Raw genomic sequence first — 53,882 nt, forward strand, 5'->3', positions numbered from 1 at the left:
TGAAATGGATGTAGTGCATTCATTGAAAGTTATATTTTAACATTTTTGCATGTATTTTTCATAAGAAACTGTAAACACTATAATGGTGGATCTTTTTTTTTGTGCCGGTCACTGTATTGGTATTGAAGGAAAAAAATATAATGGTTTATGACCCTGTGTGAGTGACTTACGCACGTTCAAGTGTAGAATTAGCATAAGTTAAAATACACATAAATACAAACAAAAAAAAAAGCGACTTACGCAAGTGGAAAGTTCCGGTATACCAACCCGTGCGGTCAATTATGATTTTCAACTAACTCAACGTACATAAAAGTACATGCAAAATAAATACAAGTTTATGAAGACACCAACTCAAAAAAATTCACTCATAAAACGCTAGAGGTTTTTACTTGCTAGATCCCGCTCGTGGCCCAGTGTGCATTGGTTGAATCTCAACCGTTACGTATTTATTGAACTTTCCATGTTTTTGACTATGTTTGCCTTAAGCTGGCCATAACTTGAAAATAATCAAACTTACCGCAGTTTTTTAACACTCATTCGTAAGATATAAATTATGTATCAAATAAGATCTCTGAAACCGTTTGTTTCTGTGAAAAACGGTTTTCAGAGCGAAGAAGCTCAAAAGTAGTGTCGTTTAGCTGGTTTTTATGAATTGTCTTTGAAAAATTCGTGATAAATTTAAATTCCTTGTTCAGCAAAGAGTTTTGCTCTACAATTTGTTCTTTGACACCAAAGTTCTAGCTCTTGTCATTTTCTTGCCATTTTGATTTAATAAACATCACATTTTGAATATAAATAATAAATAAATTAATTAATAATAAATTTTCAACCGCTAATGTCGCAAGTGAAGGCTCGTTTTTGCGCACTGTAATATTCGAATTGTCATATCGCGCACGGCCGCCTGCCGGACAACAACAGCCAGCAACAAGGTTTTTATATAATGGAAGGTTAAGCAGGTCGTTTAGTTTGTGGGGAAAAGCATAGGAAGCCAAATTTCAAAGGAATTTGCTGAGGGGGGTGTTTGTTTTCAGAATTTCTCACGGTGAAAATATAATGGCCGCTCAGCCAGTTTTGACATCTAAGACTACCTTAGAATACAGGGGATGGCCAAAATGTTTAGGATAGGCAACTTTTTTTCTCTCACAAAAAAGTTCAACATGCTATAACTTTTCATAGAGTGCATCAAAAAATCTCAAATTTTGACTGTTTGTCAACCTATTATATGTGCATCATTGGTACAAATTTGGGCTCGATTGATTAATCTTTCGAAAAGTTAGAACCTTTCGAGTAAAACACTATTTTTTAGACATCTCATTTTTGAGCTGTCATATCTCGGAAACCAGTAAACCGAATTGAATGAAATTTTGAACGTACACTAACAATATACAAATGCTTCCCAAAATATTAAAACATAAATACTTTTTGAACTTTGAAAAAAATTATCATGGATTGACACTTTTTGGATTTTTCTCGAAAAAATGTATTTTTTTTAAGTCAATGTCAATAAATTATAGTGTTGATGTCCAAATATTTTCCACTTCTGTTTTCAAGTTATCTTTAATCAGATATAGTGGAGCCTATTTAGAATAAAGGAAGAACACATTTGGTATTTTTTGTGTGGTTTTGTAAATTTGACTTATTTTCCTCTATATGAGTAAAAATTTCAACCCGGTATAACTTAATTCGCCATGAGAAAATGTTACATCTTATATCGTTGTATTAAGTATCAATATATTGTTGATAAACGTTAAAAAAATCATTCAATTCGGTTCACTGTTTTCCGAGATATGACAGCTCAAATATGAGTTCTCTAAAAAATAGTGTTTTACCCGAACGGTTCTAACTTCGCGAAAAATTATTCAATCGAGCCCAAATTTGTACCAATGATGTACATATAACAGATTGATAAACAGTTAAAATTTGAGATTTGTTGATGCACTCTATGAAAAGTTACAGCATGTTGAACTTTTTTGTGGGAGAAAAAAAGTTGTCTATCCCAAACATTTTGGCCACCCCCTGTATGTAAATAACTTGGCCAGCAAGGCGCGTATGAATGAAAGCGACGACGCGCGCTGCTGTTAATTTATTTAGCATGGTTTTGGGAGTCTCGTAATGATTTCTGTAGTGAACTGGAGATTCCTAGTTTGTGTTGAGTACCTGCGGCGGATGGTTGGATTTTTTTTGTGCTAGGATTAGGGATACCCATAGTAGTTTTAAGTAAACCGATGATTTAGAATGGGAGTAGGTAATTTCGGTACAAGGTGTCGGTTTTTTTTAAGTATAGGTAAATTACTGATTCTAAGAATTGGTTTGACCAGGTTTTACCACATCGTACCATCCATACATCGTACGGATTATTGTTAGCGTATCTTAAGAGAAGAAGATCCTCTCCTCAATTTTGTCAAAATTCCCACCATCCGTCGGCGATACTCAACACTCAACATAAACTATTAGGCATCACCAGATCACAACCGAATCATGCGCCGTTCACAAATTACGTAACGCTCTAGAGAGAGGGGGGGGGGGTATGGCTAAGCGTTACGGTCCGTACAAAAAAAATAGGATATTCATATAAAAAAGCGTTACGGTGGGGGGGGGGGGGAGAGGGGGGGGATTTAAAATGTAGATTTTAGCGTTACGTAATAAACGGATGCTGCCTCATGTAATTCCCAAGATTACGGGAATACAAAACTCATACCAAATAAACCAACAGCAGCGTGGCGTCGCTTTCATTCACACGCGCCTTGATGCTGTTGGGGTTCGTTCGAATATTACGTAATGCTGAGGGGGAAGGGAGGGGGTCTAGCACTGTGTTACGCTTCATACAACATTTTAAAATTTCCCATACAAAAGTTGTTACGTGGGGTGGGGGAGGTCTAAAATTGTCAAATTTTGCGTTACGTAATATTTGAATGAACCCTTGTTCGGCGATGATGACTCCAGTTGGCACAGTTTTGCGGGTTTTATAGGTGTACTTCGGCTTAGGAAAACTAGTGTACTCCCAGGATTTTGTATACACTCGTTGCATACGGCGTTTGGAAAAGTTAGGCTTGAATTGTTAATTGAACCTTAAAATATAAACTAACGAATTGTTGTAACAAATATTAATGTGTTATTATCAATTCCACGCTTTGTCCCTATTTTCATGCTCCACAACTTTCCCTTTCATATCGAGACCTTTCATCTTCGATTTTAATCGTTCGAAGTGAAATCCGCCTATCGTGGGTCTGAAGCACATGACAACATTTGTAGGTGTTGACCTCATACTTCACGGAGGCCTAAAATAAAGTTTTCCAGCTAGAAGAAACGCCCCTCGATTGTGTGGCATTTAAAGTTAGAGGGTATAGGAAGGAATTATGCTATACACATGCCGGTCGTTCGTCATTGCCGTGAGTTTGACAAAATAACGTCTGCTCTCGGTACCTACATACCCTCTCGTGGCAATGGCAGAAACACCACCAAACAACGACAGCAACTGCTTCACGGGCGTATGGTTTTCAATCTAAAATGTCTCCACGTTTGCGAAGGCGGATTATGCTAATTTTATTGTTTGAATGTTTTGTTACATGCAGTCAAGTCTATCGCGTGTGAAATCGATCGTTTGAAGAATTGTGTCACCACTTTTGAATATGTACAAACAGAGAATGATATGCCCAAGGCTTTGGAATTATAGACCATCGGTGAGGAGCTATTCATAACCCACGTGCTTTTTTGAAGTAGGAAGGGCTCGTCTCTGGCAATAGATTACGATTCATAGATTTAGTACCCATGTAACCACAAGCATTATATCATAACATTAATTCAATCGTATTATAGTTAAGCTAATGCAAGACAACTTTTATTTTACATCTATCAAGTAATAAAGCAATCAAGTAATCTACATTATGAAAGCATTGAAGCATTACGAGATTTTGACAGTTCTGTATAATTCTATAGGGCCGATGTTTAATGCTTCATTGCATTACCATGTTAAAAGCTTTGTAACAATCAATAATGCAAGCATTTATTACTTTATATATGCCTTTACTAAAGCTTCCATCGTTGTAAACAGAAAATTACCCCTCAGTCCGAAAAAAAAAACTGTTGAACATTTTCTGAAACAGAACCTTTCAAAACAAAAGAAAATCAAACCAAAATTTTCATGAATTGCTGCGTAGCACTTAGATTATCATGCTCAGATGTTGCTGTTTGAAACTATAAAATACATACATACATTTACATAAAATATGGTTTTTCGGGTATCTGGTTGGGACATAAAACAATCAGATGCTGAGGGAACAAAAATTATGTGGGGTATTGGTTTCCTTATTTAACTTAACGCCCCGATTTCATAAAAGGAAGGGTTAAAGTGCTGTTTGTATTTTTTCTTATTTATTGTATTTTCTGGTAGAAGTGAACACTATGAAAACAAAAAAAAACAGAATCAACATAGACGAATGTATATTCGATAGTAAGATTACTGATGCCATTCAGACCCCAGCACATTTTTTAGAGTTGCTGTAAACACAACTCAATAAGGTACGAGCTAAGTATACGTTACCTTATGTTACACATTTTTCCTGGTGCAAAATACATGATATTGTAGCACACAGCGTTAGCGCGTCCGAGTTTCATCGTGGTCCAGTTTCAGCAGTCTAGGTTCAATTCCCGATATACAAAAAAACATCAAAGTGAGAGTATCGGAACAGGCATGAGAAGATAAAAATAGATAGAAAAATGAAAAACATTTTTTTTTCTTTTTTGACATGATGCATTAAGTATGCGTTCCATACGATTTGATTGCATTAGCTATATAGTACAAGCATTTTATATGCTTTAGCATTCACCACAGTAAAGCTTGCTTTAAATCAACAATAGTAGCGCCACTTTCGACTTTAAACCTACTTTAATGGTGGCTATATGACAAAACAACTTTATATCGCATGTCATATAAAACACTATAAAGCGAAATTAATTCTCTATATAGCGTCATGGTTACTTGGGTAGGTATCACACCAACGGCTACAATGAATACAAAAATAGTTATTTTTCCACCATAAAGTGGCCATATATGTTATTGCTGTTCATATGTAATTTTCAACTCACTACGCAAGATTAACACACTCTACTACATTCGTCGTTTGAAAATGGAATAACAAAGAAAATCAAACTTTTTCGGTTTCAGTATTTGGAGTTCTTGCAAATTATTTTAGGCGAAAAAAATGTAATTTATTTTCATTTATTACCTCTAGTTAACTGGTTTCATTTGCCCCAATGCATTTCAGCATCTGGGGCAAGTGAGACCAATGAGAGTAAACAAACACAATTTTATAGTTTGATTTCACTTTCTTCAGCCTAAGTTGAAATTTACACAAACGTGAAGTAAAAATCGGCATTTTAATTAATCAATCGTTGATTATTGATTATTATTATTATTATTGATTATTACTTCATCATATATATAAAATCCCAGCGTTGTCTGTCTGTCTGTCCGTAACGCTTTGAAATGTTTCATTGAAATGTTTCACCATAGCTATATCAAACTTTTGAGATTTCGAGTACTTTCTGGAAGTTATTGGACTCTTCAGATATAATAATAAGATGAACATTCTGGAATGTTCTGGAACATCAAAATGCTTAACACTTCCGAGAACTATCTGGAAGTTACTGCAAGTTTCAGATAAAAAAAAACGTTCTGTAATGTTCTGGAGTATAAAACTTCGTAAATTTTCGAGGTGTGTACTTGGAAGTATACTTTCAGGCGTTTTCGATTTCTAGAACATTCACGCATTCAATGAACAAAAACCCTTCAACAGTTGGCTATGGTTAAAAAATATGTACATGATAGAATAAATTCTGGCGCTTCTGATAAGGCCAATGCTGAGTGAAATGTTTCACATGTTTATTGATACACTGGCTTCTGAGGAGAAGCTTTCTCAATTGTTATTCTAGAAGTTTCAAGAATCTCCTTGATGGATAAATTTTTTCTTAATTTATGTTAGAAGATCAAAAACAAGAGCATCAAAATAGGGCTGCGTGAAATAAAACCCGGCGTTGTCTATCTGTCCTCCCGTCACACTCAGCAAAGTTTCTCTGATATATTTCATGTATAGTGGTACGGTGGAAATAGCATTGTATGAACTAGAGAAAACAGAATAAGGAGACGAAAAAGCAAAAAAAAAATAGGAAGGAAGATGACGTTTTAAAAACTGTTCCAGAACTTTCCACGAGTGCTCGAGATTTTTCTTTTTTTTACAAATGTTTGAGAGGTTTCCAAGCATAATGGAATATTCGATTAGATAAAGGGTGATACGGTCAAAATTTGGTCACACAATTTGTTTCATAACTTGAGACTGCGTACACCAAAACAGCTGATTTTTTGACCATTATTGGTACATTATATGTAGCTTATACCATAAAATTTTCATCAAAATCGGTTTGGTATTTGCGGAGATATTGTGAATCCTGAAAACTGCAATTTTAAAATTTTGTACAAAGTGGATTAAAAAATAAGAACACATTTTTACTCTTTTTTTTATAGAGCCAGAAATCCTGAACCAATTCCAATGAAAATTTTTCTGTGTGTAAAGTATACATATCAAAATGTTATGTAAAACTTTCATTCAATTTGATTCAGCCGTTACAAAGTTATATTTGTTTAGGTGGTCAAATTTTGTCAAATTTTGTCGAGTCAAGTCAAATTTTGGTCACACAATTTTTTTCATAACTTTAGATTGCGTACACCAAAACAGCTGATTTTTGGATCAGTAATGGTACATTATATGTAGCTTGTACCATAAAATTTTCATCGAAATCGGTCTAGTATTTGCGGAGATATTGTTGAACCCTGAGATCCGCAATTTTAAAATTTTGTGCAAAGAGGATTCATACATTTTTACTGTTTTATTTATAGAGCCAGAGATACTTAACCGATTTCAATGAAAATTTTTTTGTATGTGTAGTATGCATATTAAAATGTTGTGTAAAAATTTCATTCAATTTGATCCAGCCGTTACAAAGTTTTATTTGCTTAAGCGGCACCCGGTCAGTTTTTTTCATATTCAAACTGCTACAACTTTGAAAGTTTTCATACAAAATGGCTCAAAATTTTACTAAGAACGTATTTTCATAATAGTAATATACTGTAAAATTTTGATAAAAATCGGAGCAGTATTGGTAGTTCTATAATCAAAATTGTGCTTTATTGACCTTAAATTTCCGAAAATTTACTATGGAGCGCCTTTGTACAAAATTTTAAAAAGGTAGGTCGATGGTTTTGTCTATATATCAACCAATACTCAATCGATTTTGATGAAAATTTTATGGTATAAGCTACATATAATGTAGCATTACTGGTCCAAAATTCAGCTGTTTTGGTGTACGCAGTCTAAAGTTATGAAAAAAAATGTGTGACTAAATTTTGACCGTATCACCCTTTAACAAAAAACTTCTGGAGTTTGCCAAGAAGATGAAAAACAAGTTTCTAGAATATTCTAGAACATTCTTCGGAGGAATTAATTAAATATGCTTTCTTTTCATAATTTCCGAACATTCCAAAGCAAGGAAAAGAAGATATTCTAGGATATATTTCGAAGGAATGAAAAGACATATAAAATGAATGTTCTTGAACTTCTTTTTCAGACTTTTAAGAAATTTTTGGAGCTCTCCTGGGAGAAGAAGATGAAATATTTCTAAACATTCTTAGAAGAATAAAAATACAATCACCAAATAGTTTTAAAAAAGAATGGAATATTTAGAAGCTATTTGTTCCGAATACGAATAAATTTGAGGAATATTCCTGTGAGAATCAGAAGATAAAATCAAAGATTCATGAACATTCCCAAACATTCTTCGTAGGAATCAAACCAATAACATGCTCGAATATTTACCACGAAAAATAGCGCATTGAATTCGGACGAACCTGCCAGACAAAGACGAAGGAGGTAGTAGGATATTCTAGAACACTTAAGAGGAATAAATACAGTTTCTGAATTAAGTTGAAGATAAACTTAAAACGCAAATCAAACTTTTTAACATTAAGCCATTAAGACAATTTTCGGAATTGCGAAAACGTGGCTAGCCACGTAGGGTCAGCTAGTTACTTATATTTTGATGATGAAGCTATTGTTTAAATTGTTAAAATCTGGAGTAAAACATATTTTTTTGAAACCATCTATTATTCATATTTTTTTCTAAGCCAATTCTTTTTTTTCGTTTTTCGTTGCATAATGACAATGAGTATTTCTGAGTACTAAGGAACCGGCCATAAAGTATGAAAAAAATACGTATTTAAAATTCACGATTTAAAAAATATTTATTTAATGGTCGTAAAATAATGTAAGGAAAACCATAACATCTGTAAGATCTATTGGAGAGATTCACCTACTACACAGACAAACAGACGTGTCACTTGGAAGAAAATGCGATAAAAATCATCGTCACGAAAACATAATTGCCCAATGCTAATTATGCTGTGGTACGCAAATCTACTGAGTAGATGGCGGTAGTGAGCAAACGTCAAACAGGAGCAAAAACGATGCGAGCACCATGAGCGAGCGATTTACGAACTACGGAATATTTGAATAATCCGTTAAAAAGTGAAACGATGGGAAGTGAGTAGAGTGAGATGTCTGTTTGTCTGTGCCTACTATGTAATATTAATAGCAATGTTTTGAATTTTTTCGTCATTTAACTTAATGGCGCTTTTTATACAAAAAAAATCAATTTGTCTTGCACGAGCTGCTAGAGTTAAATCAACGTTTTGTCAGTAATTCGTTATTATACAGGGGATGGCCAAAATGTTTGGGATAGGCAACTTTTTTTTCTCTCACTAAAAAGTTCAACATGCTATAACTTTTTATAGAGCGCATAAAAAAATCTCAAATTTTGACTGTTTGTCAACCTATTATATGTGCATCATTGGTACATATTTGGGCCCGATTGATTAATAATTCGCAAAGTTAGAACCGTTCGGGTAGAACACCTTTTTTTAAACAACTCATTTTTGAGCTGTCATATCTCAGAAACCAGTGAACCGAACTGAATGAAATTTTGAACGTACACTAACAATGTGTAAATGCTTCACAAACTATTAAAACATTGGTACTTTTAAAACGCTGAAAAAAGTTATCATGGATTGACTCTTTTTGGATTTTTCTCGAAAAAATGTAATATTTTTACATCAATGTCAATAAATTTTAGTGTTGACATCCAAAGATTTGCCACTTCTGTTCTGAAATAATCGCTAATCAGATATATTAGAGCCTATTTAGATTGAAGGAATAACACAGTTAGTAATTTTTATGTGGTATTACAAATTTTACTTATTTTCCTCTATGTGGGTAAAAATTTCAACCCGGTATAACTTAATTCGCCGTGAGAAAATATTACAATTTATAACGTCTTATTAAGTATCAATATATTGTTGATAAACGTTAAAAAATTCATTCAATTCGGTTCACTGGTTTAAGAGATATGACAGTTCAAAAAATAGTTGTCTAAAAACTAGTGTTTTACCCGAACGGTTCTAACTTTGCGAAAAATTAATCAATCGAGCCCAAATTTGTACCAATGATGCACATATAATAGGTTGACAAACAGTCAAAATTTGAGATTTTTTGTTGCACTCTATGAAAAGTTACAGCATGTTGAATATTTTTGTGGGAGAAAAAAAGTTGCCTATCCCAAACATTTTGGCCATCCCCTGTATGTGTTACTAACTTAATGAATTTATGGCTATATCGGTCTTTTCTACTCATAGTATAAGGGAGTAAAGATCAAAGTGGATAATGAAATGATAAATATGAAAGTATTCGCTAGGTAGCGAACAAGTGTGAACATTTTATAGAAGGTGAAATTAGGCAAGTAGGCCATGTATTGAACGAATACTTCGAATGCGTGAAACTTCTGCCGTACGACGACCTGTGCTTTTATACTTATGACACACATGTGATACAAGAATCACTGTACAATTGCGCTTGAAATGAGTGCCATACTGAAAATTCTCTCAGTTCAAGTCAGTCTTGTTAAAATTTTCTTGACACTGCGTACCGTTGTACAGGAATCACAGTCGTATCACATGTCTGTCCGGGGTATTGAACAGATCTGCTTGGTTGGTAGTTCATACCACCTTACCAAGACTGGCAAAAGTTTCAGGCACCCGACTGCCTATGTATTGTTCTGTTTTCATCACAAGTTCTATCGATCAGTAGCTTTTTCGGAATTCGCACTCCGTTTCGATCTTATTGGATAGAACACTTTTCTTTTTAAGCCAAACTTTTTATATCATATTTTGATTTATCGACCGTATTCTATTAATAACTTGATGAATTTATGGCTATATCGGTCTTTTTCTACTCATAGTATAAGGGAGTAGAGATCAAAGTGGATAATGAAATGATAGATATGAAAGTATTCGCTAGGTAGCGAACAAGTGGGAAAATTTTATAAAAGGTGAAATTAGGCAAGTATACTATAGGCCATGTATTGAACGAATACAATATATGTGTTACGTAATTTATGCACGATATCACAATATTCTTTCAACATAATTCTTTAAACATAGTTATTCGTATAAGATATTTTTAATTTATTCTACCAGCAATTATATTAAGTCATTTTTACAAACATTTCGAATAGGTCCCACTTTGCCCGTGTAACGGAGTTAATGAAGATCTGTTACACTTTTCATTATATGCATTATAGAATGTAAAAAAAATGAAATAGTTTTAATGCCCATTAATACGAAGAAATATACCAACAATTTCGTTTAGAATCATTGGAATTGCTAAATTTTGTGTGTTTCAAATTTATTGGCATGACAAAACCAAATTAGCACTTTTTTTAGGTCCCATTTGCTCCGGGGTACCTTAATTTCCTTAAACTAACTTGAAATAATAAGAATGAATAATTGTCCCCCGAAGTCTGTTTCCGTCTAGTCTACGTCTATTTCGGGCACAAACAGAATTCAATTTCACACTTTCTAGGTGACACTAATTGTATGGTCAAACATTTTTATTTAATCGTAGGTGACCGAACAGTTGTTCAAATTCTTCTCAATCCGCATTTAGTTCTCCACTGGACTATCGCACAAGCTTTCAAGAGTGCCAAAACGTAAATAAAAGTACACGATTGCAACAAATCAACTAGGTATCTTCAGAGTACTTATTTAGCATAAATAAAAAAAATAGTGCGCCGTAGACATCAACTAAATTTGATGCAACCGCGCACTTTTATTAACGTTTTCGCACTTAAAGGGTGAGTCGTTAATTATTGTGCCACCCTACCTTCAACTGATTCGCAAATTGTCTACAGTTAACGAAATGAAACCAAATTTTCACAGTAGTTCAGTATATGTATGTATTTCAACTTTTTGGTATAGGTTCAAATTTAGGATGCGTTTTAGTGAAATTCACGACATTTTCAATTAACGCCCTCCATGTGGACATGTTCAGGCTCCACTTGAAACAAATAATTGAAGCTCTCTGGTTAGTTTATGTGCTTCGTGCCTGGTTTTCACCCAGCTTTAAGCTTATGTTTCACTGACAACCGTTCCTGAAGCCTATTGATGAACATTAACATGATCCGATAATGTATAATCATTAATTGTTCCAAGGCGCGATACCATGATTTTTGATTTTAGTATGTGATTGTACAACATCTTTTTTAGAACTGTTAACTAAATTTATTCTTTTTCGACCGGAATGTCACTGATAACTTCTCAATTCATTATATGTAAAACATAGACTATAAGGAGGAACTGTGCAAAATTTGGTTGATTTTGGTGAAGTAAGAAAAAAGTTACGTTAGTCTGAAAATGGCACGCTGAAAGTCTCTCTAATAAAGACAAATCAATCAATGAAAATGGCACAATAATTATCGACTCACCCTTTATGAAGACTGAGTGCGCAATCCAGTGGTGAACTAAATGCGCAATACAAAACATACGCTAGCTAGAACTAGCTGAATAACAGTTTCTTAAGCTATAGTTTGCTTAAGACTGGTTTGTTCCACTCTTGTACAGCAAAAATGTTTGTTTGGTAGCGCATATGACGAAGTAGATTTGTACCCACCCTGTTATCCGCAGCTCAAGTCCACTCAGTTTTGCAACCACTTAACACGACTTGCTTTTTCCGCTTTACGGCCGAAGTAGGTCAAAAAGTAAAAACACCTCTATATTATAACAAGGAATTTTTTAAAATTTCAATATAAGGAGATCCTGATTATTTACTTCGTATTTTAGATACATTTCATGTAAAGGCACAGATTTGAGGTCTACTTAAAATATGCAATATGTTTAGATTATTAAAGCAAAAATTTTCATTTGCTTGTCCTAACGATACTGTTGTAATAGTGGTATATCATACCAACAGTATACAAAACAATCTCCAGTAAATACGCACCATCCTATATACATATGTATAGAAGCAAGCCACGTGCTTCTCCACGTATGTGTGCACTTGTTTACATCCAGTTCATACTATCGGCACGCCGCCGCCACACCAGCTGATGGGGAAAGACGGTGTACGTTTACTAGCACACAGCGTGTCAGCTGTGGAAGATTTCCCTCATCTACGCTCCACTTTCCACCAGATTTCCTCATGCTGGAGTATGCATAGCGAAATGTTCAACACTGCGAATTATTGATTTTTCATCTCATCAGCCATCTTGAATGACTGGAGGACGTCGTCGCGTAGGAAAAATAGTCTTTAAATAGTGTAAAACGGGATTTATGCAAGAAAGTTTGCAACGAAAGTCAAGAACAGCTTTCATTAGCTTATTTGTGGGTAAAGAAACTTAGCAGTTGTCGTCTGTGCTTAGTGTATTAGGCGTCTAATAAAATGGGTGTGTTGTGAAGGGTTACATAAGGTTCTTGGTTCGGAGAAAATTAAGACGAATGGTATCAAGTAGTCCAACAAAAAGGATATAACAAATGACGGGAAGTTTTAGAGTACAGCTCGTCAATATGGGCACCAGAGGAGCTGCATGTAGGGCCCCGTTAATATGGATACTAGTGAAAAAAGAAACTTAATACGTAATCTGTTCTTTTTCTTTCAGTTCAAGCCAAATTGCGATGTCTACATGAATATCATGTACGGCTGCTTAGCAATCAGATTCCAACTCCATCTGGTTCGGATATAGCAAATACTATCAAATATTTCTCGCAAACACTTTTAAGTAAGTATTAAATTTCTAAGAGCAAATAAGCAAATATTTGAAAAATGCAAGCTGTCTCATTGACGGTCAATTTTATTGGGCAGCCATATTGTATTTCCGGTAGTTCATTTCAATTAATTTGGCTCATTTTATTGCTGACTGCACCCCACATTGGACTGACATAATAGTGTGAACACACCTTCAATGTGTGATTGCAGCGCAGGACTACGTCTGATCGTGTTTTGGTCTTCGGTGCATTTATTTCTTGTAAATCAAAAAATAAGTGCACCCAAAACGGCGAGACGATACGAAGCAATTCTTCACTTTTATCACACTTTTTAGGCATACTAAAAATAGTGTATTTTACTATCAACTATCAATTTGAGGTGTAATATGCAATATGTAATAAATTTCCTTTAAAAACAATAATCAGTCTGAAAAATGATCATTTTTTTTACACAAATGGAAGCTGACCAAAACAGTATGTAACTATCCAGTAGTGTAACTGTCCAGTTTTTGTTCCGAGTACTCGGTAAAAACTTATTAAGTGAAACTGGCTTCAGAAACCTGAATCTTCAGGACGTTCTGATATTCTTGATCCGCTGTGGTACAGAGCTATAGGGAGGCTCTCTTTACGCATTATGCGTAATTAGGGTATGCCTGCCATCAGTAATCTCAAGCTCCCATATTCATCCTATTCGAAAAAAAATCGATTACGGCACCGATTGATTCCGTTCTTTTTGTTTACATGCGTGCTCACTTGTAACAAAAATAAAAAAAAATAAACAAAACAAACAACGCTTCAATCCTTTGTTTTTCGTAGGATGAAAATGGGAGCCACATGCTTAAGAAGGGAACTAATACCCTATTATAGTCTCTTTTCAGGGCGCTGTTTGAACCCATTGCGGTGCGCTTAGGGTTCATTCAAATATTACGTAACGCTACAAAAGTTGTTACGTGGGGGAGGGAGGGGGTCTAAAATGGTCAAATTTTGCGCTACGTAATATTTGAATGAACCCTTATGCGTTATTACAGTGCACTTTTCAGGACGCTCTGTGAACCTATTGTGGTACGCTTATGCGTGTATAATGATCCTATTCCCTTAATTGTCCTTTCTCCTGTCCCATCTTTTTTTACTTCCCTTCTCCCTCAGGTAAATGATGAATAGGCTCGTGTTCATGGCGATGGCATAAATTTCCCAAATGGATGAGAACGTGCCTCTGGAGCCGACCTACTGATACCTGATACCTAATGGTATATTCGATCTTGCCGCGATGGACTTTGAGTGCCAGTTTCTTCACCTCTGCTTGGACCATAAGCTAGCAGTAAATCTCTAGTTGAGCGTAGGTGAAGAAATCGACCGTAAGTGAGCTATGAGCATATCATTATTTTCTAAGCCATGCCATAGTTCAGCTCACGGTTGTGCTACTTTTCCCCCGAATTTCGTTTCCGTGAATGGCACTTTTCCTAGAATGACCAATTTCCCCGAATCAAATTATTCTTTATTTCATGTGTTATTGCTCCTCAGAACTGCTGAAACAATGGTAATATGACTACTTCTTTCCATTGCTGCTCTTTCTTTCTAGAGCCAAATTGACCCTAATTATGATCGGTTAACTTTTTGGACAACCTAGTCCCCAGGATCACGAACATTTTGTGGCAAGTGATCATTTCGAATAAGAATGTAATGTATATTTTTCTCGAGAAAACGGATTCGGAGAACTGACTTTCGGGGAAAAGTAGTACAATCCAGCTCACATAAACCCAATACTTCTGGAGCAACAATTGAAAAGGGCATACAAGCATTGGTTAAACAATGATTTCACACGTCGCTCCTGTGCCCCCATCAGCTTATTCACAAAAACTTAGACCGTTATAAGATAGAGCAAACATCGATCTTTCGGATAATGGTGTTCATTTGCGTGGGCAGGCTGCTGTTAGGCCCTACGGAACGTTTTCGAAAAAAGATACAAGACCTCTTGGGCCCTTTTCAAATGTTGCTCCAGAATTTAGAATTTTCACGATTTATTAATGTGAAATGTAACGCAAGAGTGGCGAGTAGGTATGTGATAACACTAGTATGCAGTATTTTTAAACTCGGTGATGCATTTTTAGTGTAGAATCATGCCCTGAGTTCGGAAACGCGAAGCAAAAAAAAAATATAGTAGATTTTTTTTCGATGATATGAAATCGATTTTGTTCTATTTTTAACCTTCTGTTATTCGCGTGGTTGGCAACCACCGCGTTAATGCTGAGTACAAAAAGCGAGATTTTTTCAACGTGTTGTACAAAATACAACAACGCAATCACTCGCAGAGATGGAAACACTCTCATCGTGAATCAACTCGCGAGTGTAAAAGCAACAAACGGTTTACTCACGGTGTCGAGAGTAAGCCGCATGTGAGTTTATTCACACCCGCTTGCTTCACGAGTATGAAGCAAAACAAAAACAAAAACACTCATGAATTTTTATTCGCGAAGAACAAGTGGAGATGCGGGAATTGCATTTTAGTGCGATTTTAATAGCAAAACAAGTAATTATCCATCAGATAGCAGTGTTTTGTGCTTTATTGTTCCTGAAAAGTTAATCTGTCGGCCGTGTAAATTCGTTTTTTCGCAAAATTGAAAAATGTTCAGAGCTGCTTCGCGAATCAATCACGAGTGCGACCAGCTTCGTTAGCTCGCGAGTGAAGGCAGTGCGAATATATTCTGGCTTCTGTTGTTCACGAGTAGGATAGCTTTGCGTTTGTGTTTACTCAGCTGCATTCCTCACTGTTTTCCATCACTGAATCACTCGGGGCTTAAGCATTGTTGCTTATTCTCCGTTACCAATGCACCGATTGAGCTGATTTTTTACTGCAATTCACTTACATCTTATATTTTATAGTGCAGATAGTACGTTGAGAAAACATTTTATGCAATTCAGTATCATAACACTAGTTTACAGCATTTTTGAACTCGGTAAGCTGATGATTGTTTTTGGTGTAGAATCATGCCCTGAGTTCGAAAACGCAAAGGAAAAAAAATACAGTAGAGCGGAAATTTTTCGACTTTCCATACAAGGTTGATGATTTGTAATCGATTTTTGTTTAACTTTTAAGCAAAATCGCTCACTTCAAACATCTCATTCTTCGTAATCAATGCTCCGATTGAGCTGAATTTTTTACTGTATTTCGCCTACATATGATATGTCAAATAATCGTTGAGAAAGATTTTTTTAATTGTTTTTTTTTCTTATTGAAAAAATACATTTCTTCATATATTTTTGGAAATTTTGCTAAAATTTAAGGAGATTGTCCCCAAAACTCGTCAATATCTTGAATTTCATCAATCTGACACAATACCTGCGTTCAGATGATCGAATGGCTGCCGGGGCCCGTGGCGTAGTTGGTCTCACGTTCGCTTCATATGCGGATGGTCATGGGTTTGATTCCCAGCCCCGACACTTGCAACTTTTCGTCAGTTGCTTTTCCCCCTAGAGCAACTGACACTTAACCCTCTTCTGAGCCCCATGGCTCAAACGGACCCGGATACCTGGACATCGGCGAACTGCTACTCATAATGGACCCCCAATCGGACTGGAAAAGAACAATGGCCATCCATCATCATCCTTGTGCTCATCATTCTACTAGGTATAAAGTAGAAAAAAAGTGAAAGCAGCAGAAAGGCAACCAGTTCGATAAAGTAGAATAGAATCTAGGCGCTGTACAAAATGTAAGTGCAGCTGTCAATTGAAATTGCTCACGTAGTGCCCCACTGGGCAATAGAGCTGTAAATTAAATTAAGTGATTAAGAATAAAAATGATCGAATGGTATTATATTCAGCTTTTAATGAATGGAAAAAGATTTAAAATTTGTTGAACAAAACGCAAGATATTTGAATTTTATTAAATACCATATTTTAAAAAGTTGTAAGACTCGATATTGAGCTAAAACTTAAAAACTGTTCTGCTTCAAATTTTTTGAAGCACGGTTTCGAAATCAGCGCTAAATTATGCTTCAAAAATTTTGGTCGTTGACTGAAGTTCATGACTTTCGTTTTATTTTGTAAACTAGTGTAATTTATATTTTTTATATTGCGCATTGCGCGGTTATAAGTGCGACGATGAAGTGCGGAATCTCAAATAAAAGTGCGACTTTGCGTCAGATCGTTCCGGTGTCTTCACCGCACTTATTCATTAGCTCGTGATGAATAAGTGCGGTGAAGACACCGGAACGATTTGATGCAATATCGCACTTTTATTTGGCATTCCGCACTTTGTCGCAGTCCAGTTAGCAATGCAATAAACTATAACTCATTTTAGTATAATAATAGCCATTTTTCCGAACTGGTTCATTATGCAACTGAAATGAGTTGCATAACGAAAAATGGTTGTATAATGTTCATAATGCAACTCATTTGAGTTGCATTATTAATATTATGCAACTCAAATGGGTTGCATTATGAAAAAATCATTGCATAAAATTTTGTATGAAGCTCGTTGCAAAACTCGATTTTTTCAACACTCTTCGTATTTATCCAATTCGGCAAGCCTCGTGCTGAAAAAATCAACTATTTACAACTCATTACATAAATAACACTATGAGGTTGTTTTTTTTTGGTTATTGAAAAAAAAAATACAAATGTTTATAATTTTTTGAAAATTTTGCTAAAAATTTCCATGTAGTAAATGTACTAATAGTGGAGCTATTTGTAGCTCCTTGTAGTAAAATAATTGAATAAAATTGATAATACCACAAAATAAAAAGTCTGAAAAAGTGTGAAACACAGAACTGAATAAATGTTATTAATTATATATTGACATCTATTAAAAATGTAATTTGCAAGCTTTTTGGTCGAAATAGTGCTAAATTGCCACTACCACCACTATTGGTAATACCTCCACTAAGGGAGCTTTTACCCTACTTACCAATATCTCGACGTCCACCAATCTGACGCAAAAACTGTTTTCAGAAGTTCGAAACATATTAGAAATAGCTATCTATTCATAAAAAAGGTTGAAAATTGGTTGACTGCAATGCGAAATATTTGAATTTTAGTAAAATTCATATTTTGAAAAACTGTAAAACTCGATTTTTAACTTAACCTCAAAAACTTTTCGACTTTTTTTTTTGAAGCATCGTCTCGAAATCAGCACTTAAAAATATAAGTTTACTACTTTTGTTTTCTTTTGTAAACTAGTGCAATAAATAATCATGAACATTAGAAATAGAGTAAAAACGTTTAAATCAAGTCTAAGTTAAAATTCACGAATAAAAATAAAGTTTAAATCAAGTAAGTGAGTAGATACTTATCTTTATATTTCCTTTCTAGCTGTTCTAAAAGATGTGCCATGCTCTCCTCTGGAAATGATCAAGGATCCTTCACTCGATCAATCGAGGATGTCCAGCTATCCAAACCTGGAATATCAAAATCTATACAATGCACTCACCATGCTGCTTGACGTAGCTTCCAGTATCCAAAACGGATTGAATTTATTTGGAAAAGCACTGCTGCAATGTCTGGGATGCATTCTACCTTTTTTGGATAAGGACTTGATTGATAACCTTCCCTATCTAGCTGCATCCAGTATTTCCGTTCTTCCACCATCGTTGCACCAAGATATAATAAACTATCTATGTTATTACATATTACCATTTACGATCAGTAAGTACAAACATGTTTTTGTATTAGAATAATAATCAATATTTATAACTTTTGTAGCTCGCCAAAGTGATGATGACCAAGAATGTCATGCGTGCCAGTCGGTGTCTGCTGTTATAATGTTAGTATTTCAGTATTCGAATAATCCTGCACATCATTGTCAGCTTCTGGAATCCTTGATGAGACTCAAGCATAACGTTGTAAAAGATCTACTATGCGTAATCGCATACGGTACTTCAGCAAGTCGAGCCTCTGCTGCTAAGTTGCTATTCTACTATTGGCCTGCGTTTGATCCGAATCTTTTTGATCGCAAAGGATTATTATGCAAGTTTACCAACAATTTGATACCATTTGTTTGTCAAAGAGAATCATGTCCTAATGCCGGCAATGCTGAAGCCGTTAAGGTTTGCTACAATCATTGCATTAGTATATTATACGCCGTTGATTCGCCCCCACCGCTGTATCTGTGCATCGAATGTGCTAATGAAATACATCGTGACCATCCAGATCTTTCGTTTGGAGATATACTGCATCCGATGCAGCAAGTGTCAATGATATGTGAAAACAAGGTAACATACTAGGAATGTAATCATCTTGACATTATAATGATTATCTTCCATCCAATCTATTTCACAGAATTGCAGGTCGAGCGATAAATCAGCGGTGTCGATTTGTTTTTCAAGCGAGTGTGCTAGTTACAACGGTAACCACCCTATCCGATACTGCTCTCAGTGCCATGGCAACCGACACAACAGTAGGCGTGGAATTGATCACATCGTGCATCGCAGTCTACCGCCGATGATGATGATGGATGCTGAGATGCAAACGTACATGGTGGAAGCGGTTATAAGTCTTCTTCGAGAAGCAAAACCCTTGAATTTGGACTTTGGAAGAGATTCTTCTAGTGATTCGAAGGGTAGTGCAGGAAATGGAACACAAGACACGCTAACCTTAGAGGATCGTCAACTGCTGGGCCGATACGGAATATGGCTTTTGGTTGGCAGATGCAAACCTACTGCCGATACCCCGATTGAAATTCTAGGGCGTTTATTATCCATGCTTTTCCATTGGTTCCATATAACCGCGTACTCATACGACGGACAAGCTGAGAGCACTTTGGAAAAACTCAAACTGGAGCACGTTTGCGGCTGGTTGAAGGATGTTTGTGATAGCCATTATAAAGATTTCATCGACTGTCTTCTCCCTCATCCACCCGAATATTCCAGAGTGGGAGGGCATTGGGATACACTCGCTTCTAGAACTTCACATCTCAAAGAAGGCCTACAGCGTCTGATTTGTCTCATACCATACGAGATTATAAACCAACAAATTTGGGATACCGTGATGCCGCATTGGATGGAAGCCGTCACAAACGACGTACCGGAAAAGGAGCTACCAGAACTGAAGATTGTGCTGAGCAAAATCCTAGATCCTGACATGTCACCATTAGGATTTGATGCCAAGGCAATGTACAATTTCGTAACAATTCGTTTTGAGAAAACAACCGCCAAGGTCCAACAGCAGGCCCTTCACTGGTTGCAGAATTTGACGAAACTTGAAATTTTGATACCTCTGACGCAGCTGTTTGCAATGTTTGGAGATGGTGTTCGCATAATGAAGCACGGAATGCAGGCCGAGTTCCACACTGATAAGATTGGGAAAGGCAGTGGCTCGAAAATAGCGCGTGATAAAGAACTTCAGCCTCCCAGAAGAAGCTCTATCTGTACGGGATGTGACTGCAAGTTTTTTTGTCACATATTTCATAAAGTTTACTCTTTTAGCTCCTGTTGTTGAAGATGACTCGGGAAATACGTCTGCGATTTCCGATGATGAGGCACCGATATCGAGACATACTGAATTTTCAACTGATGCCGAGCATAATCTAACCTGCTGCATTTTGATGCTTGACATATTACTAAAACAGGTAAAAAATAATTCATATTTTTTTTTAATTTTTTATTTTTAGAGGCTACCGCTTTGCGGCATTCGTTTCTTCGTTTTAATATTAATTTTGGAAAATACTCGCAAACACTTTAGAAAACATGCATTCACTCCATAGTTATCATCGATGTTTTGTGGTGTTCTCACGAGGCACCCTGACTTCCGATCCTACTCGAAAGCTTGAACCAACCGCAATAACAAAACACACTAAAGGATATTATACGTTTTGCTCATCACTCATAAATCATGAGCACTCTGGAGGTACAGTGACCGGCACAAAAAAAGATCCACCATATAATGGTTACAGTTTCTAATGAAAACTACATGCAATAATCATAAAATATACCTTTCAATGAATGCACTAGATTGGGGAAATTGCTTAAAAATTGGGTATGACAGAAAAAAAGATCCACTTAGCAATTATTTATGGAACATCAAAATTTCGCCAAATTTTCACACTTTTTGTTGTTTTGGTGTATGCTATTGTGATGTTTTTGACATTTGAATTTAATTTTGACATGAGTTTTATCAATTTTAGGGCGATATGGAACTATTTTATTTGTTATTGTTAGTATATTGGGTAATTTTTTTCCTGAACTACAAAAACTATCTGTAAGCAATAAATGCTATTAATCTACAATATATCAATAATTCAGCTTGCAGACATACAGGGATGTATTTTTTTGGACTATTTTTATGAGTTTTGTTCAACTAATGCGAAGAAATGTACATGTTGTGAAGATTATTAAAGATTATTTGATAACTCAAAACACTCTCACGTCACGTCGTGTATGTATCCAATGATCACCTCCATCTGCTTGTACTAGAGCTTGCTGGAGGTATATCCTATCATATACACATTATTAATTACAAATTTTCAATGTATTAATTACAGGTGGTACATATGGTGCTCATTTGTAATGATAACTTTCAAAGTAAAATCACATTGGTGTTAAATTATGCGCACACAGTAAATGATTGATTGCAAAAGAAACTAACGTCAAATCATGTTGGTGTCTTGAGCACATACAGGGGATGGCCAAAATGTTTGGGATAGGCTACTTTTTTTCTCTCACAAAAAAGTTAAACATGCTATAACTTTTCATAGAGTATAGAGTGCATCAAAAAATCACAAATTTTGACTGTTTATCAACCTGTTATATGTGCATCATTGCTACAAATTTGGGCTCGATTGAATAATTTTTCGCGAAGTTAGAACCGTTCGGGTAAAACACTATTTTTTAGACAACTCATTTTCGAGCTGTCATATCTCGGAAACCAGTGAACCGAATTGAATGAAATTTTGAACGTACACTAACTATATACAAATGCTTCACAAACTATTAAAACATAGATACTTTTTGAACGTTGAAAAAAGTTATCATGGATTGACACTTTTTGGATCTTTCTCGAAAAAAAAATATTTTTTTAAGTCAATGTCAATAAATTTTAGTGTTGATGTCCAAAGATTTTCCACTGCTGTTCTCAAGTTATCTTTAATCAGATATATTAGAGCCTATTAAGATTAAAGAAAGAACACATTTAGTAATTTTTGTGTGGTATTGCAAATTTGACTTATTTTCCTCTATATGAGTAAAAATGTCAACCCGATATAACTTAATTCGCCGTGGGAAAATATTACATTTTATAACGTTGTATTGAGTATCGATATACAGTTGATAAACGTTGAAAAATTCATTCAATTCGGTTCACTTGTTTCCGATATATGACAGCTCAAAAATGAGTTGTCTAAAAAATAGTGTTTTACCCGAACGGTTCTAACTTCGCGAAAAATTATTCAATCGAGCCCAAATTTGTACCAATGATGCACATATAACATGTTGATAAACAGTCAAAATTTGAGATTTTTTGATGCACTCTATGAAAAGTTACAACATGTTGAATTTTTTTGTGGGAGAAAAAAAGTTGCCTATCCCAAACATTTTGGCCACCCCCTGTATGTTCCTTGCATTCCAACGAAAAATATTGCAGAAGACGGATCGACGATCAAACGCAAAGCAAAATTGCGCAGGTGGCGCTTTTCTAAAACAGTGAATTGCGAATTCTAGACTGAATTACTAGTGATACAAATGGAAGAAAAGTGAAATTATTGCAGATTCTCATAACTGTCATGCAATGTATTGACCAGAAATATGTTATTTTTGCTTCCAAAGTTGAAAATTTTGCGTTATCTAACCTCACATTTGATCGCCAATAGATAATCTGATGCTTTATTTTTTTGTAAACTTTTGATTCTGAGGATGTGTTTTTTGGGACACCAGTGAAATTTGATGTTATGATTGAACTCCTATGTGTATCACTTACAATACATTGAAATTTTGTAATTATCAAAGTGTATATGATAGGATATACCTCCAGTATACTCTAGCAGCACAAGCAGATGGAGGTGGTCATTGCGATACATAAACGTGAGAGTGTTTTGAGTTATCAAATAAGGGGCAATGCACAAATTACGTCACGCTTTCTTTTTGCATAACGTGACGAACCATACAACAATTTTAAGGTCTCATATAAAAAGTGTGACATAGGGGAGAGGGGGGGGGGGGGGGGGTTGAAAATGATCGATTTTTGCGTGACATAATTTGTGTATCACCCCTAATCCTTAATTATCTTCACAACATGTATGTACATTTCTTTGCATTAGATGTCCAAAACTCATAAAAAATGTCCAAAAAAGTACATCCCTGTATGTCTGCAAGCTGAATTATTGTTATATTGTAGATTAATAGCATTCATTCTTGCTTGCAGACAGTTTCTGTATTTTAGGGAAAATTATACTTATTATACTTACCATAAAAAACAAGCTTTCCCTACATCACCCAAAAACTGATAAAACTCATGTCAAAATAAAATTCATATGTCAAAAACATCACAATAGCATTACACTAAGAAACAAAACGTGTAAAAATTTGGCGAAATTTTGATGTTCCAGAATTAATTGCGAATGGTCATAATAATCGAATTGAAAATATGGGTCACAGGTTTAATAATTAGCGGCAACAACACCGAGGTAACCAATAAGCATTTGAATAAGCCGTATTTCTGTTTTATATCTGCATTCGGCCTGCTAACTGCCGTATCATAGCAGTTCGACTGCTAAACTGCCCTTTATTACCAATTCAAATGCTACTTAAAATCTGTCAGTAGTTTTGTAGCATTCCAAATGCACGGTATATTTTGGTCAACAGGCATCATAACTGCTACTTTATTGCCATGAAACTGCTAAGAGAGATGAGTGATGCTAAAACCACAACACATTTCTACTTTCTAATTTACGTGCCACGGCTGTAGAAGTCATCATCATTCGCATGTCCAGTCAATAATAGGTAACCACGAATAAAATCAATGGGAAAACATGCATTGGCAAATTAATCCCATGGTTGATTTTCTATGATCGATTTTATTATCAGCACCTGCTGAGCTCATAGCATAACGAAGCAACTGCCGGTGTAATACTCATGCCTTACATGGATCACAAATCCAACGCGCTTTATCTGATCATCTAAAGTTTACCCACAAATTTCCCGAATGGAGGAGAACGTGCCTCTAGAGCCGACCTACTGATTACCCTGTAGCGCGGTTCAGAACCATCGTCATCCCGAGGATTGAGGGATCGAATCCCGATTTGGCCGAAAGCAGCAAAAAAAAAAGTAACAGCAGTTTAGGACGTGCCCCAAGCCTCAAAAGTTCCACAGCAGGAGAGTGAGAAAAAAGAAGAGATAGAGAAGCCGTGAAATGGGCAAGGGAAATATTTTGTTTTTATTTTTAACAATTTGGGGGGTAGGCAGGATAAGCATTTAATCAGCCGTATATCGGGCCAAAATCTGCATTTAATTAGCACTAATGGCGCATATACGGCAGACTAGCATTCAATGACCTGCTGTAAAGGCGCATATAGTGCCGAATTCATGCCATTTTAACCCTAAAAGGGATTCCTGGGGTCCATTGGACCCCAGGCGCCTTTCAGAGCTCGTCTTTGATAGAACACACTCAGCGAGGTGACGAAACTGAGGCCATGAAGGTATCCCTTTTAGGGTTAACTGCTTATTGGTTACCTGGGCAGCTTTAAAAACTTTAGGGAAACACCGTCCTGTCCCACAGCATTGAATTTTATATCAATCGCTTTATCGACAGCGTGAAAACTGAACGCATTCCAATGTTCAAGCTGACATGGAGTATAAGCAAAGCTTGACTCTGTAAAATTCATAGAAAAAGATTGATTAATCGCATTAGGACTGAAATCTAAGTTCGGCTGCTCTATCGATCCACCATTTTGAAGGTCTTTTGCATTAATTTTGTTGTAATCGCGGTATTGATAAGAATTGATTTCATTTTGTCTTGAAAAAAACAGGTGCCTCAATCTGATTAAAACGAAGAACTGTTGATTGATCATTTGTTAAAATAAGGTCTAGCTGAGAATTCCCGTTTTCGTGGAAATAAGTGGGTTTTTTTACCGATGCAGTGTAAACCATGGGTCTCTAAAGTACTGATGAGTTTTTTTTGGTCATAGGCGCACTAGTATTCAGCATATTAGTATTAAAACCCCCAAGAAAATAAATTTGATTTTAATCCATACCATATTAACACAACAAAGCATCAAGTAGCATGGAACAGTCCAACTCAGGAAGGTTGTAGAAAGCTCCTAGAAGTAATGTTTCCTCATTGATAAAAAGTTCTATCAATATGAACTCAGTGTTGCCTATTTCATACACAGATTTACGCAAAATTTTCAGCTTGATATCCTTTTTTACGTAAACAACAATATGTACAACAATATGTACCACCTCCCGTTCGTCTATCATTTCTTACAATCTGGTATCCACTGACATTTACAACAATAGAAGTGTAGAATAGGCAAATTGTTAAAATACACATGAATAAAAACAAAACAAAAATTTACAACACTATCATCAATCCTTTCGTTCACCCACGTTTCACTTATGCAAAATACATCGACATTTGATAAAGATAGAATGTCACGCAACTCACTTAGTTTTTCAAGCTTCCTTGCACAAATGCTTTGACCATTTATACAAGAGATGGACAGTTTTCCGGGCAACAGAGCCGACTTCAAAACAACTCCGGGCATACACAAGTGCAGGGTTGTTGTCCGGCATTCTTGCAACATGCCCTGCCCACCGTATCCTTCCGGCTTTGGCCACCTTCTGGATGCTGCGAGCTCGTGGTTCATCCTTCTCCGCCACACATCGTTCTCCTGCACACCGCCGAAGATCGTCCTTAGCACGCGGTGCTCGAAAACTCCGAGTGCTTGCAGGTCCTCTTCCAGCATGGTCCATGTCTCGTCTCCGTAGAGGACCACCGGTCTTATTAGCGTTTTGTACATGGTGCATTTGGTGCGTGGGTGAATCTTTTTCGACCGCAGTTTCTTTAGGAGCCGTCAGTAAGGATCCGAGGTAAATGAATTCCTCCACCACCTCAAAAGTATCCCCGTCTATCGTAACATTACTACCCAGGCGGATCCGGTCGTGTTCGGTTCCGCCTACCCGCATATACTTTGTTTTTGAGTCATTTACCACCAGTCCGACCTTTGCTGCTTCGCGTTTCAGGCGGGTGTACAGCTCTGCCACCGTTCCAAATGTTCTGGCAATAATGCCAATGTCGTCTGCAAAGCACACAAATTGACCGGATTTAGTGAAAATCGTTCACCGGCTGTTGAGCTCGGCTCGTCGCATCACACCTTCCAGAGCGATGTTGAAAAGTAGACATGAGAGTCCGTCACCTTGTCGCAGTCCCCGGCGAGATACGAATGAACTGGATAGTTCACCCGAAACCCTTACGCAGTTTTGCACACCGTCCATCGTTGCTTTAATCAGTCCAGTCAGCTTCCCAGGAAAGCCGATTTCATCCATGATTTTCCATAGCTCTGCACGGTTGATACTGTCGTATGCCGCCTTGAAGTCGATGAACAGATGATGCGTTGGGACCTGGTATTCACGGCATTTCTGGAGGGGTCCGTTGTGAATCGGCCGTTGATGAAGCCGGCTTGATAACTTCCCACGAACTCATTCGTTTTAGGTGACAAACGACGGAAGATGATCTGGGATAGCACTTTGTAGGCGGCATGCAAAATAGTGATCGGCCTGAAGTTCTCACATTCCAAATGGTCGCCTTTCTTATGTATGGGGCTGATTATCACTTCTTACCACTCCTCCGTTAGCTGTTCGGTTTCCCAGATACTGACTATTAGCCGATGCAGACAGGTGGCCAACTTTTCTGGACCCGTCTTGATGAGTTCAGCTGCGATACCATCCTTACCAGCTGCTTTGTTAGTTTTAAGCTGGTAAATGGCATCCTTAACTTCCCTCAGCGTGGGAGTTGGTTCATTTCCGTCCTCCGCTGCACTGGCGTCGTCGTTTCCTCCGTTGTCTCCGTGCCTACGTTCTCCACGCCATTCAGGTGCTGATCGAAGTGAGGCTTCCACCTTTCGATCACCTCACGTCCGTCCGTCAAGAGGCCTCCGTCTTTATCCCTGCATATTTCGGCTCTCGACACGAAGCCGTTGCGGGATGTGTTGAGCTTCTGATAGAACTTCCGTGTTTCTAGGGAACGGCACAGCAGTTTCAATTCTTCGCACTCCGCATCTTCCAGGAGGGGCTTTTTCTCCCGAAAGAGGCGGGTCTGCTGTTTCCGCTTCTGTTTGTAACGTTCCACGTTCTGTCGGGTCCCTTGCTGCAGCATTACCGCCCTCACTGCGTTCTTCTCCTTCAAAACCGTTCTACACTTTCTTTTTCGTCGAACCATTCGTTCCGTCGATTCCGTTCCACGTACCCGATGGTGCTCTCGGCTGCGTCGTTGATGGCTGCTTTCACTGTACTCCAGCAGTCCTCTAGAGAGGCCTCATCGAGCTCACCCTCGTCTTGCAACGCGGCCTCGAGATTCTGTGCGTATGCTGAGGCGACATCCGGCTGCTTCAGTCGCTCTAGATTTTACCGTGGCGGTCGCCGGTACCGTACATTGTTGATGACGGAGAGTTTTGGACGCAGTTTCACCATCACCAGATAGTGGTCGAAGTCGATGTTGGCGCCACGATAGGTCCTGACGTCGATAATGTCGGAGAAGTGCCGTCTGTCAATCAGAACATGGTTGACTTGAGATTCCGTCTGCTGTGGTGTTCTCCAGGTGTAACAATGTGTTGGAATCTGAAAACCTTGTTGAAAAAATATTCTGCTTGCTGAGGCACACACATTAGAAAGATGATAAGGGTTTTATTTTGTTTTTATTGAATTTCCTCACCAATTCCGTGGCAGTGAAATTACATTTGCGATGCTTGAAGACCAAATGAACGGCTCGGTTGTTAATTCAGGCAGTTTAGCAAACAAACAACTACAATAGAGCGGTGCGCAGGTGAAATGCTGATATAATACTGAAAAACAGCTTTCATTTAAATGCTTCTTGGTTACTTCGGTATTCATAGAGAGATTGCTTAGCTAAAACGTATGGATTGTTATAAAATACTGACCCGGTAAATTCACGTTATTATTATTACCAGTTATCCCATAATGTTCCACAAAGATAGACGTTTTCATATGGTTATATTTTGTGAAATCGATTTAAACCTTTTCAGATGGAACTTCAGGATATTGAACAACACAGCGGTATTTACACAACTGTCTGCGACGGAGTGTGTAGACTACTGAAATGCATGGTTACGGCGGCAAAAGTGGGACTAGGAAATCACATTTGCTCATCAAAGGTAGGATTAAAAATTACACCGCGTTCTTCAGAATTGTTGAACTATCTTTGTTTCAGGAATGTGGCTACTGTGAAGCATCAGTGATGTGGCATCAGCTTTCGACAAAACTTGTTCAATATTTGGCCCCACTGGATGCGGTTAGACCACCGGACGTAATTTTCTTCATCTTATTTTCCACGACCTGATTTATCAAAGATTTTTTTTCAGGCTCCACTACCGGAAATTATAGACGACGAAAAACCGTCACGAAAGAGTCCTCCAGAATCAGAAAAGGAAAGTAAAACTCGGGATCGCGATGTTTCCCTTTCTATGGCACCTTTGCCCATACCCCTTGGACCGCTAGGTAAGACATAGTGAATCAGACAAACTCGTACATTATTTATTTTATTACGAGAATTGTAATGATCTATCTCTTCCTCAAATCACAAGACGTCAATCACCCTTACCACTAATGCATTTGCAATTTTCAACCATTTCTTCTTTATTTCTAAAACTATATACCTAAACCAACTCACTAAACTCTAAAACAACACTAAATTTGTTTATTATTGCAAGAATAGTTGTACCATCTATCCTAGATGACGTTGGGAAAATTATAATAATGGCAGGTGAATGAAATTACACAGTTCTAGCAGACAAACATGCCTAAAGTTATGCCAAAGTTTGTGAGTTTGCATTGCTAACGGCCGTAGATCGCTTCAAGTTGTCTATTGTGCACAATCCAAATTGTCGACCATTTCTAAAGAAAATGTTTGAGCTTCAACCCAATTCAATTTCAAATTGAGCCTGATTCAACTATACCGTTTACACAAGAAATTTTGTACAGTAATCAATGCGCGAGTTAATGAGCACAATCAGTGTGTAAAAAAATCGAAGGTTGAAAGTGAACATTGACATTCTCATTTTTTCATTCGTGTTTGGCCACATCCATTGTCAGCTGAATAATACCTCTCTTTTTTTTATTCAATTCTCTGTCACGAATATTTTTTCGCACGTCGTAAAATGTCCAATTTCTGCAAACAGACGCACAATCCGACTTAATAAACAAATAGAGCAGTAAATTAGTATTCTAATTAACTGCTATGCACAAGTTTAAAGGTGATTGGAAGAGTAATCGGGAGCTACGGTCTAGTTACATTTCTCAGTGAACTGACAATTTTCAACTGACAGAAAAATGAATGAATAAGTGAGAAATTCATTCACCAAAATTAATTTTATTTTGATCTCCCGGTTGCGAATTTTTAAAATTAACGTTGAATTTCACTCATTGGAAATGACAATTTTAAACTCTGAGCACAATACTCTTTGATAGCCAATCACAGTGGTCGAGGACCCAGATTTAGGAGGAAAAATGCATTAACCCTTCAGGACGCGCGCTGTTGTAAAAAGTACAACACGACCAAAAAACCTCGCTCGTCGTATGCATTGCGAGCGCGGTGCAATTTCGGTTGCTTGATGGCGCGCGTTCTGAGAGGTTAAGCACCTTTCAATATTTTCTGACGAATATGGAATTCCACAAAAACACAAATTTTGAATAAATCATATACACTCATAATCAAAAGTTTGGGGTCACTTTCCCAAAAACATGTTATTTAATTTTAGCTCATATCTCCGTTAATTTACGTCCGATTTCAAAAGTCTAGTTCAATTCCAAAACACTTGAAGTTGCAACATATTCAAAAAAAAAGATTATAACTTACGGCAGTGTCGCTGAAAATTGAGTCGACAAAATTTCAAGATTGGAGTGGTAATAAAACCTATTTTCTATAGGCTTTCAACTGATTATTATTCAACTTTTAGCGCAATCTAGAAAATATTGATATCATCGACTAAAAGTTCCCTCTTAACATGATGTACCAGCCAAAAGTTTGGGTTTGAGATTTTTGTAAAACATGGAAAAGTAATATGTCGATGCCTTCGTTATCTTTCATTCAATTTTAATTCTTATCGGTTTATTTAAACATAATAAACTCAATTAACGTAGCATGTCGTTAATGTCATGTACCTATACAATCTTTTTTATTTATAAAAATATTATGCAAAATTACCAAATGAGGCAATTTTGTACCGTTAAACAGAAAATCATTGATCAGCGAGGTAACATTGATCCACATTCTATCCCACATTCTATTTCGTAATCAGTTATTGTTTAGCTACTGAATGATATGAAATTAATGAAAATTGAGTTTTATAAACTTATAAGTAACGATTTTTTTCTTAAGGGGCTGTTCATAAACCACGTAGACCAAATTTTGACTATCTCAGACACCACCCCCTCCCCCATCGTAGGCTTTTATCCATACAAAAAACTTAAAATTTATTTGGAGCGTAGACTTTTGCCAGTTCCCTCCCCCCCCTCCCAAAAGTCTACGTGGTTTATGAATGGCCCCTAACTCTGTTCCGTACCGCAACCGGGTTAAAAAGATCAGTGGGGTAATATTTTCTAATCTAATCTAATCTAATCTCACACTAACGCAGCCATTACTTGAATGCATCCTGGAAAATGAAGACTTTTCAAGTCAATCATTTTTCTTGTCTAATGGCCAGGCCAACTGCGCAGCATGTAACGCAGAGAAGATTTCAAGGGATAGAACGATTTCAACATAGTCAATATTTGAAAACATTCTACACCTTGAAATCGAGGGAAAAGATGGAAGCGTGGACCTCCCGTACCAAACGCATCCAGATAACGATATAGATATTTAAACATGTTCGCATATATCAATATGATGATGTGTACGGTGATTTGCTAAAAGATTTATTAGTGTGCCAGCTATGATGGTAAGATTCACTGAAAAGAGAATAAAGGATTAATAAATAAATACTGGATAAGATATAAGTGATAGGCTCGTTACAGTTACTATTTTTCAAAATTATACAGTAAAATTACCTGAATCTCCCTGAAACAAAAGGATTATTAGCAGTTAAAAACAAAACATAAACATAACAAAAAATACATCAAATTTCAATCTGCAATGCTACCACTTTAAGCAGGAAAATAGCAAGATTAAAATTTGATGCAATGTGGTAGATCTTACACCGTAACGCACCGTTCTAAGGTGATCTACCCACGTTACGGGACAAAAAAAAGATCAGTGGGGTAATATTTTTGGCAAAAATAACGTTCTAAACTTAAAATTACTATTATTACTTTATTATAGAGATTTTCAGCCCTAGACTGGTTCATCTCTTCGTAAACTTAAAATAATATGTGGGAAATGGCCATAATCTGGCTCAAGGGTTATTGAATGATTCTGTATTAAATTCAGTATTTTCCTGAATTGCGTATTACACAAACGTCAATGTCACTTTCACACTTTTGTTACTGTAGTAGTTTGTTACTGTAATGCAGCTATCGTACATGTAATGAACATTCAAGTAAATGTTTCTAGCTGCCAAGTATTCGATCAACCGGATTTCTTCATTGGAAATACTGTTTATTGAGCTTTGCAAGGATTTTGCGACGATCGTGCAAATGTTCAATCTTTGACAGCACAATGTTCACACATCCAACAACAAAGGAAACAGTGCATAAACAAACCGATTAGTCGAAGCACCACCCCAAAATAACGCTCCGTTACTGGAAAACTGTAGCGGCGACATCAACCAATGTATGCTGAAACCGGTGTGCATATTTTGTGGTGGGACAATTTTGTTTGCCTGTGCGTCGTATTTGGCGCAAGATCGTCAATATTTATTTATTTATATAGTATGTGAGGGCAAGATGGGTCAGGGAGCAAGATGGGTCAGTACCGTTTTCAACCGTATTACATGTTTTTTGTGAATACACAAAAAAGGGATATGAATGAAGGTCTGAAACTCTCAACAACTTCTACCCAACTGAATATTTGTTTGATTTATTGCAACTAGTTTTCGCGATGAAGTGGCAAAAATATGGGCTAGTGCATTAATTATATACATATGCATCACTTTAAATGAAAATACATGTAAGAAATCAAACAAAAAAATATCAGCGCATTTTGGTGAAGCATCTCTGAGTAGAAGTTGTTGAGAGTTGACTCAGCTGTTGTCAAAAATTTTCAGGATCAGTGAACTCAATGTTCATCGGTGCACTCGTCTATTGTAACATGTACAAAATTTCACATTTCTATGAAAACAAGGAACACACCTTTAATTTAAAGTCGATTTTTGGCAGCTTTTTTGGATTTAGCTGGCATTTTGAATTTAATGATTAAATCGTGATTTTTGCTGTGTTCGCAACCATTGACCCAACAATGAGATCTCGAATGAGATATCGATGAAAACGTGAGCAACCTCCCATTCTCTTATACATTTTGTTACGCCACTCGCATGAACGCGATTCCATTATCGCACGATCAGATTCACGCGTGAGAATGTATGGGAAACTGCGAGGTTCTCTCACATTTTCATCGATATTTCATTGTTGCGGTCAATGGACACCTAAATATTTTAATGTTTTGAAAAACTTAGACTCTCAGCTTCCTAATGATAAGTCAGATTTGAAATCAGTGTTTGCGAACACAGCGAAAATTGCGATTAATGATAAAATTCAAAAGGGCGGCAAATCCAAAATGGCTACAAAAACATTTTCAACTTCAAATGAAAGGTGTATAGTTTCTCTTCATATAAATGTGAAGTTTTGAACATGTTACAACATGAATTTTCAAGATATGACGCGATAAATTAGGTGCAATTTGGTGAAAAATCGTCATTTTTGTCACCTTCTCAGCCCCTTTTGGCAAGCAAGAAGTGCATAAATTTCAGGGCTGGTAGCAAGAACTGATGGTCGATATAGTTATTTTAGTGACTAAATTCTCAAAAATAGTGACCAAATAGTGACTTAAAGATAGTAAAAAAGTTGCTAAATAGTGACTTTTGGAACAAAAATATGACTAGTGAGTAAACATTGTAGGACGAATTTGATTCAAAAAACTCCTGGGGTACTGCATAATGAAAACTTTCATACTCCAAGTTGTACAAAGCTTGATGTATCTACAATTTTCTAGCATTTATTGTGCAGAACTAGATGAACATGGCATGAATGTAAATGAATGTGGCAACATTGATTCTGTAGTCGGTTCCGGTAGAAACACTTTAGGCAACATTGATTGAATTTCTGGGAAAATTCTTGATAAAGTTTTTAGAAAAAGTTTTGACGAATGTTAAGGTTGATAAAGAAATATTGCTTCGTTATTTAATAAAAAAAACAAAAAAATAGGAAATACTTCCAGTTTCGCCTTAAAGAGAACATTTTTGAGTGATATTTGATAAAATTTCTGCAGAAAGTTCTGTGATGAAAACAAAAACAATAAAAATATTACAAACTTTAAACTTTGTGGCAGTGCATCGAATGCGGAATTTCTTATTAAACACTTGGAAAACTTGTTAGAAAACATAGACAGACAAAACGACAAAGGCTTAAACAATGTGTGAATGTATTTGAGTAACAATTTCTTACACATGATTTCAAGAATCCACTCAAAATTGAAAAAAAATGAATGTGTGGAAACAAATAACAGAAAATTATCAAACAATTTTGATGGAATTCCTGATATATTTCTCTACGTCCTCCATTTGAAGATCTGAAGAATTACAGGAAAAAAACTACGGTTTTTTTGAACACCCAATGAAATTGTAATAGGACTCCTAATTTATTTATTGTGCATTTCCCACCCCACTGGACCCCTTTCGCAGTTAGTATAAGTGCGGGATCGTGAATGAAACTGCGATTTTGCATCAAATCGTTACCGTATCTTCTGCGCAGAAGACACCGACACGATTCGATGCAAAATCACAGTTTTATTTACGATCCCGCACTTGTACTAACTGCGAAAGGGGTCCAGTGGGGTGGGAAATGCGCAATAAAATGTCTCATATTTAAAGAGTTTTTAGTCAAATTTTCATAACAGTTACAGACATTCCAGGAGAAGTTGTTAATTTAATTTTGGGACTTGCGCTTTCTCGCTTTGTTTTAAAAATTAGAATGAATATAAACAACGGCATCACAGGCATATGCTAAACACTAAAATTTAAATTTGGGTATTTTTCAAGCCGTATTTTTTTTTCGATTTCCAAAAAAAACTTGAAAAAAGTGACTTTAGTAACCTGACCTTGAAAAAAGAGACTTTTTAGTGTCCAACCCAAAAAAAAGTGACTAAGTCAATAAAGAGTGACTTGCTACCAGCCCTGCAATTTAACCCAACCAAAGTGGTTTTCATCCTTTTTTATCATTTTCTAGCGAATAAGCAAGCAAAGATTAAAATCCCAGACTTTATGTAAATGGCGGTCTGGTTTCAGCGAGAATTACCCAATACCGTCTTACCCCGCTCGTTCGACACGTTTTAATTCGACACTTTTTAATTCGTACCCCGCTTATTCGACACATGTCGAATTAAAAAGTGTTGGAATGTCACAGCGATGTACACTGTAAATGCAAAACAGTTTAATATTGCGCTTATACTCGCACCCGCAGCAGCTTCTCTTGCAGACGCTAATTCCGGAAGTTCAGTTTTGGTGCTATTTGACGCCCAAACCGCCTGAAGATCAACCGGAATCGACTGAGAATGGCAACAATCGTAAAAAGAACGAGCTTTTCATTCGCACCACCGCAATATCTGTTGAAATCATGTTTCATAACAAATCCGGAAATCAAAACAAAAACAAAAATAGAGTTGCCAAATTTCAATGAGCAACGTGGTGTAGGGTGACCAGTTTGTCGAATTAAAAGTTTACCCCGGTTATTCGACAACAGTCGGTGTCGTATTAGCGGGGTAATACGGTACAAATTTAAGCATAAAAATGTACTTTTCGAAAGTAATCACATATTTAGTATGGGATTGAACTGATTGTTGGTATTGCGCATCATTCAGCTAACTAAGAGTTAAATTATGTTACGTTCGTGTATATTTCCGCTAATAGTCGCGTTTCCGGTTGGAGTCCATGATGGTTGGCGGAAATTTACACGATGTAATTTTACATTATATCTCATGTAAAAGTGAACTAACTCTAGCATTCCCTTTATGTGCATGATTTTTCGCTGAATTTTAATTACATATTTTTTTCTGTGTAGCCTAACTGGAGGCCCTGACTGATCAGTGTTACATGGCCTTTCAATAAATACATTCACTTTGATAATAATCGTTATTACAGATGTAAAATTAATTCATTTTGATTTTTTTTTTAATTCTTCAACCACTTAACCTAATCTATAACTCTTTTGTCCACTAGGGCACTGCGTAAGCGATTCAAATTGGCGGCTGCAGTTACCCTTTGTACAGCGCCTAAATGTATTCTATTCTAATTCTACTATATCGTACTGGTTGCCGTTGCGCTACTGTCACTTTTCTACCCTGTCCATGGGTAGAATGATGAGCATGAGAATGTTGATATGTGGCTCTTGTTCCTTCTCCAGTCCGATTGGGGGTCCAGTCCAGTATGAGTTGCCGTTAGCCGATATCCAAAAGTTTTCAAGTCCGTTATGCATATGTATAGTATATGCTCAAAAGAGGGTCAGGTGTCAGCTACTCTCGGGGGAAGAGCAACTGACGAAAAATTGAAAGTGCCGGGGCTGGGCTGAACCCATGACCATCCACTTATAAAGTGAACGTGTAGCCACTACGCTACGGGCTCCGGTACAATTTGATTTTGTATGATATTATTAGCACGGTGTAAATCGTGTTACGCTTGTTTGTACAAGGAAACTGTCGAATGATCGAATAATCACCATATAAAAAGTGTTATAAAGGGGTGGGTGGGTGTCGAAAAAGGCCAATTAAGGCGTTATGAAATTTGTGAATGAACCCTATTTTTTACAAATATTGGCGGTTCAAAGTCTAAGCAGTAAGTATTATTCATGATGTTCAAAATGGGAGATAACGAAGATATCATCGAATCACTTTTCCATGTGCTACGACAGTGACCCCAAACTTTTGGCTGATTAGGGCTTGCATCGCATAATATTGATAGTTGAGCTTTTTTTTTTTGAAAATGTCGCAACTTTAGATTAAGTTTACGTTGAGATATTTATGGAAAAGTTTCGCCTGAATCATGTTCAAAGTGAATGAGATCTAGACCATTGAAATCGGACGTAAATTAACGGATATCCTCTTGTTGGCGTAACGTCCTCACTGGGACAAAGCCTGCTTCTCAGCTTAGTGTTCAATGAGCACTTCCACAGTTTTTAACTGAGAGCTTCCTCTGCCAATGACCATTTTGCATGCGTATATCGTGTGGCAGGCACGCCCTGATAAAAAAGATCATAGAGATACAACAGAATGTATTGTTACAATACGCTGAAATGAATGGTAGTTTCCATTAATTCAATTGTTTAAAACGATAGAGTAACAACAGATTCTATTGTTTTCCACCATAGCATGTATTGTAAATGTCACTTTTACAATAGAAAATGGGGGTTGTTATGTATCTTTACCATAAAAAAATCCAAATTTTCTGGAGCAAATTGAGTCAACTATCATACAATTTATAGTGTTTTTATTATTGAAATCTCTAGTGCCATTGATTTTATTGTTCACGTATTGTAGTTTCATTAGAGCATTTTCAGCAGGAAAATAAGTACACAATATAATTTGTTGTTGAACAGTCAAATTTATCATTATTTAATGCTAGTTTATGGTGATTCTATTGGAAATTTTTATCCGAAGATACTCTATGCCCAAGGAAGTCAAGGAAATTTCCTTTACGAAAAGATCCTGGCCCGACCGGGAATCGAACCCGTCACCCTCAGCATGGTCATGCTGAATACCCGTGCGTTTACCGCCTCGGCTATATGGGCTCTTAAAATTGACGGATATAATGGGCTTAAAAATAACAAGGTTTTAAGAGGGTAACTAAACTTTTGATCAAGATGAATGTGTTTGTTTTTTTTTGTTGCCAAATATTATTAAGATTATGGTGGAGATATGGGCTTAGAACATTACATGTTTGGAGGGGGTGACCTTACACCATATTCCAAATAATACCTAAAAAATGAAACGGACGTGAATTTTCCAGTGATTTTGCGTGTGCCCAAGCTTTCACACATTTTGTTTTATGTTTATGTAAACATGCATTCATTACAGGGCAACCCATTGGTAAAATTATGTAAACTATTTGTGCTCATTATTTTCTTTAGAAATGTTCAAAAAATTCCAGGTAAAAATGGCTTTGATATGGCTTTATTGAGTTTGTGATGCAAACGTAGTTTTGAATTTTAGCATGTGTTTAGTATTAAAAATATTTTAAGGCAATTAGAGACAATCATTCACATTGGTTTGTATGTATACACACATCTTAGGAGCCTTATTGCGTTAAATTCTTAATATTCGCTAGTTAGCTTTACTATTATTAGAAAAGCATAGATCTAGATAGAAATTTAAATGATCTAAAAACATACTTACTAATTCAACGTATTACCACAGACACTGTGGTATTACGATTATGTTAAACAACAGGTAAATATTCAAATTTGGTCACTTTTCCAAAACATTTTTGTAAATTTTCTCGATTATTGCTTAGGTTAACCAAGCCAAGTAGAGCTTTGACATTCATACACACAACAGAAACACGTGTTCAATGAACAAATTTGAATTTGAAGAAAATACATCCACGTGTCCGGTGGGAAACGAACCCACGACTTTGCTAGACGGACGCTACACAATTATGCACGCTCGATGTGAGGGAAAAACTCCTTAACTATCCAATGTCCCAATCAACATAATCAGAAATGCTTTTCCTTTGAAATCGCAATACTGTCAGTGTTGGTTTGAGAACCAAAATAAACCCACCGGAGAAACCAACTAAAATCACTTCAATTTGCACTACTGTGTAAAGCAGTACGATCCAACGTGAAAAAACTGTTGATTTGGTTATGACTGTTTTGAGCATGAGTGTGAATATAGATGACAGGTGGTAGAAAGTGTTTCGCTTCGATTCGACCCTCCCTAACTGATATGTGTAAACTAATGTCGAATTCGTTTATTCCCGACGGTGCACTGCACCGGTGTAGCAATTGACACCGGAAAAACGAACGGTTTCGGTGCAATTTGCTGACAGTTTATGATGGTATTAGTAAGAGCGCGTGAGCGCGTTAATGAAAACAATAAAGGATATCAAAAATAAACATAATCAATGTTTTCATGATTTCCGTGATGAACAAAATTATTTTTATATATTTTTATTTTTTACTTTCTTTATACAATTGAACAATTTTGAAAGTTTTCAGTAATCCTCTTGTACATGATAAACTTGTAATGATAAATATTACTTGAAAATTGTTATCCAATGTTTTAACACTCCTACATTATTTATCTTCTTCAAATTCTTGTAATATCATAATTTTTCAATTAAATGCTACTTTTTAGAATTTAACAATTTCCGTTGCTCAATAAAAAATATGCTAGCATACAATTGTAAACGATCTACGTGCACAAATTGACCACAAAAAATGTTAATGGCAGTTCAATAGAAACGTTTAGCTACAACGTAAAAAGGAAAATAAATAAATGTTTTTTAAAACATAACGTTATTGAAACGCAACTCATATTATTTCAAAACGCTTTAACCATCCTTTAGTGATATTTCTTTTTTCACTGAAAATTTTCCTTGCTTCGCTGAACAACATGACGTTTTCTTCCAGCGAAGGCTTACGCGATACAGAAAATCGCTGAATTTCACACTAACACTGCAGAAAATCTGTCAACAATAACTCAATACACATGCATTTTCAGCGAAAAGATCTATTTGCGTGACAACAATCCACTCCCATGACTACCGGGCGGCCGCCGTCAAATATCAGGATTGCCAACTGTCCGGCGACTGCTGTCAGTTTTCTTTGTCGCCGAATCTGGCGCTGGGTCTTCGGCGCGGAAACCCAAAGGTGGGAATAAAATTTTGGGGTTTGCGCGCAATATTTGTTTGACTTGTAATGTAATTCAAAAATACAATATTTGTTGTAAGAAAAAAAAATATAATTTACGGTTTATGAAACTGTTTGTACCTACAAAATTTTAGCTCAATAATATTTCAGTTCAATTTGAATAAATAGATTTTTATTTTATTCTGGGCTTATCAAATCTTTATTACCTATTTTTTTTTCATACATTATAGATCACAATGCAACAGAAAATTCTAATGATTAAAATCATTATCACATATTTGCGATAATAAAAAAAAGTGATGGAAAAAATATACGTTGAATCAACTCTTTGAAAATTCATGTTACCGATAAATTTTTAAGATTCCTCAGAAGTTGAAAGACGTGATAATTATCGATCAAGTTTAAATAATTTTTAAACGCACAGATTTGCTGTTTGGAAATTAAAACATCTCAAAATAAACGAATATCAAAGAAAACTGTTTACCTAATGCCGAAAAGAAAATCATCATTCCTACCAAAACAAAATCACGATACAAGTTCAGCGATATGCATGTATTGGTAAAACTAGCTTTGTACCTGCTACACCGCGCTCAAACTGGGTGTAGCATTTTCTTGCACCGGTGCCAATCGGGTGTCAAAACAGAACAGTACCTGCGAATAAACGAACGGTTTCGGTGCAAGTTTGCTACACCCGGTGGCAAAGCGGTGCAGGCGGTGCAAATAAACGAATTCGACATAACTGAGAGTAGTGTAGAGGTAAAACAGATGATCGTGACTCTTCTTTTTCTTTTATGGCTCTACGTCCCCACTGGGACTTGGCCTGCCTCGCTTCAACTTAGTATTCTTTTTGAGCATTTCCACAGTTATTAATTGAAGGGCTTCCTTTGCCTGCCATTGCATGAATTTGTATATTGTCAGGCAAGCACAATGATACACTATGCCCATGCCCAGGAAGTCGAGAAAATTTTCCCGATCGGAACGGGAATCGAATCCGCCGTCTCCGGATTGGCGATCCATAGCCTTAACCACTAGGCTAACTGGAGATCGTGACTCTGAAGGTCCTGGTATCAAATCTGGGTGCGGTGTACAACTTTTTTTTTATTTTTGTTTTAAAACCAAAACATTGTCTATAACGAATTGAAGCTCCATTTAAATTGATGAGGCATTGGATGTTCTTTTCCAAATGATATTTAATTGATAACTAACTGATTGAACAGTAGTGCGAATTCAAGTGCCAATCAGTTTATATCAGCATGCAGATTTGTTACCGTGTACTTTCCCCCAAGTTACGGAGCTACTTGATCATCTCAGTCCCTTGAAGGCACAGAACTGGCCTCGATTCCACTAATGCACATGATTCGTTCTTTTTCACAATCCAAATCTCCTTGGGATGGAATTAGATGAACATCTACACGTCTCTGTTGAGTGCGATGTGCATTAATGTCAGAGCTCGAGGAATTATTTTTGAAAATAGTCCATTTTACGAGCCGATTTTATGAATGAATTTTGACAAAAAGTAGCGTCCAATAACCCGTGAAAACCAATATCATCATCAACATTGTTGTCACTTCGTAAAATGGCTCATTGTCGTGAGCTTCGGGTACTGTCTATCCGGTGAATAGAGTTAATAAACTATAGAGGACGAATGTCGCTGCTGTTCCCTTTGTTCTCGCTCGCAAACATGTCGGGTATCTATCTGTCAAACTGCATACTTTTTCGCTTTGACACTTATAGCCCGGCCTATCTCCGCCAGCAAGAGATGTTTCGGCAGCGACGCCAGCGACATTCTTCCTCTATAGTTTATGAGCCATTTTACGAGTGACAACAATGTTGATGATGATATTGATTTTCACGGGTTATTGGACGCTACCTCCTGTCAAAATTCATTCATAAAATCGGCTCGTAAAATGGACTATTACCTCTATTATCCGATGACTCATGGGTATGACCTGAGAGGTATGACAATTGACCTACACTCAGCGAAAACCCTCGCCATAAATTGAATAATTTTTGTCACATTCGAGCCTTACTTTCAGTCAGGATTAGGATAATTTTGGTTTGATGCAGCTTTCTTCATTGCGAATGACAATAATCCTAAAAATGGATATAAAAATTGATATGAAAATCACTTTTCAACAAGTCAATAATTGAGTGATGTTCATTCCTTTTCCCGATTTGATTTGATTGGGGAATTGCGTTTATTTGTTCCGAATGAAGGAAAAACAAACTACACCAGGGGTTCTCAAACTATTTCGGCTCGCGACACATTTGATTGATGCATGATTTGGCGACCAACCAGCACGTATTTTATAAAATACGTCATTTTAGGAAAATGGACTATCTTTCTTAACCTTCCAGGACGCGCGCCATCAAGCAACCGAAACTGCACCGCGCTCGCGCTGTATACGAAAAGCGAGGATTTTTGGTAGTGTTGTACTTTTTACAACAGCGCGCGCGCTGAAGGGTTAATAACATACATTTAATCGATTACTTACTTTACGTAGCAGTAAAGAGTGGAGTAAATATTAAATATTTTTAGAACGTAGTGTGTAAACATGAAATAAAACTTTTAGAATTATATTACTGCTGAATGGGCAAATGAGTGCTCTTACATTTTAAACCAGATCCTTCTAAACACTTATTTTATTCCTATTCTATTGAGCTAACTTTTGAGCTGTTCTGATTTCTGTAAAAGCTCAGATTATCGAAATTCAGCAGAATTTTACAGAGGTTCGGTAAAAGAAAAACAAATAATTTGGTCTTGGTGGAGAAAACCGATTTTTTCTGAAATTCTAATTTCTACACTTGGCGTGTAAATCTAACTGAAAATGCAACCTGCAAGCAACAATTTTAACATATTTTTTCCCGGAAAATCGAAAATTTTACCAGATTTCAATGAGCCATTTTACGAGACGTTTCGGATCAGCTGATCGCTCATTTCATGAATGAAAATTTGACAGGAGGTTTCGCCCAAGCCCGTGAGTGTTAATATCAATATCAACACTGTTGTCGTTTCGTAAAATAGACTATAGTTTTGATATGCAATACAGTCATGACCCGCTGGTTGGGGGCTTAATAGTTGGGTGGCTTTTTAGTTGGGGCTCCGTTAGTTGAGCTGCCAGCCAAGTAAAAAGCACCTGGATGTCATAATTCAATGTCAAACTGAAAATGACAACCAATCTGTAATTCCGAGGGGCGAGCTAATGAGTTTTTGTTTTTTTAAACTTTACTGATAATCGAGAAGAATTTATATTTCATATTTCTCCGATCAGCGCTTTATTGCGTGGAAATAATAAGCGGACTGTTATGGATGCCGATAAAATTTTCGCTCTTATGTTTGCAACATTTAATGTCTATCAACAGGGATATTTGTAATCTGTTAAACATAAATTATTTCAAGCTTTGATGAAAATAAATAGCATATTAAGTATTTGCTTTATTAACATTATATTGCTTTAGTCATTTAAAACTAAAGCAATATAATGTTAATAAAGCAAATACTTAATATGCTATTTATTTTCATCAAAGCTTGAGATAATTTAAAAATAAGTAAATCATGATAATTCCGAAATCTAGAAAAAAAGTTATAGAAACTTAAAAATAGTCATTATTAAACTAAACTGCATTTAGTTTAGCTGAAACTTTTCACACTTTAGTCATTTTATGCATGAACCCAGTCGAACCTGCATTTTGCATAAAAAATATTCATTTATGACTTTATTTATTTCTGAGTGTCGTTAATAAAATTTTGTTTTACACACACAGAAAAAAATCTACTCAGTGACTGAGTTGCTCTTACTCAGAAATCGAAAAATCCTTCGTATTCTTACTCAGTTTCAGCTAAAAGTGGGACAACCCATTGCCAATGGGTAAGCGGCAAAAGTGCAGTCGTTTAAAACAATTCATTTTTTTATGATAAAATAACTAAATCTCAGTTTTATCTAACAAACTGTCCAAAACTTCGTCAAATGAAAATATTTGTATTACATAGCGCAACATTTTTTTTTGTCTCAAGAGCAAACTTATGTGTCTCCGAAGGATTTTGGGCCGCTGAATCCGAATCCGGGCTCAGATTTGCTCCAACACGTCACAATTTTGAGCTATATCCCAATTTATAAGGCAAAATATGCGATTTTGGGCTTTTTTGACTGCCAGCCATTAAGCATGGAAATATTTTTTTTAAAGCAACCAAAAGGTAAATTGGTCAATTAGGTAACACCTAAATTAACGACTCATGCAAAATATTTCGTTTTACCTAATTAAATTTGATAGATTTAAGCATTTTAAGTTATGTAGTATGAAAACTTGCATGCAACTTTTGGAAGGTGACTTGTATGGGGAATATCGTACCTAACATAAATCGCTTAGTTAAGGCACAGACAAACAGACGTCTCACTCTACCCACTTCTCATCGTTACCCTTTTTAACGGTTAGTTCAAATATTATGTACTTCGCAAATCGCTCGGTCACGGCGCTCACATAGTTTTTGCTCCTGTTTGACGTTTGCTCGCTACCGCCACCTACTGAGTGGTTTGCGTAACACAGCCTGGTTAGCATTGGGTGATTATGTTTTCGTGACGATGATTTTTATCGCAATTTGTTCCAAGTGATACGTCTGTTTGTCTGTGGTTAAGGCTTTTTCTTGTGTCATCACAAAATGGCTTCTTCACAATCATCATCCAAATTCAACTTTACACAGTACCGTCTTACCCCTCTGGTTCGACACGTTTTAATACGACACTTTTTAATTCGTACCCCGCTTATACGACACATGTCGAATTAAAAAGTGTTCAAATGTCACAGCGATGTACACTGTAAATGCAAAACAGTTTGATAGTGCGCTTATACTCGCACCCGCAGCAACTCCTCTTGCAGCCGCAAATTTCGGAAGTTCTGAGTTGGTGCTATTCAACACCCAAACCGCCTGGAGACCAACCGGAATGAACTGAGGATGGCAACAATCGTAGAAAGAACGAGCTTTTCATTCGCGCCACAGCAATATTTGATGAAATTATGTTTCATAATAAATCCGGAAATCAAAACAAAAACAAAAATAGAGTTGCCAAATTTCAATGAGCATGGTGGTTGTAGGGTGACTAGTTTGTCGAATTAAAAGTATACCCCGGTTATACGACAACAGTCGGTGTCGTATTAGCGGGGTAATACGGTATTGCACTAATACATTTACGTAAGAAAATCGATGCTTACCTTTTCTCTAAAATTCTCCACTCAACACAAGATATTTTGAAAAGAAATATAGAACACACTATTCCAATTAAAATTCTTTTTCGAACTATCTATACCACAAAAAAATATTTTCACTCAAACTTGAAAATTAGTCAAATTTGTCTCAACCGCACCAAGAGTTCGATGGCAATGTTTACCACCCACCACAGCACAACGACGGCGGCAGCAGCGCGACGCGACGGTGCCACCCGGCGCACAATCATCGATCGATCGAATGAATGCAGTGATGTCGATCTTGCGGGCCAATTCATCAATAAAATCAATCAAAATAATTGAAATGGTCAACTCAAATTTATCGATTATACGTCGTAAAATCGAAAACTATTCTTCGAATGATTATTATTGTACTTTGAATCACATATGATAGCAATAAAAGCAAATAATTTTTATTTGTGAAATCTCCTCCGCACTGTCCGCCAACACTGCTGCTGCTTGCAAACATCAACAGCGGAAGAGCATACTAAGAGTATTCGATCATTTTTAGCTTATCACACATAAAATTCGGTGTTTTCCGTAATATTGAGACATGTTTCATTGTTATTTAGCAAAACAGAGTAGTCTACTGCTTGAAATGCTTTTAAATGATTAATAATCTTGAAATGTTTACATTGGTGAAAGCGAGACAAAGAGGTGCTATTTTTGTTTGTTTGTTTATAGAACAAAATGTAAAAAGGCAACACCACTACTGTTGCGCTCGATGATTGTTAGAAATAAGAATCGAAAAAGAAGTGCTGAAACAGGAGTGATGCAGGAAGTCACCTTAAAACTTAAACTATATGAAATTCGATTTGGTAAAACGAAATATTTTGCATGAGTCGTTAATTTAGATGTTAATTGACCAATTAACATTTTGATTGATTAAAAAAATCCAGCATTTTACGCTGGCTTTCCATAAATTCTGACTCACCCCTCTCTGACAATTCTTGCCGACAATATAATTTAACTATGGTTTGATCCAAGCAAGCTCTTTGCCGTTGAAAATTTTCATTGTTGATGAAAAAACGTCAAAAATTCCTGAACTAGTTTTCGGAAATGGAAATTCAATAGCAATAATTTCATATGTATTTAATTCCTTGAATTTTTCATTTTAGGTTGATATTGCTGGACATACATGATGCTACGAAACATGAGATGAGGTAGAAACAAAATGCCAAAAGAATTAATCGTAAGAAAAGAATTGGATGTGTACAAAAAAAAACTCTGCGATGCTGGCCACTGGCACTGACGGCAGCAGAACAATAAGACCTCGTAGATGAAATTCAAAAGCGTTTTCTGTTCTCTACTATCCGGATCTGGATAGTGTGCATGATGTGAGATCCTGGCACTGATTTATAATCGGTATTTGCTAAGACTACAACCAAATTCTTACTAAGTTGTGCCACGCCCACGACATGTTCTGTCTGGGCAAAGAGGGCAAAGTATGAACATTTTGATACAGTTGACTCTGTATTGAAAATACTATCAGGAACCCTCACGGTTCCGCCATACACTGCTCATTACTTGATACCAAAGCCGAGACAGACAAAAGGAAAATTTAAACATGTTGGATGACGAGTATCTATATTTTAGGATTTTGAAGTAGATACAGTATGACTTATCAACTAATTAGAGTAATGTCAAGGCCTTCGCAGAGGAATTGATCAAGAGTCGGGTAAACTCATTCCAAAAGCGTAAATCTTGGATGACCATAACGTTCGTTTTCACGCTTTAACTGGACGAACGGATTGTAAAGAGCAGTTATCAGTACAACTGGTAGGGAATGGGTAGAGGACGGACCTTGGGACGGACTGGGTCTCCGTCTAAGACATAGTTTTATTACTTGACTTGAAAGTACCCACTACACGCTTGTCATGGAGGAGTTTCTACTAGTTCACACATCTCAAAATTATTGGTTGGAGCTTGAATTCTTATCCATTCATGTCATGTTTAGTTGGGTTTTGCCCCAACCAGTGTACATTCAACTATCAAGACAGCCCATCTAACGAGCCGCCAACGAACGAATCGGGACTGTATTTTAATCCCAGAATCAAGCAAAACTTCGCTAAATAGATAGAAACATATCTTTTCCAAGGTGTACGAGCGGTTTTTATATCAAAATCGATGGATTTCGATACTTATAGAGCTTACCACTGCAGGAGTAGCTTCTTATGGAATTCGGCTATTTTCTGACAGTTATGAGAAGAAAACTCTACCGTTGCAATACAATACATTTAATTTTCAGATTAAGCTTTTGTAAATCACTTTTTATCTCAGAAAACAAATAGAATCATGCTACAAAAATGAATTTCGTGCCGAAACATATGTTTTGAGCAAGATATTCGACTTTAAACATGAAAGTGATCCGTTACTGTGTGTGATCCATAACTTGTAGGGACAATATTTATTTCGCCGTGGTGAATACTTAATTCCTCATTTTTAGAAACTGAAAAAGTTCATAAGGCACATTCCGAATTTCGAAATTATAAGGATATTTAATGAGAATTTATACGATCATTACGAAAATCATATAACGGCCCTATGGATTTTTTTTTTCTTTCTCTCGCTGTATACCCTTTGAAAATCGTATGTTGCCTGAGTAAAAGGGGTACCTTTTGTGGAGTTTGGTATTTCACTGGGAAGGAATCACCCCTCACGTGCAGCACACACAACTTACCCAGGCTGACGTCAGTTCACAAGTGGCAAGAGTGAACGCGGTTGGGTGACGCCTGGAGTTGTTGCTACGCAAGCAGGGATGCTAACATTGTCTGCTTGACAGTTCGCATCACATTCAAATGCTCTATAGAGGTAATCACGTTCAAATGTATGCGTGCCTTTTTTGTAGATGTAGTTGTGAAACTGCGAGGAAAATATTTGCACTCTTGCCCCGGACGTTAGTTTTATCATTATTTACCCGTTTTACTCAATTCGATTGGGTAATATTTGCATATGCAATCTGAATAGCCTTTCAATCGGCGTGCACTTTTGTGTGAGGAAAAACTTGCGCTAGTGTTCGTGTGTTGAAATGTCACTTATCTCTATATCGCCTGCTGTGATCAATCTCCTTTCCACAGCTTTATGCAGTACATCTTATATCTCACACCTTTGGCCTGGGTATTCTAGATACTACACACGAAATGTAAAACAAAACTTCACCGTACTTCAAGAAAACTGCATTGTGTCAACAACCATCAAGACAGCCGGCATGCACATCGTTCGTTTTTGTTTGGTGTGTAACTTTCCGGACAAACCTTGAATAAGGACTGAGTAGATAATAAATGTTTTACTGTGGTTCATTGTCAATGTTTGTTCAAAACAGCGAAAACACCGTTACTGATTGAATTTTATTACGTAACATGTAAGTTGTTGTAATTATTTCATGTTTTTTATGGGAAGAAAATGGAATTGAATTTGTATGATTTCAATGTGAAATAAATATTACTACCAGTTACGCTCTTTCCTCAGTTTCGTCCGTAGAAAGCGTTGTTTTGATTTTGGGCTCGCTTTGACAGCTCATGACAACGAAATCACGGCTTGCTGTGCGACACACACGATTTTTGTGTCAGTTTCTCCCTCCCAGCCTTTGGCCATTTTGTATGAAAATCTGTGTTGTTCGATCAATTATGCATCACAGTGTACCGATGGTAAAAAATGGATCAATGATGTAAACTTTTCTAGCGTTCGCCGAATGTAAACAAAGGCGCCACCGTATATGGACATAAGCACTGTGACAGCGGTGGAATTATATCAGACACACAAGACTACGGTGGTACTATCTGTTTATTCTATAGCGGCCGTTTTAGTTATTTTAGTTATCCATTTGGTACTTGAAATGTTTCACGTATTTCTATGGGGACAGTAAAACATCTACATCTGCTCATAATTCGCTCTTCCTAATGACGAGACAAAAACATATGTATACATAATTTCATTACTATGATAATAATAATATATATTCGGTAAGTTGACCATGAGTAAAAAAAAGGTTTCCCTTATTAGAACTTGCATGTACTTTGAAGATGATATAGAATTCGTCTAATTTAACAACTGCTAATACACAATTTTAAAATTTTTTTAATATTAGATCAATTACCTATTTTCACAGCTACGCACAACTTGAAACTATTACTATTTATCAAGCATTTAGCAAAGTTTGTTTATTTTTACGCATGATTACTCTGAAACGTTCAATATGAAACATGACTTTGGTTGCTGTTTTTCATAACCAAATTTGCATTCGTTTAAGTCTTAATTTCATCTTGTGCATCTACTAAAAATTGAATTGAAATGTGTTTGGTCTATTCCCGTAGTATTGCGATACTCTGTAAGTGATCAAATTTATGGATTTTGTTCAGAATCAACACATGTACGATTACAGAAAGTTGCACATGGGAATAGACGCGTTACCACAATTTTCTCACAACCGTTCAATATTTTTCCACAGGTCCAGTTCCAGTAGCGGTTCCTCAACCTGAACCTCACTCGGTTGGTGGCGTATTAGTGCATATGCCGCATGTTTGTTCTGTATGTATATTTGATTTTCATTTCCCCTATTTTTATTAGACTCGAATCAGCAACAATTGATCTAATGAAAATGTTTATATGTGACTATCTTTTTCGAGTGAATCATTCTTAACAGAGCCACCCAAAAAACAAATTCAAAATTAAAAAATAAAATCGTAGTGGAAAAAAAGAATCTGTTACGTTTTCACTTTTGTAATTTTATTTGGAGAAATATTTGCAATTATTTTAATCTCTCAGATTCCTGATCGTGGGCGTGAAAAGGATATTTCACAATTCATCCACGCTACAGATGAGGTACTTCTAAATGTTAAATAAAGCGGAAAATGTAAAAAATGCCAACTTTTCTGTTCTCAAGCGTTTTATACGATGGTTTATTGTCTGTCCTTCAGGTGTTTTTCATACGTGGTTTTCTTTTACAAATATTCTTTTCTCTTGAATCATCAATACTTATACTCATTCTGTTTGTTTAGTAAACTCTCATTAGTGTATCAATGTTCCTTTTTGCACTGTCTGGTCAAAACTACATTTGTACATTTGGTGTGTGGATGTTTGATATCGAAATTATCATGTAAATATAAGCATTTTGATTATCAATGACTTAAGCAGTTGTTCCATATAGTAATACACCCGATTTTTTTTTTTGCACGGGGGTGGTTTTTGCTATAACTCAGTCAATTTTCAATCGATTCTTATGAAATTTTGTACACATTTAGGCGCAATTCAAGACCAACAATTGAAAAGGCCACAACAGCATTTTGTAAACAAACATGTTTCTATCGACTTGAGGCTTTCTGAACTCCAACCAACACACCTCACCACCACTAACAGATAGCACAAACATCAAGCTTTCTGTTAATGGTGGTGAGATGCGTGGGTGGATCCCAGAAAGCCCTAAGTCGACAGGAACGTGTGTGTTTACGCAATGTTGATGTGGCCTTTTCAATTGTTGGTCTTGAATTAGTACTACCGGTGTACAAAAAAATAAGTCAGTTGGCTCAAAATTGACTGAGTTATAGCAAAAAAAGGACTCGTCCAAAAAAAAATCGGATGTATCGTCAATTTTAGAGCCATATAACTAAACATTACTAAGTGGAACATCTTGATTATGTTGCTAAATGAACTAATTCAGTGTCAATGATAATCATGCGTCAATTTATCGCAACTAATTAGCGAATTCAATCAGTGTAAAAAGGTAAACCGTGAAACTATCATTGTCACTGAAGTTATAATGCAACTGTAAATGCCTATTACTTAGTTGTAATTCGAGGACATATCCGATATTATATAAAAATAAAGAGTTACGAGTACGTTTGTACTATGTGTTCAAATTTAAAAAAAAAAAAACTTATGTATATCTATTATAGTCGTAACTATGTCCCAAACACGGTGGAAACATCTTCCAAATCTCATGCATTAGATTTGCATGATAAACGTTATTATGCCTCTCAAGAAAAATCAGAATATGGCGATTATCTGCCTCTGGCTTTTGATATAAGTGCGACAGTCACTAATCATAACAGCGTCACCAGATTAAAAAGTATTTTATTCCATAATATGGGGTTTGATAGCAAGAAAACTCATTCCACTGAGCCACTCTTGCCGTTCATCACAAATACATTCAAAACGCGACAATATCAAAAAGTAGTTGAAAATGATCACAAATTTAAAAAAATGACTTAGGGTAGCGAACCACTTGGTCAGCGGCCGGTATTTTGAGCACTCTTTGCTGTAACTCAGCCAATTCCAAACCAATTGACTTGAAATTTTGTACACGGCTAGATATTGTACGTGGATTTGCTAACTGAACACGACGAATCAGAATCGTCGTTTTTGGAATCGCCGTTCGAATCGCCGTTGGAATCGTCGTTCGATTGCAGAGCGAGACAGCAACCAAACTGACACATCGCTTTGACATAGGGTCTGAGACCATTTGGGCAGGAGCACCTATTATGGGCACTTGCTGCTATAACTCAGTCAATTTCAAACCGATTGACTTGAAATTTTGAACATAGCTAAATACTGCGCCTTTCTGATCGTGTTGCAAAAATCAAGTCAATCGGTTCAAAATTGACTGAGTTATAGCAGCAAGTGCCCAAAATAGGTGCTCCTGCCCAAATGGTCCCAGACCCTATTTAACGTAGGAGCAACACGTGCGTGAGATTCTCTCTCTCGGTTGGTGTGGTTTGTTTTGATCCAATCTGACATTTCCGGAGAAATTCGCGAAAATATCTAACTTTCCTTGAAATCACTTTTCTAACTATTGAAAATCACGGGTTGAGTAAAAGGCGTAATCTCATTCTGTGTCGCACGAAACAAAACAAGAATTACGCCTTCCACTCCTGGTGTTTTTGTTTACGAAAGTAGAAGGCGAAACTGAAATCACAACGTAAACACGGCGATAGTGGAAGGCGAAACTGAAATCAAAACATAAACACGGCGAAAGCAAACGGCGAAATCCTGTCAAAATCAAAAACAAGGCGAATAGTAAAAGGCGATTCTGAAATTAATATCGATTCAAGGTGCATAATATTGGGCGTATTTAGCATTATCGGGCATCAATTCTGGCGTAATAAAATAAATGCAATTTTTAATGCAAAAATTAACAAATTTGTACTGTTTTATTAGAAAATCGAGAAAATGTGTCAGAATTGTGTCATTTAAGCTTGTTCATTAAGGTGGCCCACACTTATATGAAAAACAAAAATTTCGAAAAATGCTAAGTCTTACCTCCTCAATCAGTTGTTTTGGACTCCCAGAAGCTACGTTCAAAATTTGAGCAAAATCGGTTGAGCCTAAGGGGGCGCTCAAAACGCTTGAAGTTTGTATGGGAAAACTTGGCCAAATGTATGCAGAAATTTTAAGTTTTCGAATTTTGCCGCTAGGTGGCGCTGTAAGCGTTCAATAATCAAACCCTTTGGTATTATTGTAGGTGACTATATGCCAAACAACTTTGTCGAAGACCGCAAGTTGATCCAACGTCTGTGAAAAAAGTTATACCCTAGGAAAAGTGAGGATAAACTTTATTTTTATTTTTCCAATACATGTAAAGGAATAATATCAATAATGAAATCTCAATACTTTGCCTCACTTTGCCTAGGGTATAACTTTTTTCACAGCCGTCGGATCACTTCGCGGTCTTCGACAAAGTTCTCTGGCATATAGTCACCTACAATAATACCAAAGGGTTTGATTATTGAACGCTTACAGCGCCACCTAGCGACAAAATTCGAAAACTTAAAATTTCTGCATACATTTGGCCAAGTTTTCCCATACAAACTTCAAGCGTTTTGAGCGCCCCCTTAGGCTCAACCGATTTTGCTCAAATTTTGAACGTAGCTTCTGGGAGTCCAACACAACTGATTTAGGAGGTAAGACTTGGTATTTTTCGAAATTTTTGTTTTTCATATAAGTGTGGGCCACCCTATTGTTCATGTTGAATTACTCTGAATTACTTCTAAATAGGAATTGAAATTGTATCATCAAAATTCGGTTGTTGTTCTCGCAATGTTATTGCTTTGTCAGTTACGCCCTATTCGCAAATTACTCCGGATTTCTTTTATGCTGCTCATGCTGCCGATGCTGCCAGCTGGTGGTGGCAAGGATGGAGGAGCATAGTCGGAGGGGTGCTCCAATGCGTTTTTGGAAGAGTTTGTCGAGATAAAAAGTTTTCGTTATAACAATTATGAAAAATTCTAGTTTAAAAGTTTCACAACTTTTCAATGCGTGTTTCATATATTATTTTACAGAGAATCAGTCTAGAAGTCGTTTAACGTAATAAGAGCATTAACTTAAAAGTCTATGATTTCACAAGAATGCATTGAAACGCCTGGAATTCATCTTCGAAGTAAAATCACAATACTATACGTATCTCATCGCATTCCAAAAAATGTGTCAATTGGTTCAGAATTGGTTGAGTTATAGCAGAAAAGTGCCCAAAATAGGACCCCGGCCGAGATGGTTCCACTTCCCTATTTTTGTATTTGAAATGCTGTATAAATAATGTCGTAGTATTTTGTAACACAGCTCATCAAACTAAATAAAGACCGGTCCAGAAAGTATGGACGCAGTAAGAAAATACTGGCATTTCAAAACTATTGATGACTAGTTCTTTTTGAAAGCTACATCCTGTTGGTCAACCTATTTTCTCAGCATTTGTATGACGGTTTTTGCGATTCCAACAGTGTATTTGAAAATACATGAACTTTCAACGGAACATCATTGAAAAAATGTGCACAAACGATGTACAGAGTTTGAAAGATCAGTTAGGAAAAGAACAAAATATGGTGGGAGTAAGTTAGAAAATTGTGCAACCAGCAATGAATTAACTACATCGGCTGTTTTCCTACTCTCCGCATTGACCAATGTGGCGCTAGCTTCTATGCGCGAAAAATCGCTAAAAGTAAATCGCAAAAAATTTGTATGGCGAATACCATCTAAAGGCAAATTCTTCAAAGTGGAACACATTATTCGAAAAAATATTTGGTAGTGGTTATGCACAACGGTGACCACTATTAAGCCTACCAAATATTTTTTCGGGAAAAGCTTTGTATTTCAAGTAATTCAAGTTTAGATGCATTTCGCCATACAAAATTAAATTGATTTACTCCTGCTGATCAACTGTGGCTGCGCGCAAAGCGGGTAGTCCATTAGCAACCATGATGGGAATAACACGTTCAAGCATAGGCAAAAATTGGGTAAAAATTAAAGATCCTGCTAACGCTCGTTTGGATAAACAAATCATGAAGGTGTTTGAGCACAACAAAAAACCTTCTAACTAACACAGAGCGGGGTATGACACAAAAAGGTAACCATTTCGAATTCCAATG

At 36.5% G+C, this 53,882-nt stretch overlaps 1 protein-coding gene and 1 long non-coding RNA gene across 6 annotated transcripts; one reads left to right on the plus strand and one right to left on the minus strand.

The window, feature by feature from the left end:
- Window positions 1-12,585: 12,585 nt before the first annotated feature.
- LOC134291312 (protein unc-79 homolog) lies at window positions 12,586-50,065 on the plus strand. Of its 5 annotated transcripts, none has more exons than XM_062858903.1 (12): window positions 12,586-12,975; window positions 13,036-13,155; window positions 18,449-18,781; window positions 18,839-19,347; window positions 19,415-20,501; window positions 20,560-20,702; window positions 28,326-28,454; window positions 28,511-28,606; window positions 28,662-28,797; window positions 29,015-29,062; window positions 48,977-49,056; window positions 49,294-50,065. In XM_062858903.1, the coding sequence occupies exons 3-12, from the start codon at window positions 18,484-18,486 to the stop codon at window positions 49,369-49,371; spliced, it is 2,604 nt and encodes an 867-aa protein (XP_062714887.1). In that variant the 5' UTR covers window positions 12,586-12,975; window positions 13,036-13,155; window positions 18,449-18,483; the 3' UTR covers window positions 49,372-50,065. The 5 variants fall into 5 exon arrangements, with proteins under 5 accessions (XP_062714887.1, XP_062714883.1, XP_062714884.1 ...); XM_062858899.1 differs by having other exon boundaries at window positions 12,586-12,965; XM_062858900.1 differs by lacking the exon at window positions 29,015-29,062 and having other exon boundaries at window positions 12,587-12,965.
- Window positions 45,424-48,970, minus strand: LOC134291317 (uncharacterized). Its single transcript, XR_009999028.1, has 2 exons — window positions 47,636-48,970; window positions 45,424-47,144 (listed from the first exon to the last, which is right to left on the minus strand). It is a non-coding gene; the product is annotated as an uncharacterized LOC134291317 (long non-coding RNA).
- Window positions 50,066-53,882: the final 3,817 nt, after the last annotated feature.

Source organism: Aedes albopictus, chromosome 3 (assembly GCF_035046485.1).
Source record: "Aedes albopictus strain Foshan chromosome 3, AalbF5, whole genome shotgun sequence".
Lineage (NCBI taxonomy): Eukaryota > Metazoa > Arthropoda > Insecta > Diptera > Culicidae > Aedes > Aedes albopictus.

What these genes read in the sequence shown, in the direction of transcription:
- LOC134291312 (XM_062858899.1), top strand. Translation starts at nt 12,911, where the DNA reads ATGACGGGAAGTTTTAGAGTACAGCTCGTCAATATGGGCACCAGAGGA. An exon ending in CAATGATATGTGAAAACAAG is followed by an intron (nt 19,348 to 19,414) that starts GTAACATACTAG and finishes TCTATTTCACAG; the next exon opens with AATTGCAGGTCGAGCGATAA. An exon ending in CATACCCCTTGGACCGCTAG is followed by an intron (nt 28,798 to 29,014) that starts GTAAGACATAGT and finishes TTGCAAGAATAG; the next exon opens with TTGTACCATCTATCCTAGAT.